The following is a 72,089-nucleotide window of genomic DNA, read 5'->3' as shown; positions in this document are numbered from 1 at the left end:
TCTGTCTCTGTCTTTCTCAAATAAATAAATAAAATCTTTTAAAAGAGAGAGAGAGAGAATAGAAAATAGGGAATGGAGGGGTAGTGAGGTATTTATAAGCATATTTGGAGAAGAATGGTAAGAGATACCATATTTTCATCACAAGCTAAAAGAGAGGAAACTTCAAAGTGACCATGTGAATGTCAGTTGTTACTTCTATTCACATTAACAAGATAGGAAACAACACAAACACATGGAGTAACTCAATGACAGGACATGAGTGACTTCTTTTCTGAATCAGCTAATAATTTTCAAATACTGCAAGAATAGTCTTTTCTTTCTTCTTTTTTTTCTTTTCATAATAAAACTGCTATGGACACAGGAAACTTTTAAGTCTTAACCAAATTGTAAACATTATCTCCATCACATTTTTAAACCTAGAGTAGACACTGAATAAAGCAATAAATCAAATTTTTATTTGTGGTATTGCCAATTTCTGAGGTGTAAATACTGCCATCATGGTAAATTTCAAGCTACCACACGCTGTGGATGAATGCAAATGGAGTTCAGAAGAGGTATGCAGTAGCATGCCATAACATCGTATCTCTACCATATGGATGTAAGAGATGTAAATAACCTCAACAGCATGGGTAATAATAAAATGTATTTAAATAATAAGGCAATGATGATTTTTCAGTATTTATTACATTGATTCCTCATATGATTTCATTGTAGGTTTATGTAATTTCCTTTTTAATAATGGCTATGATTAATAACTCCTTATAAAATTCCTGAAAAAGTAACAATGGGCTCTCACAAGCCAGTATAAGCCACCTCTTGCACATCATTGACTTTAAGTACATTGAAAACATGGGTTTCACTGTCCTAGCTGCCACTCTCAAGCTACTAAAATATGGATTTTCCTCTGTATGAAATTAGTAGTGACCTTTGGTACACCAGTCTCCTCTTCCTTTAATCCAGTGGATACCTTCTGGTCCTAATCTTACTTGGTTATCTTCTAGACAGATAGATAGAAAGAATTGGTCTTCTCCTTGAAACCTTGAAACCTTCTCATCGCTAGTTTTTCCAATCTCTTTGTCTTCATCCTACCTGTCTGAGGATTCCTTAGATCTACTTTGAATGCTCTCCTTTCTCCATCAAATCCTTCAATGTTGGCTTTTCTGTGTACTGTCAGTCCTCATACCTTCTCATATTTCACACTGCTGCTGGAAGTCTCATCTACTCTCCTATCTCTGATAGTCAACATCAAATCTATTTCCACCACTACCCACATTTGCAATTGCTCCATGATTCCTTTTGCCCTAGAGTTTCACATAAATTTCAAATTCAAAATGTCCATAATAGATTTGTTTCTTTCTTTTGAAGTCCGTTTCTCCCTTTTAACCCAGTGACTTGAGGGTAGTGCCATTTACCAAACCACCTAACTAAAACCCTGAATGTCATTCTTTATTCCTCCTTTCCAGTAGATTCCAGCACCTATTGGGTCTGACCCTAATATCTCTACCAACTATTGTTTCTCTCTGTACCCACTGCTACTGATAAAATTTTAGTCTAATCACATATCCATGTTGTAATAACCTTCTAATTTCCTAACAATGATCCATCCTATACACTGATGCCTCTGTGATCTTTCTAAATCACAGATCCTTTAAGGGCTTCCAGGTGGCTTAGATCAGTGGTTCTCAACCATGGCTGCACAAAAGAATTATCTGGGATGATTTTTTTTTTCAACCAACTTTATAAATGTATAATTTACACATAACAAAAGATACCTATTGTTAATATATAGTTCAGTGTGTTTTTAACAAATGTATATACCTGTGAAATCAGCACAAAATATAAAACATTTCCATCATCTCAGAGAGCTCCCATATGTCCTTTTCCTGATAAATTCCCCAAGCATATCCTTCCCTGAAGAGACAACTTTAAGCAACTACCAGCTTTCTACCCATAAAGATTAGTTTTGTCTGTGCTGGAATTTCATATACATTGAATCAGACAATATTTACTCTTTTGCATCTGGCTTCTTTACCTGAGATTCTTTGGGATTTAACCATGGTGTGTGAATCCATAATAGCTTCCTTTTTTCTGTTGAGTAGTATTCCATTGTGTGCATTTATCAAAATGCTATCCATTCATTTTTTGACGAACATTTGGATTGTCTCCTGTTTGGGGTTATTATGAATGAAGCTTCTATGAACATTTGGGTGCAAATATTTTTGTAAGCATGTTTTCATTCCTCTTGCGTTAATCTTAGGAGTGGAAATGCTAAGTATTATAATCGAATCTTCAACTTTAGAAGAAACTATCTCCCAAAGGGGCTGTGCTATTCTCCATTCCTACCAGCACTGTGTGAGCGTTCCAGGCAGAAAGCCAGAGCAAACACAGTTCATCTTGCTTAGTTCCCTTCTTTGGGATATCACAGACCTGTACTTCCTGTTACTCAATATCCAAAAACAATAGTTTCATGTACTTTGTCTAATTTTTTAATTGTTGGGAGAGGGAAGACAAGTCTAGTACCAGATACACTGTCATGGCTAGAAGCAAAGTCTACTTGTGGAAGATCTTTAAAAATACGAGCTTGGGGCACGTGAGCGGTTCAGTAAGTTAAACATCTGCCTGTAGCTCAGGTCATGATCCCAGAGTCCTGGGATCAAGCCCCATATCAATCCTGCCTCTCCCTCTGCTTCTCCCCCTGCCTGTGTGCACGTGCTCTCTCTCTCCTTCTGTCTCAATCTGTCACGTAAATAAATAAATAATCTTAAAAAAAAATGAAAGAAAATTAAAACAAAAAGTATGAGCTTGAGTTCTACCCCATACAAATTAAATCTGAATTTCTGGGGTTAGGTGGGGAGGGTGAGGAGGGAGTTCTAATGTGCACTCTGATGTGCGGCAGCATTGGAGAATTCCTGGCTCAGAGGTAATGTTCAATCTCTTCACTAAGGCAGGATCTTTCAGAATCTATCCTAAGCCTACATCTCCTATCTAGGTCTGTACCCTACAACCCATTGTTATCTTTTGTCATTTCTTCTAAGCTTCAACCACGTAGTACTTCATCAACAAGGACATGGTATCTCAGCCCAATGCCATTCCTTGTGGTCCCTTTTGGTTCAAAGTCTGCTGAAAACATTTATCTGGGGCACCTGGGTGGCTCAGTAGGTCAAGCATCTGCTTCATGAAGCTCAGGTCATGATTCCCAGGTCCTGGGCTGGAGTCCCACATCAGGCTCCTTGCTCAGCAGGGACTTGCTTCTCCCTCTGCCTCCTGCTTCCCTTGCTTGTGTTCTCTCTCTCTCTCTCTCGCTGACAAATAAATAAAACAGTTAAAAAAAAAAAAAAAGGAAGGAAGAAAAGAAAAGAAAAAAAAGAAAACACTTTTCCTTTAAGGTCAGCCAAAATGTCTTGGGACTTAAAGAAGAACCAGGGATTTCTAGGGCAGAAAGTTGTATTTAAAAGAATACTGGGACAACAAATGCCAGGCTTAGTATCTGGTACTGCCATTCACAACAGGTGAATCTAGCTGTTACTTATCATCTGATTTCCTTGGGTATAACACGATAATAGCAATGCTTAACTAACAGGGAGATAGATGAGATCACACAAGGAATGCACCTAGCATCCTGCACCCAGCAGGCACCAAAAGAATATCCTCTTTCACACCCCACATCTCATTCATAACATTTAATGCAAAGCTCTCTTGCAAATTGAATTTTATTATCTTTTACATCTCTCTTTTCCCCACTAGATTGTGAGCTTTATAATGACCAGGGCTACCTCTTTCAACCTTTACATCCCAGAGACATAAAAATGCCTGGAATAAGGCAGGAGTTTAAACAAATCTCAGATTAATGGAGAGGGCTTAAGCAGTCTCCAGCTCTGATTACAAAGAGCTTTAACGATGTTTTCCATCCTCAACATCAGTTCACGCACTGACGGCGACGTACCACCCAGTCTTTGGAAGGTAAGATGAGAGAATTTGGCCAAGACTAGAAAAATAAGTTTGCAATTTGTATCAGACGATGCATCCAGAAGATGCTTTCATTGTTGAGTTATAAGAACCTGTAAGTCTGTGCTGCCCTCTAGAGCGGCCTACAGTGCCTTCAGGCGTGCTGAAAAGAGAACACAAGGTTTACGTAGACAGTCCCTGAGGTGAAATTCTCTGAGCCAGTTTCCTTTAAGGAAAAGAGAGATGCAAAACTGGACGGTTGGCGCCGGAAGACGGGGACGCGCGCCCCTTAAGGGGGGCAGTGGGGGAACGTAGGCACCGCCCCTCCCGCGGTTGCTAGGCAACCGGCCCCGGAAGGCGCGGAGGATGCGTCGGCGCAGGCGCCGGCGAGCCGGTGAAAGATGGCGGAAGGTGGCGTCCCTGAACCGGGGGAGCAGGAGAGGTCTTCTGGGCCGCGGCCCCCGAGCGCGCGGGATCTGCAGGTGCGGTGAGCGGCCGAGGGCGGGGCGCGGCGGCGGGTGACTGCGCGGAGGGGTGCGTGTCGGAGTCCGCTGCTGGCCTCGGCTGAGCGCTTGCCAGACCCCACCTGGGCACTGAATTGTGACTCCGGCATGGCAGGTCTCTGGGCGGTGCATCGAACAGTGCTTTTCGAGGAAACAAGTGCCTCCCAACTCTCTGTCGCCCGGGTCTCATTCCCCCTCCACCCGATTTGCATTTTAAGAAGCAACTGTCCGTTTAGAATGGCATTGTGTTGGGGTCAGTTGAATGGTTCACTGGTTGGTACTTCCTTAGGAGACTTACTGTGGAAGAAAGCTTTACCGTGCCCGTGAGAAATGAGGATCACTTTATAAGCAATAATGTGTGCTGGTTTGCTCTTTCTTGTCTTGTATGCTGTTTCTGTTTGGATTGCTTTTATATAAAAATGGTTCCTTTTTATCAGATAGCTTTTCCCTTTTAAAAGTGTGAGCTAAAGTATTCCATCCTACGGCTGCACGCCTAGTTGTCAAAGCTACCGTCTATGAAACATTGCACAGAAGAAACAGCGAAATAAAATTTCATGGTGACATTAGTGAGCTAAATACAGATGCAGCAGATCTCGCTTTTTCAGATGCTTAACACTGCTTTGCTCATTGAGGCTTTTTTCTCCTGTCTCATAAGACCATTGATAAAATCAACAAGTAAACAATCATAAGGAACTGTGTAATTAAAAGTAGATGACACCGAATCTACCTGCCTTGGTAGAAAAGTTCTGTTACAGTTACACCTTTAATTCTACTTCTCTGAACAAGATTTGACCACCTGCCATGCAACATACTGCTAAACTCCAGGAGTGCAGAGATGAATAGGACATCAAATCTATAGTTGGTGCTGGACACTATGGAAGGGGATTGAAGTGTAAAGGCATTTCTATCTGTTTTTTGCAGAAATAATATATGACTATATTGACCGTAACATCTTAAGGTGGAGTATGATTGAATGCCAAATTAAGCAGTACATAAAATGAAGAATTCAAAGAATAGAGAGCTCAGTGTCAGTTAAAAGATGAATCGAATGCAGAATAATTCCAGTGCTTTTAAGTCAATTCAGTAGTAGTAAACAGACTCAAGAAATAGGAAGCTACCATCTGCCTCATCTTTTCTGTGGAAGACTACCATCACTAAGAGGGAACATGGCAGGTTGGGAAAAAATGGAGTTTCTGGTTAGACCCAACTTCTGTTTGCATCTCGGTTCTGTCACTTAGTAGGCTTGTGAATGTAAGAGAAGTGTCTTAACCTCTCTGATCCTAGTGTCTTTATTTGTAAACTAGGGGTGATCTTGGTGGTGTCAAGGATGAAATATCCATGAAGTACCCAGGCACTCCCATATTGTCCTGGCTCTGTACTTGCTTGGTAAATATTTGGTTCCTTTTCTTTAAAGGAGGAAAATACTGTAACTTTAAACTGGTTAGCCCATTCTGTTACAAATATATAACTTAATATCCTTTGTCTAATTTCATTCTATTCTTTAAATGTGAGAAATGAGAACAGCTTAGCTAGTGATTGCCTAATGCTTGGCAAATTTACAGACTTAATCCAGCAAATTAATATATGATTAATAGTTGGAGTTATTTTGGTAGATGTCCCTTGAAAGAATGCTTCCTCTTCACCATCAGTTAAAGAGGATAGAGATTTTTTTTTTCCAGATTGATTATTTATTTATTTATTTATTTATTTATTTATTTGACACAGAGAGAGAAAGCACAAGCAGGTTTAATGGAAGAAGGAGAAGCAGGCTCCCTGATGACCAGGGAACCCATTATGGGGTTTAATCCCAGGACCCCAGGATCATGAGCTGAGCTAAAGGCAGACTTTTAACTGACTGAGCCACCCAGGTGCCCCGGGGATTTTTTTTTTAATTACTTATCTACTTCTGGTAGTTAGTTTGGTAGATAGACAACTAATTTCTTACAGATGTGATTTGGATATCAGATACTTTAAGTGTTGGTAATGTTTCCTTTGGAATTTAAAAAGAATCTGAAGAACTTGCTAAGAAGCCTGGAAACAACCAAAGTGATGATGTGTGAAGAAATAAAGTATGTTTAAAAGAAATAGATTAGGTTTAATTGAAATAAGTAATATTCTTCTCCCTGACTAGTTTTTTGAATAGTGATTACTATTTGATTATCTTGTTACTGTTTCATCTAGCCATGTGTAAGTATACTTTTCAGTAAATACTTCTATCTGGACAGCTTGCTCTAAGAGTCAGTCATTCACAGTATTATAGAGGAAAAGGGAGATATATTACTAATTGGAACAAGCAAAAGATAGCCCTGAGTATGTATATCTTAGCTGCTAGGCAGTGTAGGGTTTTTCGGCATCTAAATCAGGAGACATTCCTCATTTAGCACAGGAGGAAACATGGATGGTTGTCTCCCAGAAAACCTCCCAGCACTGTGAGCCTTTGACTTACAAACTGCACAGATCTCCTGTGGATATCAAACCAAGAGCAGATCGTAGCTCGCTTCATCCCCCCAAATTGGGAAATATTCAATGGGAAGGTTTAGGATGGTATTGTTAGTGACAGTGATCACCCTAAAAACCTAAGTGTTCTCTAGTCTTTCTGAACGTTTTCGGAGACTTTTCTCTCTCCTGGTTCCCCTCAGTCCATCTATACACAAGGGTTTAGTAGTTGGTTAACATATTTAGTTGTATGTTTCTGTCCCAGTTTTCCTCCAGAATAATATCAAAAGGAAAAGATTTCTGTTCTTAATTCTATATTTCCATACAAGTTGGAGTTGGTGGGTAATTAGTGATAGACTTTAGTACTTATTAGGGTTAGGATGGGGTGAGGTAAACAGTGGCATTCTGTAAGTGAGAAAAGAATAAGAATGTCTGATACTGTGTTACAGTTGCCATGAGTATCCTAATCCTGTTGGACATCAGTAGTCCCCAGTATTGGTTGTCAGTTTTAGCGTGCATCCGAATCATCTGAAAGGCTTGATGCAGCACAGATTGCAGGGCCCTACCTGAGTCTTCATTCATTTGGTCTGGGGTGAGTCTGGCGCATTTGCATTTTCAGAGGTTCCCAGATGACGCGGATGTTGCTATTCTATATTTTTTTAAAAATCCGTATAATACCTTCTGGGCAGGTGTCACTCTAGGAATGAGAATTCCGGTAGTTTTAATCTTTTGCTATATACTTGATTTTCTCCTTCTCAGTTACTTTGCTTTCAGGTTTCTTTTCATGTTCTTCACATTTCGAATTCTAGAGCAAATATTATCAGTACTTACGTACTTTATTCCTTCTGCGTAATCGAAATAGCTTCATAATCTAGTTTAGCCTAAGGGACCCACTGTCCTGATAATTCACAGTGATTCATTACTTCACAATACTAATATTTTTGTCTCTTTATTTGACCAATATTTAGTTGTTCTGTTCATTTTAACCAGTACTTTATTTTGATCAGTTTAAATAATCGTTTCCTCTTCTGTGGTATCTTTGCTGTGTCAACTAATATAAATTGAATTTCTTTGTAATATTTACTGATGAACTTATACCATATGATGCTGCAGGGACATCATGAATCCCAGCATTAATTCCCTCTAAATATCATTCATTTTCGTCTTAGTAATGCACCATTAATAACTAAGACCTTTTCAAGTAGGTGGACTCCCTGCTCAATTACAATTTTCTCCATATTCCTAATTTGTGAATATATATTAATATTTTGTTAATATATATTTCATATAATCAAAACACATTATTTGCTTTATTAATTTATTTTACAGAAGAAAATTAGTTGATTGACAGGATTTGTACAAGTCTTGAACAAAAAACAAACAAGGTACAAAACTATACAGAAGATGTAATCTCAGCTTTAAAATCTACAGCCTGGGGCGCCTGGGTGGCTCGGCTGGTTAAGTGTATGCTTTCAGCTCAACCAAGACTCACATCAGTCCAGTTCCCTGTTCAGCTGAGAGTCTCCTTCTCCCTCTGCTCCTCCCCTTCCCTGTGTTTATGCTCTCTCATGCTGTCAAATAAATTTTTAAAAATCTGCAGCTTTATTTATTACCTACATAACTCATCATGAATTTGTTGAGTATCCATGAAGTATTATATTAGAAACAATCTAGGAAATCTAAATTATAATAGGAGGGATAAAATAGTGAGAAAAGTACATAAGCAATGATAATATAATGTTTAATATAAATGTTAATAATAGACTAGCATATACTATGAGGAGTTAGGAAAGAAATATCATTTATTTAAGGAAACTAGAAAAGGCTTTGTGAAGGATGGCTGAAGTGCCTTTGCAATATAGGTACCATTTCCATTGATGGGATTAGACATCACGTAAAAGTAATTCATAGAGCTGAAGTAATCAGCTCAGGAGGAACTTCCATAAAGGAATACTGTTTGTAGCAGATTTCAGGGAGGTAAAATTTCTGAAAACTTTGGACTCAGGTAGTCAGGCAGAATGTCCGTCTCCGTCTCATTTGTTTTGTTTCATTTTCGAGGGGTTAGGGTGGGGAAGAGACTATAATATGTAGATAACACTGAAGAAGGAAATCTTGAGGCAAATGAAACACTGATAATAGTCATTGTTAAACATTTTTTAATTTCTTCTAGTAATAGAGCACTTGCCTTGTGCTTTACATGCATTCTGTGATCCTTAAAGTGATACTTTAAGATAATTATTTTAAACAGACATTTAAAGATGAGGGAACCATGGCTCAGAGAAGTTAAATAACATGTCCAAGGCTCACCATAGGAGCCCAAGTTAGGATTTTAATTCAGTTCTTTTAGATTACAAAGCACTTTCATAATTAGGATAGCTAACAAAATTGCCATGTGAGAAATATGAAAAGTTGATGGAGGTGTATGGGAATGGGATAGAGAGTAAAAATTAGGGAGGAAAATTAATTCTTTTGTTTTTGTTTTTCATGTGTGGTTGTTTTAAAAGTTGTCTAATACAATCTTCAAAGAATTGACTTTGTCCCAATTCTTCTTTTCCTTCTAAGCAAAGAAGCCCTGGATATAGTTTTCATATCTCTTGAAATTCTAGAAGGAGCACTTTATCTGTTTATTAGGGGGGATTTTGTTTTTTGTTATTTTTTTTTCCCAAAAGATTTTCTGAAAATTATGAACATGCCAATTACGGGAGCATTGAGGGAAGTTTTTGAATTGTTGTCCAAGAGAGAACAAAATAACTTAGTGCTGAAATATAATGACTTTTCAAAAGTCCAATTTCAAGAACTGTATTGTGTTTATTTCATTTTAAAGGTACCCAGCCATATATTTAGAATGCATAATTTGGTAATATTACTTTCTAAAACTTATATAAACCATATATATAACACATTGTCTTATATTTTTAAAAGTTCATGTTCCTGCACTTGATGAAATTTATGTGTCAGGTAGACTTTTAAATAGAATAATTTTGAAATTATTTTATGTGCTTGGTTTTGAAAACTTGAACAGCTAAATGAAAAAAATTTTTATGAGATTTGATGAGAGCAGGCTGACATTAGTGTGAAATATCTTCAAGTATTTTTTTTTTTAATTCTAGGAAAATTGTAGGCTCAACTTTCAAAATGATCTGTTACCAAATACAGTTTTTGAAACAGTTAAATAATTAATTGAAAATAATTGGGCAGTTATTGTAACTTCAATATATTCCAGTATTTTGGTTAATTTTATCAAGTGAGAGATACATTGGTTTTATTTTGGAAGAGGGTCATCTGAAACAGCACCCTTTATTTCTCATTAGAAATTTATACTACACAATCACATGTTCTAGTCATAATTTCTACTTTTGTAGAATAGTTTAGTCCTACTGTTACACTTTATAACAAATTTGTTGTTTTATAGTTGGCCTTGGCAGAATTATATGAAGATGAAGTGAAATGCAAATCTTCCAAATCTGATAGACCTAAAGCTACAGTCTTTAAAAGCCCACGAACACCACCTCAGAGGTAAGTTTTGTTTTGGTTGTAAACACTGTATTTCTTTTTAGTTCACCAATTCTAAATTATTTTAAATGGTCTTGGGAATTTTCTTTAAAACTATGATTTCTAAAATAAATATTATTTAGATAGTACTCCTAAAATGGTAGTAGTCAGAAAGCTAAAAGAAACGGAAAAGTTGGGATGCCTGGGTGGCTTAGTTAAGCATCTGACTTTGGCTCAGGTCTTGGGTTCGAGTGTCACATCAGGCTATTTGCTCAGCGGGGAGCCTCCTTCTCTCTCTGCCCTGCCACTCATCCTGCTTGTGCTCTCTTTCTCTGACAAATAAGTAGGATCTTTAAAAAAAAAGAAGAAGAAGAAGAAAGAAAGAAACAGAGAAGTTATCTTAAATACCTAATACTTCGGTAGACATCATAAAGACACGTACACTGAATAGTACTTTTCTTAGACACAGTGGTTCTTTTTGAGTCATAGGATGCATTGAGGATCTGACAAAAGCTACAGCCCCTCTCCCCACAAAACAGCATTTATGCACAATTTTATCAATTGTTTTTAAGGATTTGTGTTTCTGAAAACCCACTCACGGAGCCCCTATGTGCCTTTTGCCCTCCATTTAAGAATCTAGAACCCGGGGCACCTGGGTGATTCAGTTGGTTAAGCCTCTATCTTTGCTAAATTCATGATCCCAGGGTCCTGGAGTTGAGCCCCGCATCCATCTCCCTCCTTGGTGGGGAGCCTGCTTCTCCCTCTTCCTCTGCCCATCCCCCAACCCCCGCCCTGACTCAGGCTCTCTCTCTCACTCTCTCAAATAAATGAATAAAATCTGGAAAAAAAAAAAAGAAGAAGAATGTAGAACTTCAGGAACCTGTCTGTTTTCACTAAATGATGACACATCTAATAAGTGATCTCTATATAGTATTTGCTACTGTTAAAATCCCTGAACTAGAAAGAGAGCCAGCAATGAGGATTCAAGAGCTAGGTATACTTTATTACAATGAATTTTCTTGTTTTTAGGAATATTTTCATTAATGTCTTTTTTTTTTTTTTTTTTGAGATTTTATTTATTTGAGTGAGAGAAAGTGAGAGAGAGCGTGAGAGGGAAGATCAGAGGGAAAAGCAGACTCCCCATGGAGCTGGGAGCCTGATTTGGGACTCGATCCTGGGACTCCAGGATCATGACTTGAGCCAAAGGCAGTAGCTTAACCAACTGAGCCACCCAGCACCCTATTAATGTCTTTTTAATACTGCAAATCTCCTTACTGGGGAGAAATTTCGAATTTTTCCATTACGTCATATTCACAGAAAGTCTATCATTTTTACCAGAAATTTAAAAATTCACTGGAAATCATCTTTCTTTTTTGTTTGTCACTTTCCACTTCCTTTTTTCTGTAGGGGAGATAAAAATGACATACCTTTTTGGACCTGAATGAGAAGAAAGAATATTAATTTTTTCCCAAACTTTTTGTTTTCAGACCCATAGGTAATCAAAAGATTAGTAAAATGAATATATGCTATATATGCTTCACCTGTATTCACCAGTCGTTAGCATGTTACATTACATTCATGCAAGTGCTCTTTTACTCAACTATTTGAATGCGAATTGCAGCCATCATAATACTTCATCCTTAAATACTTCAGCTTGCATCTCCTAAGAAGAAGCACATACCTTTGTAGCCCTGATAACATATTACACCTTAGAAAATGAACAGTGATTTCATAAAATCATTTAATATGTAGTCCGTAGTCAGATATGTCTTTAAGCCTTTTTCGGATTTGGTATCTAACCAAGGGCTGTGCATTCCTCTTGATTATACCTGTTTTGAATCTCAATCCAGAGCATTCTTCCCACCTTTTTGTTGTTTGCTCTTAGCTTATTATATAATCTAAAATTTATTAAATTGAGAGATACCTGGATGGCTCAGTCAGTTGAGCCACAGGCTCTTGAATTCATCACAAGTCATGATATCAAGATTGTGGGATTGAGCCCCTGTTGGGAGTCTGGGCTAAATGCAGAACCTACTTGAAATTCTCTTTCTCTCTCTCCCCCACTGTTGCTCCCCCTGCTCTTTCTCTCTCTCTCTAAAATACATAAATCTTTTAAAAATAAAATAAAATTTATTAATTGACATGCATTTTCATTTGGCAGTGGGCCCCACAAATTATGTAGCCAGTCCTAGATGCAGCCACATTATGGACAACCTTGAAAGCCAAGAGGAGTTGTATTTGTGTAGAAGGCACTGGAACACCACTATGTGTTTTTAAATGTAAATTTTGTGATAAAAACTATATAGTGATAAAACCTTTGATTCTAGACATAGATACACCTCTGTTCTTTTTTTTTTTTTTAAGATTTTATTTATTTATTTGACAGAGAGAGACATAGGGAGAGAGGGAGCACAAGCAAGGGGAGTAGGGGAAGGAGAAGCAGGCCTCCCACTGAGCAGGGAGCCCGATGCAGGGCTCGACCCTAGGACCCTGGGACCACGACCTGAGCCTAAGGCAGAGGCCCAACCCACTGAACCGCCCAGGTGCCCCGATACACCTCTGTTCTACTATTTTCTCTCTCTGTTCTAATAAGGTCTTGCCAATGGACAATTTTTTTTAAATTGCCTAAGCTTCAGTTTTATCTGTAAATCAGGGATTATACCATTGTTAGGAGGATTAAATGAGCACATAGTTACTCCTTGATAAGTGTTAACTACTATTATTATAAATTTTTAGAAAAATAGAACTGGTGATACAGTGCAAAATTAATAGTAATGGGGAGAACAAGATAAGGAGAGAAATTAAGAAGAAAACAATTATGTTAATCTAAAGAATGTGCTGATAAAATTTTAGATTAAAATTGCGTCAATGGAATGAAGGAGAAAGATGAAATCAGTGTGGGACACCTCCAAAGAATTTATTTTGTTTTTTTTTTTATAGTTTCTTTTTTTATTTATTTATTTGACAGAGATGAGAGGCAGGCGGCGGGGAGGGAAGCAGGCTCCCTGCTGAGCAGAGAGCCCGATGTGGGGCTCAATCACAGGACCCTGAGATCATGACCTGAGCTGAAGGCAGAGGCTTTAATCCACTGAGCTACCCAGGCGCCCCCAAAGAATTTATTTTAGAAACTTGATGACATGGGATATAGAGAGCAAGTGAATGAGAAATTGAGACCTATAGGTTCTTAATCTGGTGTGCAGGAAAAAGTGTGATTGTTAATGGGAAGGTTATGGCAGTAATACAGGTTTAGTTTTGGAGAGATGAACTTGATTCAGTGGGTACTTTTAAATCGAGTCCCTCAATGGGGCGTCTGGGTGGTCCAGTCAGGTCTGACTCTTGGTTTGGCTCAGGTCATGATCTCAGGATCACGAGATCCAGCCCAGCGTTGAGCTCCACATTCAGCAAGGAGTTTGCTTGAGACTCTCTCTCTCCCTCTGCTCTTCCCCTGCTCACTCACACTTTCTCTCCCTCCCTAAAATAAATAAATCTTTGAAATAACTAATTAATTAATTAATTAAGCACCTGACTATCAGTCACTGAGTGCTAAAAACGTATCTGAGAGTCATCCACAGAGGAGGTTGTTCTATGTGGGAGTGCACAAATGTTTTGATGATCAGAGGAGTTTATGTAGAGAACGAGGGTCAAGGATAGATGTGTACTTAATTATAAAAGAGGAGAAATGGATGGATTGTGTACCCAAATACAAAAGGAAATATAAATGGGAAAACAAGATATAATAAGGAAAACAATAAAATGTAATATAAAAAGAAAACAATAAAACTTCTGGAAGAAAATAGAGCATCTCCCTGACCTTCAGGTAGGCAAAGATTTCTTAAACAGGAAATAATATCATGGGCCATAAAGGAGCTGGTAAATCTTTTCCCACATCAGATTTTTTTCCTGTAAGGTCTCTAACCATGGCTGATGTAAAAAGGAACTATATAGTTGTACTTTCCAGAATAGAGACCTGGGACAGGGAGGGAAAGAGCTACAGCAGGAAACTTTTCCTTTTGTTTTCCTTTCTTCTTCCTCTTCCCTTTCTCATAGCTGTCTTCCATCAGAGCTCCTCCTCATACTGCCGCTGTCTTAAGAAGCAGCTATGGTATTGTTTGGCCTTGCTTGCTACACCAAACCCTCTGAGTCTAAGCTTGGCAGGAAGACTTCCACTGACTCCTGTGTTGGGTAAACTGACCTCTGTACTTGCCCAGTACACTAGCAGGATGGACAACAGCCCACCCCACCCCTGCCCCCAGCAGTTACAAGTTAGTCTTAATGTTCATAGGATTCTGCTGTTGGATTTGGTCTCCATGTGGATTTGTTCTCCAGGTGGATGTTTCTTTACTTACACTGAATTGAGAGCTACCTGCCTTTCCCTCTTTCCTGTTCAGTTTTGCATGTACTAATTTTGCAGAAAGTCTTGAAGATGATCTCTATTCCTGGTCTTCTGGTGCTGATACAATTTTCCCTCTTCGTTTTGTGAGACAGTTCAGTGCAAATTTGGAACTGGATTGGAGGGTATGGGTAATTAAACATATGAGCTTTGATTGTTACCTTATTCTGGCAGTCTCCATGTTGATATTTTGTTAGCTATATTTTTTGATATTCTTTTTTTTTTTTTTAAAGATTTTATTTATTTATTTGAGAGAGAGACAGTGAGAGAGAGCATGAGCGAGGAGAAGGTCAGAGAGAGAAGCAGACTCCCCATGGAGCTGGGAGCCCGATGCGGGACTCGATCCTGGGACTCCAGGATCATGACCTGAGCCGAAGGCAGTTGTCCAACCAACTGAGCCACCCAGGCATCCCTATTTTTTGATATTCTTAACTGAAAAAAATCTTGAAAGATAAAAGTAGATGAAATCTTATGTAAAAAAATTAGGTGAATTTTTATGTTCCCTAAGACCATTAGGAAGTTGGAGTCAGACTAGAAATTAGTCACTGTGTAGCTAATACACTGAAAAAAATTGTTTGTGGTCTAAATTATTTACCTTTAACATAGGGAAATTATAATATTTGAATCTAAAAATCTCTAGGGAATAAACCCACTATTGTGGCTCTTCACTAACTAGGTCGCTACTGAATATGGATTCCTCAGGGGAACAGACTTATTTCTGCTTGTCAGTACTGCTTTGACCACCACACCAAAAGTGCCTAAATTGTGCAAGAGATGCATTTGATAAGCAGTTACAGAAGGGGGAGGGAAGAAGTGACAAGCCAGTTCTCATGTGGAATGCTGAACTTAACTGCCATAACTTCCACAAACTCCATGAGGAAGTGTATGAACTATTTACTATTCCGTTCCTTAATCCCATTTTGAAAATTAAATATTTCCACAGAAGTCATAGATATGGTTCTTTTTTTTTTTTAAGATTTTATTTATTTATTTGACAGACAGAGATCACAAGTGGGCAGAGAGGCAGGCAGACAGAGTGGGGAGCAGGCTCCCCGCTGAGCAGAGAGCCCGATGCGGGGCTCGATCCCAGGATCCTGGGATCACGACCTGAGCCGAAGGCAGAGGCTTTAACCCACTGAGCCACCCAGGCACCCCGATATGGCTCTTTTTAAATAAAGTTACTCCCTAAGACTCTGTAGCTTTTTAATTTAAAGGAGTTATGTTTGTTTTCTAAGTTTCTGTTCATGAACTTTAATGTTTAAAGGTTCTATTCAAGTGAACATGAATACAGTGGATTACATGTAGTTCGACCTTCAACTGGGAAAATTGTGAATGAACTTTTCAAAGAGGCAAGAGAACATGGGGCTGTCCCTCTGAATGAAGCCACAAGAGCCTCTGGTGATAACAAATCTAAGGTAAGTGCTAAATTTAAAAACTAAATTTTATATATATAGATATAGATATATAGATGTATTCTCTATGGATTTTTATATTATTTGCAGACATTGTTTTTCTAACTATAAATGTCTATTTTAAGCATTCACTCTGTTTTTATAAGATTACAGCATTTCTATTAATGATTGAAAGTTGCAGCAATTTTTTACATCTCTGAGAAACATTTCTGTTTACCTTTTTTTTTTTTTAAATAATTATAGATTCATGTGAAATTGCAGAAAGAACACAGGTCCTGTGTATTTTTCACCCAGTTTCCTCTAACAGTTATTAACATAATTGTAGTACAGTATCAAAGCCAAGATTTGACATTGATACCGTGTATGTTTACAGTTCTATTATTTTCTCACATCCATAGATTTGTATAATTGTCAACTCAATCAAGATGCAGTTCTGTCATCACAAAGATCTCCTTCATGGTGTACCCCATTTTAGTCACACCCTCAGCCCTCTCCCCCATCATCTCTAACCTCTTGCTACCCTAATCTGTTCTCTATCTCTGTGATTTTGTAATATTAAGAATGTTATACAAATGGAATTATATAGTATGTGACCTTTGGGATTGGCTTTTTTCACTCAGCTTAATGCCCTGGAGGTCATTAGAATTACTGAGTGTCTCAGTAGTTCATTCTTTGTACTCCTGATAGCACTCCATGGTATGGAGAACCACACAATTGGTTTAACCATTTGCTTATTGAGGGATATTAGAGGTGTTTCCGGTTTAGAACTTTTACAAATAAAGCCACTGTGAGCAACTGTATACAGGTTCTTGTATGAATATTAGTTTTCATTTCTCTGGGATAAATGCCCAAGAGTCCAGTTGCTGGGTCATTTGCTAAGTATACGTTGGTTTCTTAGAAACTGCCAAACACTTTTCTGTAGCGAGTGACAGATCCAATTTCTCCATTCTTGCCAGCATTTGATATTGTCACTATTTTAAATTTTAGCTATTGTGATAAGTGTGTAGTTATAAATCATTGTGGTTTTAATTTGCATTTTCCTAATGGCCAGTGATGTTAATTAGCATGTTCCTAATGTCTAGTGATATTGAACATCTTTTCTTGTGTTTATTTGCCATTATCTTTCTTACCCCTTTCAGTAAAATGACTTTGGCCTATTTTCAAATTGGATTGTTCCTGTTGAGTTTTGAGAATTCTTTATAATAATTTCAATAGTTTTTTTTTTTTTTTAGAGATTTATTTATTTATTTGACAGAGAGAGATCACAAGCAGGCAGAGAGGCAGGTAGAGAGAGAGGAGGAAGCAGGCTCCCTGCTGAGCAGAGAGCCCGATGCGGGGCTCGATCCCAGGACCCTGAGATCATGACCTGAGCCGAAGGCAGCGGCTTAACCCACTGAGCCACCCAGGCGCCCCAATAATTTCAATAGTTTTGAGTCCTTTATCAAATATATGGATTACAAATATTTTCTTCTAGATTGTAGCTTGTCTTTTCATCCTCTTACCAGGGTTTGTCACAGAACAAAAGTTTTTAATTTTGATAAGGTCCAGTTTATCTTTTTTCTTCCTTATGGATTGTTCTTCTGGCCTCTTACCTATGAACTCTTCATCTAAACATCTAAACTCAAAGTTTTCTCCTGTTATCTAGAAAAGTTTTATAGTTTTACATTTTACACTTAAACTTGTGATCCATTTTGAGTTAATTTTACATAAGGTTTACATCAAGGTTTGTTTTTCTATTTATGGGTGTCTACTTGCTATACCACCATTTTTTGAACAGGCTCTTCTTCCTCCATTGAATTGCTTTTGTGCCTTCATAAAATTATATACATTTTTATACAGCTCTTATAACTATCAACTGACATAGTACTGGTTTACTGAGGAAGACATGAAGACATCAAGTGTCTTTTTGTGTGTAATTGTCATAATATTCTTAAAATTAACATTTTCAGCCCGGGTTTCTGCATCATAATCACATAATCACCCATATAGCCTCTGGTATTATGGTTCCATTAGTTTCTGGTATGCCTAGGCATGTGTCTTTTGAAAAAGCCTGTCTGGTGATTGTTAACAGACCTCCAACTGTTGCGAACCATTGCTGAGAATCACTCTTCTAATGAAACATAAATTTTGGTTTTCATCTTGTTACTGACTAACAGCTTACAATTCTCTTTCTGTTAAATCTAAGGTAATTTGCATTCTTGCAGGTTCTCCGACTCTGTAAGAAAAATGTGGAATTGACATATTGATATATTTAGTTGATATATTTGGTCTATAGAAAAGAAAGCAGTATGGTCATTAAAAGCTCATTTATGATATGCATGGTGATTAAAAGGAATGGCATTTTTACCTCATGAGGTACCTTCCTGAAAAATAGAAGACCTTGTGATCAGTATAGTAAAACAAAACGTACAGTCATAGTTGTTTGTTCCAGTTGAATAAAAGCAGCTTATAAAATAGTTATGGAATATTTCTTCAGGGTACTTTATACCTATTTACAAAATTCTTCCTTTACACGTGTAACTGTTACTTACTTTGTGAAATACATTTTAAACATAATTTTTATGATAAAACATCATAAAATATTAGTGATAGCTTTTTAAAATCTCTTTATACTTTAAAATATATATTTTGGTATATGACTGTATTTTTTAATTTAAGAATGGTCTAAATTATTTCAACTTCTGAGTCACTAATGTTTTTATGGGGAAAAACATAGTTTCTTCCTTAAGTATACCCCTCTGTAACATAAAACCTTCATTTTAATATAAAATTTTCCTGGAAAGTATAAGCTAGTTTGGCTAATTGTAGTTGATCTGGTTTTCAAATATATCACACATTATCATAACATTTTGCCCTGTAAACCATAGTGAATTTTGAACTCATTTGCTGTGTATTTCAGTCATTTACAGGTGGAGGATACAGATTGGGTAATTCCTTTTGTAAGCGATCTGAATACATCTATGGAGAAAATCAATTGCAAGATGTAGGTACAGTAACCAAAATGAAAAGCTTTAGATATTTGCCTCTAGTTATTACTGTTTTTAAATTTAAAAATTAGTGATATAAATATAATCTCTATATATTTTTCTGTTATTTTTGGAAACATGGATTTTAAAATGACTAATGTGTAAGCTTTAGTCTCAAGTTTTATATTTTGCACCTCAGTTGTGCCTTGCACTTAAATTGTAAATATCTTCTATATGTTGAAGGAATATATGATTCGCTGTCAGAATGAGCTTTATTTACATATAGTAATAATTATTATAAGTAGTATACTGTTAGAGAATTCGCTGAGTTGTAAACAAGGAAACTCCTAAGGTCATTCTTTGTTTTTACGTTTTAAAATTTGGAATTATAATTTCATTTAAACATGTTTACTTAAGCCTTAGGGGGTCACTGAAATTCTGGCTTACCCCTTGACATAAATTTTTATGCCCTGTGTAACAGAAAAGAATATAGGTACAGTTGAAAGAGAAAAATGGATGTGGAGTAGCAGCTGGATGCTCTCATTGCTTTCATTTTTCTCAATGAACCAGAATAATTGTACATCATGGCCAGGATCTAGCTTTGGCATTTCAGCCATTGTCGATTTGTTAAGCCACATACAAATCTGCTGAGCAAATACACTTGCTTTCATTTGCATCTTTATTTTAACAGTAACTAAAGTAATATGAATAACACTGCATTTTAAATAAAGTAAGTGGTTTATGTTGTGAATATGTTGTGAAATACCACATAAGATTTGAAGCTTAAAATTATTTGATGCAGGTGGATTCTTTTATTTCTTTATCTTTTTTCCTATCTTCAAAAGGTTCAGATTTTGCTTAAACTGTGGAGCAATGGTTTCAGTTTAGATGATGGAGAACTGAGACCTTATAATGACCCACCAAATGCTCAATTTCTGGAGTCTGTTAAAAGAGGGTAAGATATATTACTTGTATTCTATTTGTTACTTAGGGTGGGACTTTTTTTCTTAAGATACTGGAATATATTTTATAAGTGATTGCTGGGGGGAAGGGTATTTTTAATTATCTAAAGGACATGTTGCTATTCATAAGTCTTTGGTTCTTAATATGATGGAGGGGGCAGTAGACACTGGTCACTTTCAAAATATGATCAAGCGATGGTCCGTTCTGAGAAGAAACATCTTCATGTAATAAATCAGTACAGTTGATTAGCCTGTAGCTGCCTCCCCACTAAGCCACTGTCCTGCTCACTGTTAACAAGATGCCTTTCATTGCGTGTGTGCCTGAAATTCAGCACATTATATTAGAAATCTTTTAAAGTGGCATGACTGCTGGCAGAAGATTTCAGGTTAGTTTGAAGTTAGGATTTGTGAAAGTCAACCAGATATACAGTGCTCTGACCGATGGAAAGAACATCATAGCTCAGCTCTTCTTGCTAGAGGATGAAAAGTCAAGTGATTTTGTTAGGATTATAAAAGCTTTTCTGCATTATGCTTTCACTGGCTGACAATGCAATCATTCCTAAGTAGAAATACAACCAAACAGAAGGTTGGTGATGAACTGGAGATTTAAGAAGCAGTGAAGGGACCGGAGTAGAAGGTTAGACACCATTCAGGAACTGAAGCTGGGACTTTTCCATGTGATGCATATATCCAAGGAGAGTAGCTCAAGTGGAGTGGAGGTGAAGCAGCAGCATAAGATCTGGATTTGAATTCTACAAAGATAAGGTCAAGATACCAAAAAATGGCAAGAAATGCTGTAAGCAATATGCTGACGTCATTTGAGAAAGGTGGGAAGCTGTCCTAGGAGGCAGTATGTGGTGGTGGTAAATATAAGGAAATAATAGTTTAAGTCGGTGTTGTGGACTTGGAAACCTGCAGTCACTGGGAAGAGCTGGGAGTGACTGTTTAAGGGAGGTGTTTGTTCATCTGCTAAGGGAAGATCAACATTACTGTTGAAATTGATGCTTATTTCAAGATGTTAAAAGACAAGAGTGTATTGATGATGGATGTATTATAATGTAGATCAAAACTCATTTATTCTTAAATGAAAATAAGCCATAATCTTTGTGGGCAGTGTCCAAGCAGTCCTGGTGTCCTAAAAGAGGTTTTGTTTTTGTTTTGTTTTTTTACTATATCCTGAAGTATAAATTATGATCAAGAACAATTTTTGAAAAGACTCCTTGAAAAAATGATTGACGTCAGATAGTGGTTGTCAACTGTAGAATCACTGTCCTGTACTTAAGACAAATATTGAGTAACACCATCTTCACTGTCCTCGAAGAACTCGTAGATAATATAATCTGTCCATGCATATTATTTTCCCAAAAAAAGATAAAAATTTCATCTTAAATATATTGAAATAAAATAATTTATCATAAAATTGTATGTATTTCAGTTTATAAATGCTTTGGTCTGACCACACCCAGAGCATAATAAAGGTAATCAGATAGTTTGCACCTGTGTACAGTCTAGCATTTCTCAAGAAAATGTGACAAACATAAAAACAGAATAATGAGGTATGTGAGGTTGGCAACGTAATTACTGTCGGTGGTGTTGCAGTCAGGGACTTGATAATGTTCCAAACAAAACAAAGTGCAGTCTTCTCTCAGTTTATATGGTACACGTATTCCTGAAAATTTTATAGTGTATTAATAAAATGCCCCCCCACCAAAAAAAGGTTTTTTGCTTCTTTGGAAAACAGACTCTAAGCCTTAAATTTTAGAATCAGACATTACAGCACTGGTGTCATCCTTGCACAACTCTAGCAGGGCATTCGGTGGTTCTATGGAACCTAAGACAAGACTTTTTATTAGGCAAGATGAATCCCAGTGGCAGTGCTTCTTGTATTTGGATCCCAACCCTGAATGACAGCAGCACTCATGAATCACACAACGATCAAAGACCACCAATCCATTTTCAAAACTTCTTCCACGGAGTTTAGAAATAAATATCTGCATTAACTATTATGTCCTTATAGGAATTTTCTAGTGCTTATTTAGGTATAAATTGCTATCTTGCAATTTGGCTTTCTAAATGTTAAAAGCCCTCCCAAGGTCATTGTGACAGCAAAAAGTCCCTATAGTGAGAATCACTAGGAATAAGGTGATGCAACTTTTTTAAAATTTTAATTCCAGTATACTTAACATACAGTGTTATATTCATTTCAGATATACAATATAGTGATTGAGTGATTCTATGCATCCCTGAGTGCTCATGGACAAGGGCAGTCCTTAATCCCCTCACCTATTTAACCCATTCCCCCACACCCATCTACCTAAGATAACCATGAGTTTGTTCTCTGTAGTTAAGAGTCTGTTTCTTGGTTTGTCTCTCTTTTTTTTCCTTTGCTCGTTTGTTTCTTAAATTCCACAGATGAGTGAAATCATATGGTACTTGTCTTTCTTTGACTGACTGACTTATTTTGCTTAGTATTATACTCTGGTTCCATCCATGTCATTGCAAATGGCAAGATTTCATTCTTTTTTGTGGCTGAATAATATTCCTCTGTGTCTGTGTGTGTGTGTGTGTGTGTGTGTGTGTGTGTGTGTGTGTGGCACATCTTTTCCATTCATCAAACAGACACTTGGCCTGCTTCCATATTTTGGCTATTGTAAATAATGCTGCTATAAATATAGGGATGCATGTCATCTCTTTGCATTAGTGTTCTTGTATTTTTTGTGTAAATACCCAGGAGTGTAATTGCTGGATCATAAGGTAGTGACTTTAACTTTTTGAGGAACCTCCGCACTATTTTCTACAATGACTGTACCTGTTTGCATTCCCACCAACAATGCAAGAGGGTTCCTTTTTCTCCACATCCTCATCAACACTTATCTCCTGTGTTTTTGATTTTAGCTATTCTGACAGGTATGAGGTGATACCTCAAATGACACAAAGAAATGGAAAGACATTCTATGCTCATGGGTTGGAAGAACAAATTTTGTGAAAATATCTGTACTACCAGGCAGTCCCTATCAAAATACCAACAGCATTTTTCACAGAACTACAATAGACAATCCTAGAATTTGTATGGAATGACGAAAGACCCTAAATAGCCAAAGCAATTTTGAAAAAGGAAAGCAAATTTAGAGGTATCATAATTTGATGCAACTTGAAGAAGAAAATATCTATAGGGACTAATCAATCATCATGGAAATTTTCATATTATAATTTAAGCAAAAGTTGCTGTTTTCCAGTATAGCTCACACGTTGATTATAGTAATGTCCATAGTGTAGATTAATTTTTTTTACGTTAACTAAAATCTTTTCCCCTTTTTAAAAGAGAGATTCCCTTGGAGCTTCAGCGGCTTGTTCATGGCGGCCACGTGAATTTGGATATGGAGGACCATCAGGATCAAGAGTACATAAAACCTAGGTTGAGGTTCAAGGCTTTTAGTGGAGAAGGACAAAAACTTGGAAGGTAAAACCCTAAAGTGAGAAAAATACTTGTCTTTGCTCAGTGTGACTTTTCTTTGAGAATCAAAAAAGCAAAATAACCTAGAAAGTAAAAATTAAAACAGGAACCCTGAAGACCTTGCTGATGGAATTAGATATGCAAATCTAGTGATGACATTAGTACCGAATACTTCAGTAGCAGTTACCACATTCCTGGCCCTGTAGGTACTTTTTTTTTTTTTTTTAAATATTTTATTTATTTATTTGACAGAGAGAGAGAGAGAGCACAAGTAGTCAGAGAGGCAGACAGAGAGAAAGGGGGGAAGCAGGCTCCCTGCTGAGCAGAGAGCCCCATGCGGGGCTCGATCCCAGGACCCTGAGATCATGACCTGAGCCGAAGGCAGAGGCTTAACCCACTGAGCCACCCAGGTGCCCCCCCCTGTAGGTACTTTAAACATACACTAACTCACTTAATCTTCACAACTCCTGGATGGAGATCCTTGATGACTTCATTCGCTAATGCAGTACTGTGCCCTAGGTGACTCAACTAGCCAGCAGTTATTTGTGGGATTCAGACTCACACACTGCTTTTTACCATTGTGCCATCCTGCCTCTTTCTGATTACGTGGGCTCAGAAGGGGAAATTGTTAAAGGTTCTTGATGGAGACTGAACAATAGGCATCTTAGATCACAACTATAAGCATGCCTGTCTGTCATAAGTAATTGCAGCAAGAGTAATGTGCTGAAGTTGGTTGTTTTCAGAATATGTAAGCCGCCGAACTCTTTCTTCAAGTTAGGGAAAACCAGCACATAAAACACTTAACAAAACCTTCATGTGTCCAGAAAGTAACTTTCTGAAATGGCTCATTTACCAAGATTTCCAGGCAACTACTGAACAGAAAAAGAATTAAAAAGAAGCAAACAGAACAGAAGTGGAAATAATTCCATTGTCTTCCATAGCTGGCAATCTTATTGCAAACAGAACATTACACAGATAGAAACTAACTTAATTTTTTCTGTAATATTATAGATAATTGTGGGATAAACCTAAATGCAATAAAAATTCTACCCAGGTCTTTCATGTAGTATCATAGGAACAAGCAGATCATAGGGACAAAACTGCAAATGTACAGTGGCACAGTAAACGGTACAACTGCATAAAAATTAGCTCAGTGAGCTGGAATAGAGCCCAACATACTTAGAAAATTACAGAATCATTTTTGATAAGCAGGGCTAACAAGTAGACTGTTGCTGTAGGCTTTTGAGCTTGTGCATATGATGATACAGATCGCGAGAGGAAGCAAATGTCTCTGTTTAAGAACAGTTGCTTCCTGTTTCTCACACTGTGCAGTCCAAAAGATTCCATTTGCCACTCACCCATTCTGGCCACTAAGCCTGAGTTTTGACTTCATCTTGATCCCTGGACCCTTAAGGGTCCTCTTCTCTAAAGCCTAACAACCCCTTCCTTCTTGCATTTGCTTCATTTTCTTATCCCAGCAGTTCTGCAGCCCCTTGCCTTACTGTTCAGCCATTGGATTTGTCTGCCCCTGTGCTGTTCAGTGCTGTTGGGGATATTCACACCCCATGCTAAGAATGCGAACTGTGCCTCTCCCACTCTCGAAGAGCTGATCCCAAATGTTCCCTGCCCTCATCTCAGCAGATTTTTTGCTTCCAGCTTTCCTGAGAAAATGGAGCCTGATAGGAATTACTTTTCCAATATATTCCTCTTAGCCTCGAAGTTTATTAAATCCATCTTTACTACCCTCTCTTAAGTTAGAAGATGTTTATCTTCCTGACCAAGGGACTCACTCTTCTTACAACCACCCTACGTCCTGTCCTCCAATCTGCCTAGAAAGTTTGTTTTATCAATTCCCTCTTTTTAAAAATTCTTTTAATATGATACTTGAAACATACAAGCAGTATTTTGAAAATGTCATTGTATTTTGATCAGTAAAGGAGAATAAGGAGAAAGTTTTAAGTAGTAAGCAGGTATAACTTTGAAGGCTAAATAGTAAAGTTATTGTAACTTTTTAAAATGTGTTTTTATACATTGCTCGCTAACCAACTTGCTCAACCGCCTATCTCTGTGGCTCTGAGCCTGTCTTTCAATCTCTCTGACTCTGTTGTTTCCCTATAAAATGATATGGTTGGCCTAAACTATCTTGAAAATACATTCCTGTCCTCAAATGTTATTATTCCACATAATTTCATTTTGACATACACACATCTTATAAAGAAACACATAAAAGAGCTTTCCTTACCTAGTATCCTTACTTGGTACTTTCTTTTTGTATTTTGAAAGCTTATCTGGTCAGAATCTGTTTTAAATAGAAACCATTAAAGTACAGAAACCGCATCTGCTCATCTCATCTAATAGAGGTAACTTTTCCCTCCCTAGTTGTTGTTAGGATAGGAATTACAAGGCTAATAGCTGCCTTTGAGGAAGTTTCAACTATATAAAAGCACCGTTTGAAATGCTTCTATGTCCTCATTAACTTAATCTTTACCACTGTGCTGCCAAGTTGTCTGTTTTGCAGATGAAGAAACTCTGTGTTAAGTGACTTGCGCAGGGTCACACATCTAGCAAGTGGCTGAGTCAGAATCCTGGAATCAGGCTTCTGGATCCTTGCTGTTAATTATTAAGTCACGATTCCCTCATTCATACCATGATTTAAATGAACTGACAAACACAGTGGTGGCTGTGATGGTGGTAGTGATGATGATGATGGTGGTGGTGGTGATGATTATGTATACACCTAGTTTTCAGTGAGGCAGAGGAAGATCAAAGTCCTTTGCATTTAGTGTCCCTTCCCTTTGGTTTTTGTACCTCTCCCTGTGTAAGGGACACAGACCCTTGACATAGTGAATCATCTTCTGGTCAAGGGTTTAAGGCCTCAGTTCCAAACTCGAAAGAAAATTCCTTAAGACTACCTGATCAATGATTGCAAATCATCATTTTCTTTTTTATGTTTTTATCATATATATTCTGAAGTTGATTCTAAAATATGTATTAAGAAAAAGCTAAAGAAAGGGGAAGTGTTAGCAATAAGTACAAGTTAATTTTTCTACCTTACTGTGTATTTTGAGAAACTTTGGTGGGAATAAGAGTCAAGATGAGCAAAGAATGCTCCTAGAACTTATATGCTAATAAATATGTTCTTACGTTTTTTGAAAGAAAATAATTTGTAGGATGCTATCTGAAACTCAGTATTTGAAAAAATAGACATTAAGACTATTAAATAATCCCTTTAGGTAACTTAGAGAAGATTAAGATTTGACAAATGTCTATAAAGAATTTGGCCAAATTTGTTTTTAATTTGTTCTCGTTTCTTAATCCAAAAGGATTTTTTTTTTTTACACTGACTTTCAGTTTACAATTACAGTTCATTCTGCTAGTATTAGAAGTCATTAAGATAAAGTGGTGCTAAGGTCATTAGTAATCAAGTTCCAATGATAAGATGTCCTATCAAATAAGTTTCATGATAAATTAGTCACCATAGGGGCACCTGGTTGGCTCAGTTGGTTAAGCGTCCAACTCTTGATTTTGGCTCAAGTCGTGATCTCAGGGTCCTGGGATTGAGCCCTGTGTTGGACTCTGTGCTCACTGTAGAGTCTGCCTGTCCCTCCCTTACTCCCCAACTTGTGCGTACTCTCTAAGATAAAACCTTTTAAAAAATAAATAAATCTATCACCATATATAAAACTTCATTGCTCACTAACACATAGAAATTACTTCTCTTGGGGCGCCTGGGTGGCTCAGTGGGTTAAGCCGCTGCCTTCAGCTCAGGTCATGATCCCAGGGTCCTGGGATCGAGTCCCGCATCGGGCTCGCTGCTCAGCAGGAAGCCTGCTTCCCTTCCTCTCTCTCTGCCTGCCTCTCTGCCTACTTGTGATCTCTCTCTATCAAATAAATAAATAAAATCTTTAAAAAAAAAAAAAGAAATTACTTTTCTTTTATAAAGCAGTAACTACATAAATCAGATGTTTTAAAGTAATATTAGGTAAGTTTAAGCCAATAGTTTAGTGTTGATATGTACAAAAATAGCTGGCACCTGTTGAAATATTGTTGTAGGCGCTGTGGGACTTACTGATAATAACAAACCTACATAACATCTTATTATTTCCCCTCCCCATTTTATACATGATAAAATTGGAATTCAGAGAGATTAAGTTACTTCCTCAAGTTTATGCAGTTGACATAGCTGGGATTTGAAACCAAGTCTGCCTGTACTCATAGTCATTCTTTGACATTAACTTGTCAAAGTTAATTGACAGAGTTGCTCAGATTTCTGAGTAAAGATTGTTGTGTTAAACAGCTTCATGGAATTCAAAGGGATAAGGGAGGAAAGAATACAAAGTTAAGCTTTTGAAAGAGATTGGATAAGCTAAACTAGAATCATAGGCAACAAAAGAATTTTAATATAACAAAGAAGTTAGAAGAAGTATGGGAGACTCAAAGGAATCCATGTTTTTCCTGGTCCAGAAGTCATAGGCAGGAACACTTTAGAATCAGAGATGGGTTTCAGTGGTTACTCCACCATCTTCAGTTTGTTGCATCTTATGTATTCAGATATGTATGCATCTGATGTATTCAGATTCGTGTTCTAATTCTTCAGTTCTTCTTTCTTAGCCTTACCCCTGAAATAGTCAGTACACCTTCATCCCCAGAAGAGGAAGATAAGTCAATACTTAATGCGGTTGTTCTTATTGATGATTCTGTGCCAACAACAAAAATTCAAATCAGATTAGCAGATGGGAGTCGTTTGATACAAAGATTCAATAGTACACACAGGTAAGCTTGTTTGTGATTTCGCACACGGTAACTTATCTTTATAAAACTATGTGAGTGAGTAATGAAGAATGAGGAATTCTTTACATACACTTCTTAAGTTTTTGAGAGAAGAAAAATACTTCAAAGGCATAATAGGTGTGTGAAATACTTAGCATTTGAACATACTAATGCAAATCCAGTTATCATTCAAAAATAAGATTGTTAAAAGTTGCACTTTTGCACTGTTGCTAAAACCATGTGAAGTGGGATTCAGCTTGGCTTAATATGGTAAATATAGTGAAACCTTATTTGGACTTTAATCATTTAAGAATTATGATAATTCTGATTAGAGTTTTCTATCTTAGCATACTCTTCACAATATAAATTTGTAATGTAGATAAAGTATAATTGTACTATTGTCAAGTACTTTATTTTTTTTTTGTCAGGTACTCAAACTTTTTAAAATGTCATTTTAACATTCATTTATACATTTGTTGTACTAATAATGTACCAATTTTATTTTTTCCTTAAAGGATGTATTTATAATCTTAGTTGAATTGCTAGGCATATGTGAAGGTCTTTAAAAAAGGATAATTTTTAAAAATTGTCCCTATGACTTAAACCTTTCATAGTTACAGACTGATCTTGACACAGGCCATTCTGGGGTACCTTTTTTTGGGTCACCTGCTGCTAAGATATTTTATACTCTGAAAGAAGTAGAACCTGCACTTTTAGCATAATAACATTGTTGACATTTATTTTATGCATAAGTCACCTAAAGATTGTCTCTGTTTACAGAAAAAGTAAATACAAGCTACACTCCAGAGTTAAAGCTCACATTTTATCTGTAATCCAATATAAATCCATCCATTGAAATAATGTAAATTTTTTAAAATTACAACACATTTAAATAAGGATTAGAATTATGACTTATATTACTATCATCTAATGTTAGCTAAAGGCTTACATGAAAATAAAACTTTCATATCACAAATTATTTTTATCTTATTTCTTCAGGATCCTGGATGTCCGGGACTTTATTATACAGTCCCGTCCTGAATTTGCGACTCTTGACTTTATTCTTGTGACTTCATTTCCAAATAAAGAGCTAACAGATGAAAGCCTGACACTACAAGAAGCAGATATTCTTAACACTGTGATACTCCAGCAACTAAAATAATACTGCTCCTATCCATGCAGTAGCATGTAGGAAAGATGATGTGCCATAATAATAAGGAAAATACTTAGAGCATTAAGAAAACAAAACTATTTTTATTATTTATACAGATAAATTTCAGTTTTATTCTTATCCTGTCTTCCAGCCTTAGTCTAGATGAATTTGAACCAGGAATAGATTTTGAGATAAATATGTTTGAATTTTTAGTTGCAGGGCTGGTTTATGTCGTTAACTTGTAAATATTCAGGCAAACCAATTTGTTACGTGCTCTGGGTTAATGTAACAACATTTGTTTGCAGAGGAAATGAACAGAACCCCATTTTGATAAATGTGTTTGGTAAAATTTGCACTGAAGTTTCTTGATGGTGCATTGATCAACAGCCATCAAGAAATCCTCTGATCAAATTGGAATTTTTTCTGTGATATATGCCGAAAAGTATCTATATTCTGATTCTGAAATATGATGATCATATAATTATTTCTCCTATTAAGATTGTATGCGTCCTTTTTACTTACTGATTTAGCTGTATTACTAGTGTCAAAAAATACGGTTTGGCCTTGTATTTTATAGAACTATGACCATCATAAGCCAGAAACAAGGACAGAAAGGTCAGCAGTTCTTGAGAACATCCATTAAAGAGCACTTTAAAATAGAGTAATTACAATCTGTCCCAGAGCCTGCCTTGATCACATTCATTTATTTATTCAACACATTTTTCTAAGGGACCCACTATTTATACTGAACACTGTTCTAAGTGTTTAATCCAGAATGTATTCTACTCCAGGGCAAAATGAGTGTACAAATTCAGAAATGTAAATTCTGTCAGCCAGACTGGATCTAAAGAATTACCAGCAAAAATATTTGCATTTCTGCCAAAGCCAGGTATTTCCTATATGAAGTAGGCTATATCAGGAATGATAGAAAAGCTTTTTCTTCCTCCCAGATACCATTTCATCTTTGGTCACCACACCTGGTGGGGTTTCTGTAGCTGCTGTAACAAATTACTATAAACTTAGTGGCTTAAAATAGCAGAAATTTATTATTTTGTAATTCTGTAAGTTGGATGTCCAACATGGGTCTCACTGGCTAAGATAAGGCATTGACAAGGCTGTATTCCCTCTGAGAGGCCCCAGGGGAGAATCATTTCCTCGTGTTTCCAGCTCCTAGGGGCCACCTGCATTTCTTGGCCTGTGGCCCTTCCCATCTTCAAAGCCAGTAATACTACATTCTGACCCTTCTCTGTCATCACATCTCATTGACAACAGCCAGGAAAAGTTCTCTGCTTTTAAGGACTCATGATTGGATTGGGCCCACCATTAGTTCCGGATTATCTGCCTGTCATCAAGTCTGTAGTAACCTTAGCTGCCTCTTTAATGTCCCTTTTACTATGCAAAGTGACATATCACAGGTTTCTGGAGGCTCCAGGGGTGACTCCGTTCCTTGCCTCTTCGAGGGCTCTTCTCATCTCTTCACTCTAGCTCATCCCTCCAATCTCTGCTTCTGTCCTTACATATTTTACTACCTACTGTATTTCTCCTGCCTTATTCTTACAAGGACCCTTGTGATAATTACCAGAAAAATCTCATCTCAAAATGCTTAACTTAATCACATTGGCAAAATCTTTTTCCTGTGTAAGGTCACAAATTTACAGGTATGGTGATTAGAACATGAATATTTTGGAGGCCATTCTGACTACCACAGTCCACTCTTGCCCCAAAGATTGACATAAGGTCACCCCATTCAAAGGTGCTCAAAAGTGTCAACCCATTATAGCATCAAAGTGCAAAACCTTATCTGAATCTCACCAGCTCAAAAGTCCCAAACTTCATTTAAATCATCTAAATCAAGTATGAGTGAGGGTCTGAGTATGATTCCTGGGACACAATTCCTCTCCATCTCTGTACCTGTGAAACTAGAAAAACAGTTATCTCCTCCCAAATATAATGGTAGGACAGGCATAGAATGGGGTTTATAGACATTCCTGTTCAAACAATGGAATGAGAAAAGGAGCTATGCACACTCCATTAGGTGTCACATCTCTATGGTCCAGAGCACTATCTTCTGAGTCCTCTTTCCTCTTTCATGAAAGGCGGCAGTGGTTCGCAGCTGAGTAGTTTTATCAGCTTGTTTCTTAACTATGGAATTGTGGGAAGTCCAGCTATCTTTCATTTCAAACCATCTTCATCCTTTTCAATTTAAGATAGCAGGGTCTGCTGGTTTAACATTCTCCAGAAACTTGGGGATCTTGTGTGCCTATTAGGGGGATTCAGCTTTTAAACCAGAGGCCCAGGTGCAAAGCATTCATAGGTAATCTCATCTCTCTTTTTGGCTTCTTCAGCAAAGGCTGGGAGGATCTTTGAGTCACACCCTGTGTCTCTTCAAGGATCTGTGGTGTGACAGAAAACTCAGGCCTTCCTCAGGTGTTAGCCAAAGGTTGTATAGCTGTACCTTCATCTCTCCCTAGAGACGACTTCACTGACAGCGAATCCCTTAATTGGAATGTCTTTTGTCCTTTGGATAGGCTAAGAATTTCCAAATCATTGAGTCCTGTTTTCTTTATATTTAACAGTTCTCTCCTCAATTTGTCTATCTCTACTCACGTTGTACTATAACCAGCAAGAAGAAACCAGTCTTCACCTTGCACACTTTGCTTAGAAGTCTCTTCAACCGAATGTCTTAAGTTTATCCCTTACAACTTGCTTTCCACACAACTGCAGACACGTTGCAGCTAAGCTTCTTGCCACTATATAACCAGAATCTCTTCCTTCACTTTCCAACAGCACGTTCCTCGTTTCCGACTAAGTCCTCATTTCTACCAGGTCCTCGTTGGCAGCACCTTTAATATCCCATTTTCTTCTAACAGTCTGTTTATGACAATTTGCATAATCTCCCTGGCAATTTAGGTGCTCTCTACCATGCTCCTTTCTTCCTCCAGCCCTCACTAGCATTAACATCCATAGATGTGCTAGCAGTGTTCAAGGCAATCCTGCCTCTTTCTGCCATCCTAAAAACTCTTCCAACCTCTACCCACGGTCTCATCCCAAAGCTATCCTCTCATTTTTAGGTGTTTGTTCCAGCAGCGCCCCATATCCAGGTATCTGGGAAAGTCTACTATGCCTATTCACTGCCACTTGACTTGAATGTGCCAATAGGAGATTTGGAATTCACTTTCTCTGGGGGATCTGCTTATTTCAAGGAGGTGAACTGACCTGTGGTAGGGGTTTTCCTACTGGCAGTGCTCTCAGAACTCCCACAGGATGGAAGTGTTGAAATCACCACGGCAGAGAAACTTGTTCTCAGTGTCACAATGCAGAGTGAGAAGATTATTCCTAATAACAGGAAGCCATGCGCCTCTCCACCAATTGACAACTTGGAGATTATATAAATAATAACAGTTTAAAATGTTACCAGGGATAAACATTTTCATAGGAGCAAAATCATCTTCCTTAGGAAATACACTATTCAAACAAATGAACATTTTAAATAAAAGGGCACTGCCCTATTTTGGATTAACAAAATGTGGTGACGGGATTAACCATACCCTGTAAAAGTATTTGAAATGTTACTCCTGTAGTTTCTTTTTATCACTTAGATGGAGTGCCTATAGACTCACATACAAAAGCGACTGCCATTTTTGTATATGATAGTCTTCGAATGTAGAGATTTATATTAGGAGGGAGAATTAAACATTCAGAATAACACTTTCACATGTACTACATAGTGTTTTGCTTCATTAGAGTCATTTTCCTGAATTCTTTCTACTATTGCAGTCACTGTAACTTATGAAATTTATAATCATCCCAAAAAGATTATGTTACAATGAGCAGGTAGACAACCATGTGTGAGGTCAATTGTTTTGCATGACCTATGTAATCAAAAAGTTTTAAGTGTCTGCTTTACCAATAAAGAACATGTTCACTGAAAGTCATTGAAAATCCTTTTCAAAATTTCCTTGATTTGCAGTTTTATTTGAAAGACTTAATGGATTATTTTAAAGCATGAATAACATTAGCTGTGGTTTAATTTCTTGTGATGCATCTTTTTGAAAAGAACTGAATTGTAGCAATGTTATCTCTATTTCCTGTTACTCTTGCTGTTTTTAATTCCACCAAAATAAAGGTGCAAATTTTTCTTAATTTTTTGCCACAGTGGATTTCTGAAAACCTTGTCTCAACATGAGTTGGTAAAGTACGTCATTATTTTCCCCTTAAAGAGTTTTTTGTCCCCGTTCAGTGATACAAATTAATATGTCATGTATGTGTCCAACGTTGTCATAAAGACTAAGAAATTCTTTTTGTCATCTTCTGTACAATTTTAAGTTAAAGTGTCTTTTAATTCCAAGGAAATGATTTATAAAAGGAGCCCTGGTGCATATGTATAACAGTGTGTGTGTGTGTGTGTGTGTCTCCCCACATAGCACACAAAAATTAGTAGGGGTAGCAACATAATCATATTTAAGACAGTGGCTTTTCTTGTCTTAAGATTGGGAATAGAACAGTATTTAAAATGAGTATGTGTCCTTTGTATTTGCTTTTTGGTTCATATTTCCCTTATCTACGTAGTGTACCTTTCAGTGTACTCTTTAGAACATTGTTAATTATGAAGTGTCCCATGTTGTTCCCACATTTAACAGCTTCCCCTCTTTGTTCTTCATTTTTGTCTTTGTGGGAAAGGCTTGTTTCTTCTAATGTTAACAGTTTTTATCATTTTTAACCCTAGGATCGGGAATGGTAAAAAATATGATTTTTAGTTTTCTACCATAATCTGTTGATTAAAAGGCAGCAACTATAAACAGTACAAATAGAACATTGGTAGGCTTGATAGTGAAAGCATGAATGTAGTTGAGTACAAGCAGAGGTCTTGTTCCCAGAGCCGGGAATTTTTTAGCCAGCTCTGAGCTTCTGAGCGTATAAGGAAGCAAGGTGGAGTAACACCTTTTTTAAAAAGAAACATTCGGGGTTTCTGGGCAGCTCAGTTGGTTAAGCATCTGCCTTCGACTCAGGTCATGATCCTGGAGTCCCAGGATCGAGCCCTACATTGGGCTTCCTGCTCAATGGGGAGTCTGCTTCTCCCTCTGCCCCTACTCTGCTTGTGTTCTCTCTCTCAAATAAAATCTTAAAAAAAAAAAAAAGAAAGAAATGTTCATCCTGTGCAGTCAGATTTAACATTCCCTGAGGTGAGTGAGTTGGTTTTATTAATACAGTAGAATCATGTGCAAATCAATGGTTTATATATGCCTATTATAAAATACACGATGGGAGCGCGTGGGTGGCTCAGTGGGTTAAAGCCTCTGCCTTCGGCTCAGGTCATGATCCCAGAGTCCTGGGATCGAGCCCCACATCGGGCTCTCTGCTCTTTGGGGAGCCTGCTTCCTCCTCTCTCTCTGCCTGCCTCTCTGCCTACTGGTGATCTCTCTCTGTCAAATAAATAAATAAAATCTTTAAAAAATAATAATAAAATAAAATACATGATGACATGAAGGGCTAGGTCTTTTTTTCCCCTTGAAAACATAAATGTCCATACTGTAAGTAGATGTTACTGTTTGAAACATTGTGTACATAGGTATTCTATGGCAACTCAAATGAATCTGACTTTATATTCTTTAATTAAGCATGTGTGTGATTCATTTGTAATAAGAACTATATAGCTTAGATAATAATTACTTGGGTTGAACATTTATTGAGGGCTTATCAAGAGCAAGATCCTATCTTGATAGCATGTTACTCACGGTCAACGTCCCTTTGTTAGTTTGTCACCCTGACCTCAGTGTAAGTGTGACTTCAGAGAGGACTTTCTTGAGGCCTCAATCCAAAATCATGCCCTTGTCTCTTCATCACATTACTCTGCTTACTACGACGTTAGTAATGCCTGATACTTTCTTGTGAATTTGTTTGACTTTTGTCAACATCTAACATGGAGACAGTCTTTCCTGTTCCCCCTATCAAATGATGAAAGTTAAGCTATTTAGTAACAACTTGACATCCTTTATCCAAGGAAGACAATCCAGGGATTGGGGGAGTACAGTGCCTCACGAGCACTGGAGCACTGATGCCAAGGAATCTGGGGCAAGAGCAAGCTTTATAGCTGGTAGAAGAGGCAACTTGGAAGTGCATGATTGCCAGAGGTACAAGGGTTTCCTCATAAGGCTAGCAGGGCCTACTTCCCAGGGTGAGGTAAGCAAGCTAAAGCTGAGCTGGAGCATTGGAATTGGTATGTGTTGTTTCCTTGACAGTTACTTCCCATAAAGGTTTCAGATTGTGACAGACCAGGCCACTGGGCCATCCTACATTTTGTGGCTCCAAAGCCATCAGTTAACTTTAACACCCCAGATCCTCAGAATGTGCATTTGTGAGAGCAGAGAATTTTCTTATCCACTGCTGAATCCTTGGTTGGTTAATAAATTATTAATAAATCAGTGAATTAAGAATGGGACCCTCTGGAGGCACCTGGGTGGCTCAGTGGGTTAAGCCTCTGCCTTCACTCGGGTCATGAACTCAGCGTCCTGGGATCGAGCCCCGCGTCGGCTCTCTGCTCAGCGGGGAGCCTGCTTCCCCCTCTCTCTCTGTCTACTTGTGATCTCTGTCTGTCAAATAAAAAAATAAAATCTTTAAAAAAAAAAAAAAAAGAATGGGACCCTCTGAATGTTGGAAGAATGTATGCATTAATATTTTAAAATTGAGAGATACCAAAATGCTAACAGGGTTGATACTGGTGATAGAAAACATTTTTATACTTGTTTGGGTTTTAAGGCGGGAGAAGAAAAAGTGTTCTACAGGAGGCAGAGCTGATTCATTTCCAGGAGTGGTAACACCTATCCCTATAAGTGAATGGTCCTGATAGTTCCCATGGTAGAACTGGGGTAAAGAGAGGGAAAGAATACCCTCCCTACTATGAAAAACACCCAAGATTGTCTGAATCCCAGTAGTAGGTGTTGTGATTCTACAAATTGAAGGATAAGGAAGAACTTTGTTCTAGAGACATGGTAGAGACCCATCGACCCATTATGTTCTAGTCTATTACTCAGAAAGGTATGCTGCTTACTTGTCACGTGATCTGATGTTTATAATATGATTTCCTTTATGGATTTTATCTTTCTATCAGAGATAAAACACCACCAGCCTCATAGTAACTATTATTTAATCATATGACTTTCAAATCATTTATTTAAACATTTTAGCCATTAATGTTTTATTTTAGAATGTGACACCTCATCATTTGTCACTTTAATACTGGTAGCTCAAAGATGGAAGCTGACTTAAATGAAATTTAATCAATCAACTGGAAATATGCTTAAATACATGTAAACTAGTTAACTGAAAAGTTGCAGAAAGTCAGAGGATATTAAGAGACTTTACTTAAACATCCCTCGTGCCTTTGAAATGAAACTAGTTTGAGGAACTGTTGACTTTGGCTTGACTCTCAATTTGGCTGAACTTGCAAAGATAATTCTCATTAGTCACTTTATATTGTTCTTGTTCTCTAAATTAACTCCCATTACCCAATCTTCCACGCAAGCAAAGAAAGCAGAAATGACCTGGAGTTACAGATTTCCAAATAACCTTTATAAACAGACAGGTATATCAATAAACATGTATGAGTTTCAATGTTCTTGAAATTATTTTTCAGAGAGAAAATGATGTTTAAAATTCTAATTTTGATATTCTTTAATTGCACCATTTTATGTATATTAAAGTACCTAGTAATTTAATTGGCATAGATTTTTTAACATAATATAAATACAAATCTTAGTATGTTTGACATTTAAAATGGCACTAGAGCTCATAGTTATAAGAGATCAAGGGTTCTCTATGTGCAGCCCTTGAAATAAATGACTTGTAACATAGAATTGTATCCCTAGGAATCTTAATCATTTTGTTTTAGATGTAATAAAAATAGCAAAGAGGCTAGATTTGATTCCAAGTCACACACACAACTCAGTGGGTGTGTGGCATATATTCATTTGATCTTATCTCCTCAGATGTGAAGGACCACTAGATGATTCACAAACTGTATTTATTTTTTCTTTCTCTAAATGATTATTTTAAATAAGATGATCTACCTTAATCTATTAATGAAAAAAGTTATGAAAGATGTTTGCATTTTTAGAAGTTGTAAAGTTTATGACTTAAAGTTTTTCATTTTATACCTGCAGATATGTCCCCTAATTCCACTTCTGGATGGTTCTCCAATCAAGGCTAAGATTTTTATTCAAATAACTGCATTTATTTTTTTTAAAGATTTTATTTATTTATTTGACAGACAGAGATCACAAGGAGGCAGAGAGGCAGGTAGAGAGAGAGGAGGAAGTAGGCTCCCTGCCAAGCAGAGAGCCTGATGCGGGGCTCGATCCCAGGACCCTGGGATCATGACCTGAGTGAAGGCAGAGGCTTTAACCCACTGAGCCACCCAGGCGCCCCCAAATAACTGCATTTAATTGCAAAAGCATGTTTGGGTTTTTTCCTCATTGTTCTTCCTTTATAAACAATAGTCAATGCTTACTTTGACTCAGAGTGTCTACCAAAACATCTAAAAAAATTCTCATATTAAATATATGGGGAGGTGGGGAATAATGGTGGTGTGTGTTTTCCAACCAACACACAGACTTTCACTTCCATTCTTATTTCTCTTGCCATTCTCTTGTCAGGTTTTCTCTTTTTTCTCCACATACTTTGAAATATTATTTCCTAAACTTCCTGACTTACTGGGATCTTTCCTTGGAGCAAGAAGTTCTCCATCCTCAAATGGGAGAAGAGTCAAGTGCAGGGAAGACGAGTTGGGGCAAACCTTCATGAGCACTGTGGGAGACAAGCAGAATCAATGTTATCCCCATCGTCATCATGGGGAAAGAAGTAAAATGACTTGGGAAGATCACACTGTGAGCACAGATGAAGCCAGTGAGTGTCTCTTTCTCTTGGTGTGCTTCTATTTCCAATATCCAGCAGTGTCGGCAACAAACATTATTCTCACTTCTTACTAATCATCTACAGTGTAGAGACAGAGATAGCAGGACACTCATTTTATAGATGACTAATAAAAGATTAAGTCATTTTCTAAAGGATATTTAGCAAATGTGGCAACTATTCAGCACTTGAAGTAATTTTCAGCATGTTAAGTAAGACTCTAAAAGATACTCAGCAAATATGGTAACTCTTAACTTCACCACCAAAACCATCCTCAGATAAAATGTTAATCTATGATGATTTGGTAATTTTTGTGCTATGTAAGTTTTTGTGTGGAATATTCAAATACAGTTCAAAGTTTTGTTATACTTTTTTTTCAGTGCTTACTATCTCCCTAGCAATTTTATTCATCAAGATTCAGTGAGGCATAGGGACACCTGGGTGGCTCAGTTAAGCATCTGCCTTTGTCTCAGATCCTGATCCCAGGGTCTTGGGATTGAGTCCTGCGTCAGGCTCCTTGCTCAGCAGAAAGCCTGCTTCTCCCTCTCCCTCTGCCTGATGCTCCCCCTTATGCTTGTGCTCTCTCTCTCTCTCTGACAAATAAACAAATAAATAAAATCTTTAAAAAAAGAATCATAAGGCAGAAAAGCAGAGTATTTGAAGGGCTCTGACTCTATTACTATAAGAATATGTTTGTTTTTTTTAACTGAAGATAAGAATATCAAATTCTTTTTTATGTTGATCTAGTGAATGAACACTGGTATCCTTACTCAACTGTAAGCCAGAATATCTTGAAAGCCAAAAAGTTGATAAACCTAGAAATCTGAAAAGTTCTTCATACAGGCTTTTAAAAATCATAGGTACTAAAAAAACAACAACAAAAAACATGGCAGGAAGGTGAGGATTGGGTGCCGGTAGATGATTACCTTCTACATAAGAAAAAAATTGAGATTACTATAGCACCTATCATTGCCTGGCAGCAACTAACAATATCAAAAATGCTATTGTTGATTACAATTTAACTCTCACAAAATGACTCCAGTCTTACAAAACAACTCAGCATGGAAGATGGAAGAAATGCATTTCTACCCACCAATACATATGTCTGTGGAGGAGGAGCCATGTGAGGTAGAAAAGTGAGTGAAGAATTTTTTTTCATATGTCATCATCTAACAAGAAATTTCTAAAGCCACAGTCCCCATTGATCTTCACAGTTTTCAAAGTGCTGCTGTTAAAACAGTATCTTATAGTACCCTTGACAAGTTAATACTACATCAGTATGTGGGAATTTGGTTACTTATTGTCTCCACCAGAGGGTGTATAGACCCTGGGAAGAAATTTACAACATTCTTTCCCCCTTAGCTGTTCAAATAAAGTGAAAGAAGAATATAAAATTTACTTATTAAAATAAGAACTGGGAATTACCCAGACATCAATATCATGTAGCACTGCTTTTTCTGACCTGTAGTATACATAAGGAATACAGGGCTAAATATAATTCACATTTTCAGAAATGTAATGACATGAAATGAAAAATATTGATATTGATAATGTCATATAATAGGTGTTGGGGTTTTTTCAGTGTGATAGTGCCCAGATGTATAACATGTTTGTCATATGTCCATAGGCCATCCTCCCTGGAAAGTATTTAAAATGCCCCAAGTGTCTTAGCTCCCTTGATAATGCATTTTCCATTTTAATGCATTGCCCTACAAGGTTTGTCCTTTTTTTTTTCTTTTACCCACATCATATTCCCTCCCGTTTTCCTTGACTGAAAACTGATTACTTAAATTTCAATTCTTACAGTCACCAGTTCTTCCAGAATTGTGTGTGCAATTTTATGATCACCCAGCCCACTAATAGAAACAGAAGTGGCAGAATTATAAAATTAAAATGGAGAGGATTTGTGTAAGAGTTGGATGTCCTAAACTTCTCATCATGCCTCCACCACCAACTCTCTAAGTCCCAATATTCTTATCTCCGGAACAGAGATTAGAACGTGGTCCTCCAGTTCTTAATTCTGATTCTTTCCATGGAATTAAGTGCTGACCAACATAACATGCTGACCATTTGTTGGTATCATGGAGGTAAAGATGGTCAAATGATACAACTCAGTGGAAACCAGTAGTAAATCCATAGAAGATATAACTTGTGTTGTTTATCCTCTTCCTTTTGGAATGGCTTTCTGGCACTACCCTACTGGTAAAAGAATTTGAGAATTCTTACTAAAAGCATTTTTAGTCTAATAATAGTTATAGACCAGCTGGTAAAGTATAGTGTTAACAAATAGGTTAAAGATAATCTCACATGTCAATACAGTGTTCCTAGTTTAATAGCTTTTTTAAAAAAAGTATGTTAGTGTCTAACTGTACAGATCTAGTCAACAAGAATGATGGTGTCTTCATAAAACATTTTTTAAATGTAGAATATTTAATGATGTGGAACAATTCATGATAAGAACAACGTCAGATTAGAAATGATTTACCATAGGATGACAGGAAATACCACAGGATTTACTTAGGAAATACTAAACAAACCAACAAACTTCTTATCATCTCTTATCCAAATTTCAGTCTCTAATATTTTTCCTCACTAAAAAGTCACCAGAGCCCCCTTCAAGAAATGGCTGGTTTCAGGTTCAGGAAAGGGAAGTACAAGGTGAGTCCAGGGTATCTTGTGACTAAAAATAAAGAAGTTTTCAATGACGAATGGATTTAAGAGCCGGGCTGATGTGATTCCCACTGACACCAAATCGGCATCAAGATTTTAGTTAACTGAGGACACCTGGGTGGCTCAGTCAGTTAAGCATCTGCCTTTGGGTTGGGTCATGATCCCAGGGTCCTGGGATTGAGTCCTGTGTCTGTTTCTCCCTCTCCCTCTGCAGCTCTTCCTGCTTGTGCTCTCTCTCTTTCTGTCAAATAAACAAAATCTTAAAAAAGGTGGGGGGGATTTTAGTTAACCAAAAGACATTGGGTCTACAAAGATTTCCTAAGTCCTTCATGACTACCACATGAGCCATTAAAACTTCTTTGTCACCATTTGAGGAAGCCATTAAACCAACTCCTCAGTTTGAAAACTGATAAGTAAAGGGAAGCATTACACTTTTACTCTGCCTTTCACATAGACCTTTATTTCTAATAACCAGTAGTCCTAGCAATAAGTGAAAGCTGTACTTTACAGAAGAATGCCAGCTAATAAATGTTGATAATGATAGAAATATAAAATTTTGCACCATTTGAAGTCCCGAATGAAATTACTATCTCAGACAAGGATTATCAGCTGATATTAAAATTATCGAATGATTGATCTATGTTGTTTGCCCAGGGCACATCAAAAAATATACTCTCATCACAAGGGGGAAACCATGATTGCACAATGGAGAATAAGGCCATCATCACCCTAATTCATTGACCAAACTTATCACCCCCAGTGGTGGAACAACTAGGAACTACACATCTTCTAATGGGGTGGCTGTGGCGTAGATATATGTCTACACATGGTGTACTCTCAACTAAAATATTTGACTTGAATCTGTCAAGTCTTTATATGTAACTTTAACTTAACAGGAAATATATAAAAGAATAAGTTAAAATTTGTCCAAAAAAAAAAGGAATCAGAAAAATCTAGAAGATGAAAAGTATTACATGACAGATCCATATCATGAAAAGAAGAGATTCTTCTAGAGTAAAGAAGGGGTAAAGTATACAGCTATGGGAATGTGCACTGGAGTAGATTCTGATTTGGATAAACCCACTCTAGATGGTATTTTGAGGGCAACTTGTGAAATATGGACTGGGCACATTGAAAATTATGATTAGTTTTGTGAAATATGATTAATATTTTTAGCTATGAAGAAAAAACTTTTTAATCCATAACAAGGTATTCAAAATGTTAATGCTTGTTAATTACAAAAATGGTAATGGTCGTGGAGTATAGGCTTTGGTTTGATCCCCGGCTTCACCATTTACCAGCTGGTCAAGGCATGCAAACTCTATGCCTGAGTTACCTCGTTATGTTATAATGGCAATTATATGAGATGAGATGATGCATAGTTTAACAACTATCTACTGCAATTTCCCCATTAACTTCCTGATGGTTCATCTATTTTTCTATCCTAAATTTTCAAAAATCTCTTCTTTGTTCCTTTGTTGTAAGCTTTCACTTGACTTCATTCTGATTTCCACTCAAGATTCTTTTGTTCCCTCTGCACTGTGAGGACTCTGAAATTATCTTTTGTTATCTCTGCACCACTGAGTACTCTGATTACATAATCACTCACTCTTCTTAGGACTTTTTGTCACTGAAGAATTCAACAGTCCCTGCCACTGTGTCATTTGGTGACTGTTCATTTAGGACAATATCTTTTTTCTTACTGACTCTTCATAATGTCCTTCAGCTGTTTATTTCCTAAAATAGTCCTGCCTGATTTATTCCCATCCATTTGTTCAATCTCTCCCCTTCTCCCCCTCCCACTGTTTCTCATTCTGTTTCTTTCTATCCATGAAAGAGATGTAAGGGAGAACAGTTTTTCTCCTTGAACATTCCTATACTTCTCTTGTCTTCCTGACTCCTTTATCTTGCTCTTCAGGGGAAACTGAATCAAGTGTCCTTTGTGTAAACCTTGAACTACCTTGCTGTCCACTCTCCAATTCTCTCCCAAGTGTGGGCCCTGACTTTTATTACCTTTAATGATCAGAAGCAGCCATGATAAGGTCTTCCTTAACCTCTTCTTTCTTTTTTCCTTCCTTCCTTCCTTCCTCCCTTCCTTCCTTTCTTTCTTCCTTTTCTTTTTCTCTTTCTTTAGATTTTATGTATTTATTTGACAGAGAAACAGAGCACAAGCAGGGGGAGCAGCAGAGGGAGAAAAGCAGACCCCCCTCCAAGCAAGGAGCCCAGTAAGGGGCTCCAGTCCAGTACCCTGGGATCTTGATCTGAGCTGAAGGCAGATACTTAACCGATTGAGCCACCCAGGCGCCCCAACCTCTCCTTTCTTAACTAAATCCAAAATACTTGTTGTGATCTCTAATTTTCAGACTTTTCAGTCTCTGGAGGTTGTGATGAATGGATCCTAATTTGCATATAACTGGCTTGCTTGCTTTTCCAGCCATGTATTTAACTATCTCATTTGATTACAGCTACTTGCCCTCCTCTCCCACCTGTCCCTCATTTGCAGAGGAGGAATTCCTTCCCATTCTTTCATCACACTTATTTTTTCTGTTCCTGCAATTTCTGTGCAAAGAACAGAAACATTCTATTTTCTGGAGCACATTCACCCAAGAAAACCAATTCTGATGAAGAACCCACTTTGAGAAATTAAATGAAAATGATGATATGGTAAAGGCAGTTCATTCCTTTAAAAGCTCCTACTTGTTTCTTTAGGGATCTGAATATATAGATCAGTATATAGTTAGAGTCACTAATACATGACAAACTGAGCTGTTTAGATCACAAGCCACCAGAGATCCTCTCTACCTCCAGTGTAAGAAAGTCAGCTGTTTATTGATTGGGGTGGGGGGGCACGTTATTGTGCTTCTGGTTCCCTGTGCCCTCGCCATCCCCAAGGGGTCAGGTCTCAGCTTCATCCCTTGCACTCTTGCTTGTCCTAAGTGGCCCCAGAAAAGAGACTCAGAGCTCTAGTATCTTCATTTGTAAAATCAAAAAGAAGCGAATAGTACCTCCGAAGGGTAAGATAATTAAAAGTTATGTAAAGATACTTATGTATCTCTCTCAGAGAGAGAAAGAGAGCGCAAGCAAGAGACACACGTAAAATCCTTCTACCAGGAGTAACTGTGATTTCCCATCCTTCTAACTTCTACATGAGATTGGTTCTAACTTCTATTTCATGTCCTATGGAAGTCAAAACCCCTTCCCAACATTTCTCCACATTGGTTTTATCTTCTTGAGCATACTTACTCTAAGCTCCTTACTTCTAATTAATCAGTTCGATTTATGAAGAACCATCCCACTGGTCCTCATAAGTGGTTCCTATTCTACACAATATTGACACAGATGTCGAACTTGGACACTTTCCATGGTTTCATCGCCCTACCTTCACCCAAAACCAAAGCCCAGGAAAAACAAAACCCCGCATGCAAACCTTTCCTTCGGCAGCCAACTTGAATAAAAGAGGATTGCAGAGGGAGAGGAGAAAAATATCACAACAATGCAACAATTTCAGTCGAGCACTCAGCAAGTCCTACACCATCCATCCCTAGGTTCTTTGGCCCTCTTGTCCCGAGCTACAGCTACACCTCCAGGCTTATGCCATCGTGCCAGCTTTCTCCTCCTGGGTAGGAAGTTAGCGCTCCCTACCACTCCAAATTTTCTCTCCAGGTAAAGCCAGTTCCCTCTTTTCTTTGTCTAATTACATATTTGGCCCCTTCACCAAGCCAACTGAGGTCCTTAGTAGAAAAGGGTGAGGAGTTCATCCCATAGGATTTGTTTTCCTTGGAAGTTGTAGATAGCATTTTCCCCATACATTACATAATGGTTTGAGTTCTTAATGAAAGTATGGCTACAGAATCAGGTTTTTTTTTTTTTAAGATTTTATTTATTTATTTGACAGAGAGAGATCACAAGTAGGCAGAGAGGCAGGCAGAGAGAGAGGAGGAAGCAGGCTCCCCGCTGAGCAGAAAGCCCGATGTGGGGCTTGAACCCAGGACCTGGGATCATGACCTGAGCCGAAGGCAGCGGCTTAACCCACTGAGCCACCCAGGCACCCCAGGTTTTGTTTTTTTTTTTTTTAAATGCCATTTACCTAGAGTTTATAGACATAAGACTAGGGAACTACCTCAAAATAAATACAAGAAGTAGAACACACAGGGTCAAGGTTATGTGCAAGTGCAGTTTGGTTTCAATGTTCCCAAATAGCTGTAGTGATTTAAAAAGAGGGAGAGAGAGAGAGAGAGACCTTGATAAATACTGTTCAAGGTCTACTCTTATCAGTAAATGGCCTTGATCTTGGCTATTGGGTCCAGAGTTGAACAGGCTATGTATATAACCCCTGGCTTATGTTGACTTTGGAAGCTTTATACCCCTTCAGTGACAAAATGCTTGCCATTTCCAAATTTTCTAATATATATACAATGCACGCTTTACTTCTATTAATTCTTTGTCTCAAGAGATAGAGTTATGAGTTTAACTACCCTTTTGTTTAAGCCTATTATTTATAAGCTTTGAAAAGTATGCCATTTCAAGGTGAACAAAACAAGGAGAGGGAAATAATCTCAATTCAAATAATATCATCTCAATAGAACCACCTTTGGGGTCCTCCTTTGAGAGAGATTTTTTTAAACACATAGTACCTAATGTGTGGCCAATATCAGGTGAACCCAAGGTGAACTGGAGGCTAGGGTGTGGAGAAAGTTCTTGCTATCTTTCTTTGAACTTCAATTAAGCAACCAACAAAAATAGCATGTCCTGTGCCTTCAGATGCTTGAACCAGTTTTTCAATTAAGTTTTGGTAGATTAACACCATGGCAATGAGCTTGTTGGGTTACGTGTTTAAAATTTAAAGTTATCTATTTCTCAGGGGCGCCTGGGTGGCTCAGTTGGTTAAGCCTCTGCCTTCGGCTCAGGTCATGATCCCAGAGTCCTGGGATCAAGCCCCACGTCAGGGCTCCCTGCTCAGCAGGGAACCTGTTTCCTCCTCTCTCTTTGCCTGCCTCTCTGTCTGCTTGTGATCTCTGTCAAATAAATAAAATTAAATTTTAAAAAAACTGTTAAAAAGTTATCTATTTCTCAAATGTTCATGTCTCATATGGGTTTCTGTAGAAGCAATGTGGTATATAGACACAGCATGGCTTAGAGGAAGGAAATGACTATAACCCACAGCCTTGTCTTTTTTCCACCACTTGCCATCAGTGGGACACTGGGCAAATCACTTCATCCCTCTAAAGTGCTAAACAACATAAGAAATGATTATGCCTCTGCTGTCTATTGTTTTGAGGACTTTCTTGCTTTCCTGACCACTCTCTGTGAAATAGGGATCATTCTTTTCAGTTTTTCTAAAATTTGTTTACATCTTAAGGGGTCTAGCACTTTTTAAATAAGTAGAATTCGATGAAAAATAAAGCTATTCTGTTGATAACTGTCATGATCTTAGAGTCATCTCCAAAGCTCCTGTCGACATTCAACCATAATAATAACATGCTGACTTAGAAGCCTACTGATTTCTCCCGAAATAGAAAATCAATGTAGATCAGTCCTCCTGAAGATTCTTCCACCTTTGGAATGTTTTGATGATTTCTTGAGGATTGTGATCAGAATGGCAAGAGAGAAACCAAATATAGAGACAACATGTTAGTCATTTATATCCTTAATTAAGAATTATTTGAGGGGTGCCTGGGTGGCTCAGTGGGTTAAGGCTATGCCTTCGGCACAGGTCATAATCTCAGGGTCCTGGGATGGAGCCCCACATCGAGCTCTCTGCTCAGCAGGGAACCTGCTTCCCCCCCCTCTCTCTGCCTACTTGTGATCTCTGTCTGTCAAATAAAGAAATAAAATCTTTTTTTAAAAAAAGGATTAGTTGAATTTTCCTTTGAATGAGTTATCTTAGAACTGTTTGGGCATATCCAAGCTCGTAGATGGATGTAACCTATTATATGCAGAAAGCAGGCTTTCTGTGAGGGCAACTCTGCTTCTAGCCCAGCATTTTATAACCCAGTTTCACTTCTGGCCAAACAAATCATGGCCCACCCAGACTCAAGGGGAGGGGAACTGACTCCACCTCTCAAAGAGAAGAGTATCATCTTTAGTTGGCCACAAGTTCATTTTCCAGAAACATCACTCTCCAACCTTTTTACCTCAAATGACATTTCAGAAAGCCATAATGGATTGGAAGAGTAACATAGGCAGGATTTGATCTAAGATACAGAGAAATTGTATCTTTGTTTTGGAGGTAAGCATACCCTAATGTAATATAATGTGGAATAACATAGCACAATGTGAATGCCCTATTTTAAGGATCCACTTTCCTTGTTAATGTGGCTTCAGAAAATTCCCACTTCAGGTTAGGATAAGTTATTTCATTAATATTGTGGGTGGTTGGATAGGGAGAAGAAATAAAAATTCTTCCAAAAAGAACTAATGTTTATGTTTGTATCCAACAGTCACACTGAATGTGAAAAATCATGTCTCAGAGTCTGGTAGTTGTGTTTTATTGAGTTTAATAAGCAACTAAGGTGCCTTCTTATTTTCAGTCTAGAGTAGCATCTGAGGACATTGCCTTGATGTTCAAGGCTTTGCAGATAAAATCATCAGGCTACAAAACAACAACAACCAGTGCAGAACTGCTCCATCTTTTCAGAGCTACAGGTTACACAAACTTGATTTGTCACCTTTGGAATCTAGCCATTGACAGAGGTAATTGTTCTGTGACCAGGCCCCGCAAATGGGAGCTGCCCAGCAGGTGTACCATGAATAGGTGACTAGAGTGCAGAGACAGACAGGACTGGGAAAGCTGGCTGAGTGCTGGAATAGTTAGAGCCCTCAGCCCAACTCCACAACCAATGACTTCCAGCTTCAAGCAGGCCCTTCCAGTTACCCTCATGTGTCTAAAATAGAATAATTTTTCTATGTGTACCAAGTTAAGGGAAAAAATAAAAAATGACCAGCCTAGCTAATAGCTATCATCACATTTTTAAGCATCCAGGTTAGAAGGTCATCTAGTCTAATATCTAGACTAATCTATCAAAAAATGTATTCGTTTTCTAACAACAGCAATGCTCTAGAACATTGTCTCACCAGTTGATTTTTTTTTTTTGTAATTTTGGTAAAATACACAATAAAATTTACCATCTTAACCATTTTTAAGTGCACAGTTAGTAGTGTTAAGTACATTTATATTGTTGGGCAACCAATTTCCAGAACTCTTTTCATGTCACAAAACTAAAATTCTGTATCCCTTAGACAACAACTCCCTATGGCCCCCTCCCCCAGTCCCTAGCAACCACAATTCTCTTTTCTGCCACTATTTGAATTTGACTTCTCGAAGTACCTCATGTGAGTGGGATTGTACAGTATCTGTTTCTCGTGACTGGCTCATTTCACTTAGCATAATGTCCTCGAGATTCATATGTGTTGTAGCATGTGTCAGAATTTCCTTCCTTTTAAAAATTGAGTGGTATTCCATCATATGTGTCTACCACATTTGTTTAACCTACCTATGTTTTATGCATGTTTTTATTATTGATACAAATTTACCTGACCTTCTGGAGCAAGATCAGGGTATCTAGAGCCATTGCATTATGACTTACTGTCATTTCTTATCCCTCTTAAGTAAATACATCTGCTCAAAAGTCAGCCACAATATTGGGGGTTTTTCTGAGAGGGTGCTTTTTTGTTTGTTTTTGCTCTTGCCTTGGTAATGTTAATGGGTGTTATCTAATAAAAATGGGACAAAAATTATTAGAACTCTAGTCCAGGCCAAAGAACTTGAGTGTCTATGACATTGGTTGGAATACCTCACTGGTTGGATTCATTCTAGGATTATATCAGTGAAGACTCTTGGTTGCCAAGGCCTCGGGGCATCTCAGAGAATCTAAAGAAAATCTAAGGAGTAGAAAGGGAAGCATGTATCTGAGCTGCAGGAGCAGCTGGACCAGGAATTCAAATGGCATCAAGACCTCTCTTGAATATCTACTTTTCTCTTGTCTGCCAGCCTCATCCTTCTCTCTTTCTGTATCCTGGCCTTCTCCACATGGCAGGAAGTAAAGTCACTTCAGGACATAACTGAACAACCTTCAGCTCCTCACTGACTTTAGCAGCCTTCGAGGAACTCAGACTCCCCAGAGCCCACTTCAGATATAACCACGAGGACGATGAACACCCTGTCATGAGGGGATCCCAGGGCCTGGAGAACACGGACAAGGGATTCTCCACCGAGAACCTGATCAAGGCCTTCTTGAGGGGCTGCATACACGCCACCAGATACACAATCCTTACAGCCCCTGCCCTGAAAGATTCCATCTTTGTAGAGAAGCAATGGCTGCTTGGTGTCCTCTTTTTCTGAGTGGGAGTTTTTATTGCAGTTACCAAGCCTTACTTTGCCATGTTCTCAGCCAGAACATAACACAAGCAGAGCCACTGTGTGTTGTCATCTTTTCACGGTATCTCTGATGATACAGCTCCATGTGTCTGATTCCTCTGTCCCAATGACCATCCCCTGTCCTGCTTCCCTCCTTCTGCTCACAGAGGGCTGGGACAGCAGGAAAAGGGGTGCTCCACTTGTCTCCCCTTACCTGCTTTGTCAAAGTCAGCTGGCATGCCTCTGATCCTTCTTTCCTCAGAAAGCGTTCCTTTGCCATCTAATTAAGGGCTAGTGAGCTGAGACGTAGCTTGTGGCTTCCCAACATCCTTAGCATGTGAGTGCTGGTCTGTTGTGATCTGGCCCTGCTGGAACATCCAAAATTAATCATCCATCCTCAGCACACTCCCATCCCACAACCAGCTGTTCCTAAACTTCATCTGCCTTTCCCTTCTCGCCAACAGTAGCAGGTGTTTGGGGCTTTGCACTAAGGCTTTCAGGGCACAGATCATTCCTGGCCATGAGTCACTTAATTTCTCTCAATCTTAGTGTCCTCATCCAGAACAACAACAACAAAAAAGATATAACAGTATAAACCTCATACAGCAATCGAGAGAGACAGGTGAGGCAATCTGTGAGAGCCCTCAGTGCAGTGTCTATCTAACCCATAGTAAGCAGGCAATCCATTTACCATTAGTAGTAGTCCCAGTTCAAAATACTGGGTGGAATTAGACACCGGAGAGTTCAATCTGATGTAATAAATCAAGAGATGTGATCTATGAAAATCTTAATAGAATTCCTGTCACTTCCTGTCACTAAATTTCATTAATTGTAATTACTTCTAGGTGATTCCATTCTCCTGGATATTCTCATGGGTTGGGGGGTTGGAGTAAAGGGTTGGAACCTCTTTGGAATCCTCATTCCTGCTATGACTTGAAAAAGATGTATTCTAGGAGATGTGCCTCTGTGTCTTATGTGATGATCCTTATTAAGAAGTTGGAGGTTGACCTCTGATTTCTCTTGTTCCTACACTTTCCAGCCTCACAGGTCAATCACAAGACTGTTTTCTTTGCTGGCAATTGCATGGTTTTCAGGGCTGGTGGGAGGCATACCTGTACCCTAAAATCAATAATGACTTGCAAAGATATGTTTACTTTGACTTTAGTTCTATTGGAATTCTGTAACCTTGGGCAGTTCTCAAATATATTTTTTCTGAAGGGCAAAGTCAAGAGGTTCCCCATCCCCTATCCTCTTCTTAGGAGTAGAGATAGAGGACCATCAGAAACAGGACAAAGCTGCTGCTCTGTGGGTTCTGAGAATTTCAACTTGTGGGACTTTCGTGGTGAGATTTTAAGTTCCTCCCGTCAACATCTCGCTGTCCATCCACGGTCCTCTACCATGAGAGTGGCACGCTGGCCATGCTCTCTCTGGGCAGCCATTTATAGTTCTGCCATTTTGGTTTTCTTTCACTACTACCCCTCTGTGGATCACGCACATGACAAAGATATTACCTACTATGTAAACCCGTACAGGAAGTTCTCATTCTTATCCCCCATGATATTCTGAAACCTGGAGCATTAAGCAATCTCTTGTAATAATAATCACGATTTCTATAAGGCTCATTTAGGGCTGCTGTGCAGTGCTTTAAGTACTCACTGATGACTCGTGGCACCTCTGTGAGGTGACTGCTTTGTTATCTCCTTTTCAAAGGTAAGGAAATTGAGCCACAGAGAGATCGAGATCATGAGGCTAGTTAAGTGGAAAAGCTGAGAAGCAAATGCAGGTATCCTGGTTCCAGAATCAGACTGCTAGCCCCTGTTTTAGCCCCTAAAATGGCCCCAGTGATCCCTGCCTTCTGACCTTCAGGCCCCCATGTGGGAGCTGAAGATTTTGACTTGCCTCTAATAAATAGAACAACAGAAGTGACGAGATATTACTTCTGAGGTTAGGATATAAAACAATGGCAGGTTCCATTTGAGGCACTTCTTCTCGCTCTCTCGGGTGACTCATGCAGGGAAAGCCAGACTCCATGGCACGCAAGAGCCCTGTAGAGAAGCCCACAGGAATAAACTGAATACAAATTTCTAAATCTGCCAACAGCTATGGGAGTGAGCCTGGCAGCAGATTCTTCAGCCCCAGTCTGACCTTGAGATGACTGCAACCTTGGGGAAGACCTTGAGCCACAGGTACCCCACTAAGAGGTCTGGACTCCTGGCTGGTAGAAACTGTGAGTTAATATTATCATAAGCTACTAAGTTTGGGGGTAATTTGCTATATTGCAACAATACAACCGCTATACTATACTGGGGGGTTTTTTGTTTTGTTTTGTTTAAATAATACAAGATATTACAATGAAAATTTGTATTTCTTTCTTTTGTAATTTTTATTTTTTTATTATATTATGTTAGTTACCATACAGTACATCATTAGGTTTTGATGTAGTGTTCCATGATTCATTTTTTGTGCGTAACACCCAGTACTCCATGCAACATGTGTCCTCCTTAATACACAAAGAGAATTTGCCTTTCTTAATAAAGCCTGTAGTTAGCAGCAGCACTTAGCTATTTGTGGCGCTTGTATTGATGGCTTATTCCAAGCAAGTCTTTTTGTTCCTATTTAAGCAGAATTACTTCTGTAACAACTTCATGATTGATTTTTTTTTTAATGTATCACAGACTCTGAAATTCTAAATTTCTTCACTGCTTCCTGATATTGAATTCCTCTCTCAAAGAAACCCATTTGTCATGCCTAACTCACTGGGATTATGTGGACAACTTTTGGTTACTGAGGAGTGATCACTCTGTATGGTATAGGCTCCATGAGATTGTGTAGTAGGAAGAATCACCCATAGGGCAACCCAGTCTGCCTTTCCCATCTGGTGTTTTCAGTGTCTTTTTTTTTTTTTTCCACTTTCTTTTCTCTTTTTCGTGTGTGTGTGTGTGTGTGAATCTGTGAGTGTGTCTGTGTACAGGATATCTATTTATAATTTTCTCATCTGGTACAATGAACATATTCTGACCTGAAACTTTCCCCTAGATTCCTACAAAATGATCAAATGATTTTCATTCAGGTTCACTAAATTTTTTTGTATTTATCAGGTTAGCTTAGAAATGGTGAGGGACTATGATGGTCTTGTCCATCTGATTTGTACATATTGTAAATGAATTTGAGCTAAGAAACTCTTTAACATATTTATCAATAGAAGCCAAGGATGTATATGAACCATGAGTTATCAGCCTCTGTTCCTTTAGTCTTTGCCCCATAATCACGAGAGAATCCCCTCCTTTGAGGATTTACCATCACAATTTTGTTGGATATCTAGGAGGGCCCCTCCACCATCCAGAACATTTAGTAATCATGGTTATGCCAACTGATACTCTTGTGCAAGAGCAAGGCACTTACCTAGTGGGTGGACACCTGAACATCAGCCCAACATCAATATGTTAATGCTTTGCAGCAAGCATATTTTATAGAGGAATCCTACGTGGCAGTGGTATTTATAAGTTGATGTGGTCTTAGAAACATCTTTGAGTACCAAGGGGCCAGTTAACCTGTTTGGTTTTGTTGTTCTTTTGTTTATCCTCAAAGTCCTTTGGCTTGGATCATGTTTAGTTTGCCATCAAGCCTGGAGATTGTTCATTCTATGAAAATACCTTTTCCTTGCTCTTTTTAAATAGAAGATGCAAAAGTTTACTTAAATTGTATGTGTGTGCACATGCATGTTAACCATGCCTTGTTGGGGCAGGGCTTCAGTTTTTTACATTCTTACCCATCAGCCTTGCCACTGCCCTCAAATGACTTTAGATTCAAAAGCTGATTTACCAAGGGTTGTCTGAGTGGCTCAGTCGGTTAGGTGTTAGACTCTTGATCTTAGCTCAGATCTTGATCTCAGGGTCATAAGTTCATGCCCAGTGTGGAGCCTACTTACAAAAAAAAAAAAAAAAAAAAAAAAAAAAAAGGCTGATGTACCAAAGATGGAGCAACGGTTACATCATTTCACCAAGAGTAACCAAGGTGAATACTTCGCAAGCAACTGTTGACCCTACATCTCCTGCCAAAATTTCAAACACCATGAGACAGCATTGGAAGACGTCCGGTGAAAGTTGTTAGTTTGGAGCACTGAGGGCCTAGGGTTGCTTTACAGGATTTATATGGCACATGAGGGTTGATAAGGGCAAACAATTTTTTGATGAATAAAGCAAAAAGCTTGTTTTGTAAGTGAGCAGTCAAATAGAAGAGGCAACTTTCGTGTCCCTGAAACAGGGCCAGCCTCCAAAGGACATTTGTCTCCAGGCCCAACTGCAGGGCCTTAGGAAGACAGCCTCATCCATCTGCCACTTGAAATCCTCTGATATAGGATGAGGTCCGTTCGCTTGGAAATTAGAAGTTACATTTTAAATACTTGCTCCTCCCCTCAAAAAATGCATCATGTTATTTTAAATCCAGTCTTAGGTATATGCAGTGTTGGAATTTGATCTGTCTGGACTTCTGAAACAATTGAGCTCAACTCTGAACTCTTCGAAAGCAGGATTGGGTCTTTCGTCTCTGTAAATTACCATTCCCGGCACCATGTCCAGGCAGGCTGAATTCTCAGCAACTCTTGACTCATTCGTGAGTCAAAGATGGACATAGGAAAATGAGGAGGGGACCACCAAAGATAAGCTTCACTTCATAATTTCACCTTGCCTTGTTCTCATGTGTCAGGCTAACATCATGTTGGATTAGTCCAGCAGTTCAACAGGGGTCCATCTTATTGCAGGAATGCTATAGGCTCTCGGTAGTTATGATATTTGCTATAATTAGCTGCTAAAAGACCCATGGCCCGTCTGTAAATACGAGGTACCAGATGAGACAAAGATTTGTTCTGTGACCCTACTAATCCCACAAATACCGGCTTATCCATTGGGTGATGGGAGTGGGGAGAGGCCTCCTTATGTGAAGATATTTATGCCATCTTTCTTACTCTTGGGGCACTGAACAAATGGGTAAGTGGATCACAAAGCAGAAAGGGTCAGGATCAGATCACATCAAGCTGTCACCTATGTTCTAAGAGGAGAGCTAAGCGCTGAATGGGAGAAAGGGCTGAGAAAGAGTTGTTGCTGGTGCTTCTTAGCCTCTTTCCTCGTCTCAGGGTTGCACACCTCTTTCCCTAGAAAGCAATTGACCTAACACCAGCCATTACTGGAATGTGCTGCTTGGGGGTCTCATTCCTGTTCCCTTCACAAAGAGCTGATCAAAGGATTAGAGGAATTTTGGTAAATACAATTCTCTTCACTTTTTTGCATTTCAGTGTTTTCCATTGGCCCTCATGGGTTGCCTACCAAGGCACCTGCCCAGCTGACCATCCCTTCCCTTGACTTTGATTCTGAGGGGAGCTAGAGTGGAGCACAGAGCTACCCTCATCTGAGAACTGAGAAGCAAAGCCTCAGAATAGAACTTTGTGAAGTTGCTGTAAACTTTTGGGAAACAAGGTATGTGGGGGACTATTTGGAATGAGTTAGCACATGGGACCGGTTGGAATTTAAGATAAGTCTTTATGAAAGCAAATGTCAAGGAAGGTTGGAAAGGAAGTAAATAAGGAGGAAAACATACAACAGTGAGGCGCTTTCAGTATTAGAAAAGGCTGGGATATGCCCGTGTTTTGGTGGCATATATACAATAATGTACATTTATTTCTCACTGATGCAACACCTAAGGCGAGTCAAGCAGCCCTTGTCCGTCACATACTGGCCTCCAATGTGTGATCTGCAGTCACCACAGCGAGGGAAAAGAGAAGTGGCCAATCCTGAAGAAGTTTCCTTAAAGTCAGCCTGGGAGTGACTGACAGCACTAGTGACCTCATCCTGTTAACCTTCTGCTAACCCAGTCACCTGGCCCCAACTTCACCACAACAGAAGCCAGACCAGGTAATATCCCATGTGTCTAGAAAGAGAACGATGAGATGGAATTTTAAGACCTATAGCATTGTCTCTGCAACAATCTACCCTCTGAGCACCTCTAACAATTCTTTTGTTCTTCTCATTCATAGAACACATGACCCCTTCCCAAGGGAGGCTCCCTAGAGGACTGTAAACCCACTTCCAGCTGAAAGTCTGGGGTCTCTGACATGGACTCCATCACGTTGGAGATACCTCCTTTTGATCTAAACATCTGTGAACTAAAAGGACACACCCTGGACTGATGAACCAGGGTGAAGTAGGCATAGAGGAAGTGCAAGAAAACACTCCTCTATTTAGAATAGGAAAAAGTGGGAGACATACAGGAAAGAGTTACAACCATTCTGAAATTCCCATGCGGAACACCGGGAAGACCTTCTAGTGTTAATGTGGAAACTCCTTAATTAGTGTTGGATCACACTGAGAAGGAATTCCATGGCCATTGTTATCTGAGCGCCATGCCTGAAATGGGTACTGGGAAGTATGCCCTCCCTGGGGGCTGCACGGCTATCTCATACAACTTCTGGTTCACGGGGTTCAAAATGGGAGAAAAGTCTTTACAGAACCTGTACGTGATGGCATTGGTATTTTGGGCCACTAAGGAAAAAGTAAAATTCATGGGAATGAGAATTGAGGTGTCTTAGTCATTGCCCTCCCCACCCCACCCCACCCCCACACACATTTGTACAGAAGGCCAGGTCAGGGTGATTCAGGAACCCTGTCCCCCACTCCATGTCTCCATGCCAAAGCTCCCAGCCATCCTTCCCAACAACTGCTCTGTATGCCCTGCCTTGTTCATTGGTCACATCGGCCACATACAACTCTTTTTAACTTATTTCTTGCTTTCTTTCACTTTCCATTCTGGTATGAACTCAATTATGTCCCCCACCCCAAAATTTGTATCTTGAGGCCCTTACCCCCAGTTCCTTAGAATGTGACTATTTGGAGATGGGAGTTTGAGATAATTAGGGTTAAAAGAGGTCATATGGGTGGAGCCCTAATCCAACATGACTCATTCTTTAGAAAAAGAGGAAGAGACACCAGCAATGTGTGTTAACAGAAGAAAGACTATGGGAGGACAAAGGGTAGTGATGGCCATCTGCAAGCCAGGGAGAGAGGCATGAGGGAAACCAAACCTGCCAACACCTTGATCTATGACTGCCAACCTCCCAGTGTGTGGTATTTTGTACGGCAACCTTCGAGAACAAATACACTGACCCGTCACATTTTCTCAAATCCCTCTTTCCATTCCATGATTCTTCTCCCACCGCATCCTTACCACTAGTGACACAGATGAGCAGAAGTAAATTAAATGGATAAGCTTTGAGGTAAAATCAGAAATAAATTTCTGTTTCTTGTTTTCCTCAGCGATAAAGTAAGTCAACATCCATAACTTGGAGACTGTGATTCTAAACGATCTCCTGGAAAAGCGCCTCCTTCGAAAGTATCCAGATGACCTCTTCAGATTCTTCATATTCCATCTCCCATCCTCTGCTAAGACATCTGTTTGCAATTTAAAATATTCACATTTCAACATTTCCCCCTCTCTTTCCTTTTGCATTGCAAAATTATTCAAAACAGAATGACCCATGTGTTATTATGGATGAAATTAGCTTTTGTTTGTTTCTCTGAGAATTTAAATCCCATTTATAACATAGCTTTTTTCAATAAAATATGTTCAGAGTCCCAAATATTCTATTCACAGTGCATCTTTGGAACATATTATTTATGAATTGGGACTATCTAAATTGAGTTGAATTGAACCCTGTTTGATTGAAAGAAGTCCTATGTTTCAATGCTATTTCTTTGGCAACAAGCTTTAATTATTTATGAGACAAGCAGCCTGACCTAATTATAATTGAGCAGAAATCTTAAGAGGTGGTGGGCATTACAACTGCATCCTCCAGAACTAGAAAACTATGAAATGAATGGTTAATTCATTGTGCCACAAGCAAAGGGCTGATTATTATTTTTCAAGATTTGATTTATTTATTTGAGAAATAGTGACAGCGAGAGTGATCACAGAGGGAGAGGAAGAAGCAGGCTCCCTGCCGAGTGGAGAGCCCAATGTGGGGCTGGATCCCAGGACTCTGGGATCCTCACCTGAACCGAAGGCAGACCATTAACCCACTGAGGCACCCTTCAAAGGCCTGATTATAACCAAAAATCGGCCTAGACCCTCAGCAGGGTGAGAATTTCTGAAACTTCAACACATAACAAAATAGAGTATAAATAGAAGGTAAACAAGACATTAATGCACACTAAAAAGCAGCAGCCTGTGCTCCATTTCCTATCTCTGCCACTGCTGACCAGGCCACCTCTCTGTCTTTAAGACCCAGGTGCAGACCGCTCAGCTGTGCACAGGGATGAGATCCTCTCCACCTCCGCTTTATCTTAGCAAATAGTGAACCCGCCTTATCACGCAATCTGGGCCTGAGCACAGGCCAGATGTGTTGTCAATTCTGTGTGTAACTCTTGCCCAATATTTTAATAGAGTGAGAAATCAATAGAGAAAAGCAAAAAGGTCTGCTTAGCAAAGCAGCCAAACAAAGCATTTAGCTTGTGGAGTCTGGACTAAGAAAAACAGGGACACCACCCCCACCCCACAAGCAAAGCACCTCCATCCACATTTACCTCATTCATTCCCTTCACCCCTGGCTTCAAACACTTGACCTCCTACTATGTGCAAGACATCAGTTCAGACCTTTGGTGAGCTATAGAGGGGAAGAAAATATAGTCACCCTCCTGGGGAACCGGCATTCCCTGGAATCACTCCAAAGAAGTGATAAAGTAAAGGCACTAATGTCCGTATTTCTGAGAAACTGATTGCTGAGTCTGCCCGATTCTCCTGTATTCATGCCAGAGCCTCCCCCATCCCCCAGGACACGTGCCCTCACTCCTCAGGGACAGCCCTGGACAGACGCACATTACTTGGAGTACCGAATACGTCAATACCTGGACCTTGTCCCAACCATATTCTCACCAGCACACTCTTAAGTAAACTTCTGAAGAAAAATAGTTTCCTTACACATTTTCCCATGTGTATATATTTTTATGTTTAAACAAGCAATTTCTGTTTCCAGGGGAGTTTAAGTGAATTTCACTAATTTTCCCTCCAGAAAAGGAAAACAAGATTATATATAGATGTGGCGCTAGTGGGGAAGAGAATCAATCCCGTCTGGGACCGCCTGGTTCCCTAGTCCCTTTCTCCTCCCCAAAGGTCCAGAGGAACCAGAGATCAAACACCAAATTGGGAACTTAGAAAGGAAAATAATTATAGGGGCACCTGGGTGGTTCAGTGTGTTAAGCATCTCCCTTCAGCTCAGGTCATGATCCCAGAGTCCTGGGATCGAGCCCCGCATCAGGTTCCTTGCTCAGTGGGGAGCCTGCTTCCTCCTCTCCCTCTGCTGCTTCTGCCTGTTCATGCTCTCTCTCTCTCCCTCAAATAAGTAAGTAAAAATTTTTTTAAAGGAAAATAATTATAAATGAAAGGCCTAATTAAAATCACTCTTAAAGTCAGCTTTCTTGGTAAAAGGCAAATGCGGCAAAGTGAACAATTGGTGGATCTGGATGAAAGTGGAGGGTGGTCTCTGTGCTCCTCTAACCTGTTTCTCGGTGCTTGAAATTTTGCAAAATAGCACGTCAGGGAGGAGATCATCTTTTCTCCTGTAAGCTCTCCCATCTCTCAGAAACTCACTTATACAAACTCACCATTCTTAAAACTGTCATTCTTTAATCCAGAGTTAATTGGTTCTAGAACTGCCATTTCTAGATGCCAAGGGGCATCTATTTTCCAATTAACTTGACAGCAGATTGCTGGATAACGTGGTTCCTTAGCAAATGGGGTTGAGGATACCAGAAATCGTATACTTTTTTCTTTTTTTAAGATTTTATTTATGTATTTCAGAGAGAAAAAGAGAGCAGGGGGAGCAAGGGCAGCAGCAGGCTCCTCGCTGAGCAGTGAGCCGAATGTGGGGCTCGATTCCAGGACCCTTGAATCATGACCTGAGCTGAAGGCAGACGCTTAACACATTGAGCCACCCAGGTGCCCCACTGTATACTTTTTTTCAAATAAAGGTGGGAATTTTATAAAAATATAGTAATGTTAAAGTTTATGAATGTTTTAATTTTTCTATTCTAATTTTAAATGATTTTCTATTCTAATTTTTTTCTATTTTTCTATTATGTATAGTTCTATAGATAAAGAAATGGACTTTGTGGAGTCTATGGAACCTACAGCCTCTAGCTTGGAGACTGAGGTCCTTAATGTTCAGTGTATACTGGTTAATTCAGTGACTACAGTATTTGCTGTACAAACAGGAGATTTCCAGACCCAAGCCTGCCCTATCCCTTGCTGTGCACCCTTTTTAACAAAATGGCTTCGCTTTCACCAGAAGCCAGTTTCTAACTAAAATGAGAGCTTAGAATAGAAGAACCTGAATAGTCTGCGATGCTCTGATACATCAGTGCTGTTATCTTCGTGTCACTTTCTCTGCCCAAGTCTCCGAATTGGGATAAGTTAAGGTGATGTGAGAAGGGCTGGTGAGTGTGACATTGGCATTCACTTACCTGCTAATGAGATGATGGCTGAAGCCTTAATTTCAACCAACTCGAAAACATCTAACACTGATCCTGGGAGGAACTGCCTGAGACTCCGCAGTGAGCAAGTCTAAGCTATTGGCAAGGCAAAGGAACGCCTTCCAGCATGCAGGACAGCATGCTTTAACATAGGGACATTGAATGTGATGACACAGTAGCAGCTCCTCACAGGCTCATAGTTGGAGTCGGCAAAGAGGGGTCCCCAGCATCCTAGCAACCCTGGATCCACTGAGTATGGCCAAGCGATGCTCCCAAACAGTGGAGGTTTTAGGACAGAAATGACATCATGGATTTTGTTTACTGTGGCTTACCCTCCATGACCTGAGTTTAAAAAGACAGACTGTCACTTCGACGTGCCACCAAGTGAAAAACTGCTGGCTCTGGAGTAGGAAAAACTTGGATTCCAATACTCTGCCACTTGCCAGCACTATAACCTTGGGGCAGTGACATTAACCTTTCTGGAGTTCCCTCTCTCTCCTCTGTAATATAGGAGTGATAGGAACAAGCACCCCACAGAACTCCTACGAGGATCCAAAGAAATTGTGCAAGGAAAGTGTTCAAGCTTGGACCTGGACCACAGTAACCCTTGGATACATTTAGCCTTTGACATATCTCTTTTAGGCTTTACAATCTAATATGTATTTGAAGCTTTACAAACACATGGTCTCTGTTGCAACTATTCAGCTCTGCAACTCCATTGCAAGAGCAGCCCCAGACACGATCACAAAATGCATTGGCTCCACATCCCCATAAAACTTCACTTGTGGTTGGGGAAAATCCGAATTTTATGTAATTTTCATATGTCATGAAATATTTTTTTTTATTTTCTTGCAACCTCCTCTTCTCTCTCTGCCTGCCTCTCTACCTACTTGTGATCTCTCTCTCTCTCTCTCTCTCTCTCTGTGTCAAATAAATAAATAAATAATCAAAAAATTTTTTTTAAAACTGGGGGAAGCCTGGGTGGCTCGGTGGGTTAAGCGTCTGCCTTTGGCTCAGGTCATGATCTCAGGGTCCTGTGATCAAGCCCCGCATCAGGCTCTCTGCTAGACAGGGAACCTGCTTCTTCCTCTCTCTCTGCCTGCCTCTCTGCCTACTTGTGATCTCTCTCTCTCTTTGTCAAATAAATGAATAAATAATCTTTGATTTTCTTGCAACCCTTTAAAGATGCAAAAACCATTCTTAGATTTCAGTCCATCAAAAAAAAAAAAAAAAAACACAGGTGGAGAGGCACCTCTGGCCCACAGCCGTGACCAATCGCTGACCCCTGCTCTATAAGAAAAAAGATGCAGAAAGATGTATAGACCCGTCCACTATGCTATCAAATATATTAGGGAACTGCAATTAGAAATTTAGTTGAAAACAATTTGTTATAAGACAGAATTTCGTTCATCTTGCACTATATCTAAATAAGTTTACTTTTCTTAATATATAAAATAACCTATATAACCTACATAACCTACAGTAATATTGAATAGCCAGATTAAAAAATCTTCAATGGCTTGTATGAAGTATGAAGGAGATTTTTGAGTGAATGACTATTTTACTTTTTCTAAGACATGATTAATGAACAAAACTGTTGCAGCTTGTCACTAGGTGAATGTTTTAAACATTCTCATGATTTAAGAACTTAAAATTACACACATTCATACTTTTATTTCTGAAAAGTGAATCATTTCAAAATTATCTAAATGTTACAATATTTTCTCAGTATTTGTATACAAGAGAAAAGGGAAAATATAATTTACATATAAATACATATATAAGAGGCACCTGAGTGGCTCAGTCAACAGTCAGACTCTTGATTTCAGCTCAGATTGTGATCTCAGGGTCATGAGATCAAGCCGCAGGTCCAGCTTTACTGGGTATGGAGGCTGCTTGAGATTCTCTCTCTCCCTCCCTCTCTGCCCCTCCCCCACACTCCCATGCATGCATGTGCTCTCTCTCTCTCTCAAAAGAATATATACATACAAAAGTATCAATAAAAGTGGCATAAATGGTAAGTCCAAAGTTTAAAATATTTTACCAAAGGAATGTTGTGAGCAGTAGTTAAACACTACTATCTAGCCTTCAATTATTTTTCCTTCAACTACAAGTCATTTAAAGATAAAATGTATTTAAATAAAACACAATATTTAATGAAATCTTTGTATGTTTCATATCCAAGGCTTTCAAATGGTAATTTTCATCGTTTTCATTTTAAAAGCTATCACAGGAGCTACATTCTCTTCATTGATGCATGGCTCGTAGTACCAGAAAAACTACCTTCTCTGAAAAAATCTGTTTAGTATGGAATCTAATGAAAATATAGATAAGATAGTTGAAACCTGACACAGACATTAGAGTTTCCAGCAAAAATACATTAAAGCATGACGAGAAAATATTAAAACTGTATTTAGTATTTTCAGGACACCAAAGTCACAATTTTAAAAGCCCTAATACTGCCTACAGGGAAAGCTGAAAAATGTTTTCTTTTGATTAAAAAGCATGATAAAATCATTTAATATATCTTTTATAATATACATCTACATTTGACTGTGATGGGGAGCATGTCAGGTGTGGATTTGATTGTACTAAGAGCACATTCCCATGTGCTTAGTTAGTTACGGACTTCGGGCTATGCCTACTCACCCTTTTCCTTTAAAATAATGCTCTAAACTTCCTGCTATCTTTAGAGAGGCATGAAACTATCACAGGTGCTGGACAATACAAGGTTTATGTTCTAAAAAAGAAAAGAAAAATATATTCTATATCTAGTCAAAAAATCATGTGGTTTCACTAAAACGTGAATTTGTACCTTTTTCATAATTATTGGGTTGTTTTTATAAAAATAAAGCTGTTTCCTTAGGAAAAAAAAAAAACCTTTTGCCAATTGGAATATCTTCATTGTGGGGAAAAAAAAGACATTTTCCTCTGAAAATAATTTCAGTGCCTGGCTAGATGAACATTCACTGACTTATTCAAATGAAAACATATCATTGTGCTTCTAGAAACAAGGTTTTTTTCACTAGCACAGTCTGAGATAGCATCTGGAAACTGCCACCAAAATGTTTAGATTCAGAAGCAAGCATCCATGTATGGAGCTGGACCACGCTGACTCAGTGTCACCATTGCCAAAGGTGACTGTCCATGATGGTGTTCTGCAGGCTGGTAATATCATCTCATGTCCTCTGCTTCCAACCATATGTTCACAAATGTTTGAATTTATATTTAAACTCAATATCATTTAATGGTGGTAAAACACCCAAGCCTGCACGGGATTGGTCCAAAGGGGGACATTTAACCTGGCTGTCCACAAGCTCCAGTTCAAAATAGGAAAGCATCAGAATCAAAAACTGTTTGATTTCCTGGACAGCAAATATTCTTCCCGGACAAATTGTCGCTCCTGACCCAAAGGGCATGTAGTAATACTTTAACTTTATTCCGTTACTATAGAAGGTGGTCTTTGTCTTCCCATTTTTGTCAAGATATCGATCGTATTTAAAGGTCTGCAATAAAAATACAAAGAGAACACAACTATAAGCTAGTTTTAAAGGAATTTATCTGTTTCTTGACCTGGATGCTCCAAAGAATAATTTTCCTTTTTAATCCAATCTAATGGCAATTTAGCAAATTCCCCACTTCGACTCAGAAATTAATAAGGAATAGGAGTTTAACAAGAACTGAGGGGAACATAAAAGGCTTTATTATACCTTCCATCCTGCCTGGGGGACTATTTCCTCCATTAGGGCAAAACAAGAAGGAAGAGTTCAGATTAGAAACTAGAAGAGACATATATTAGCCTCTAATTTCCTGCATTTGGGAGCAGGCAGTTATTAAGGGAAAAGAAGGACAGCAGCTTTATTATCATGATTGTATCACATAATCTAGCAGAGATGATGCGATGACAAGTATCAGAAATTGTAAAGTTCAGGCCATCATCCAATTTTTCCAAAATCTATGAATATTGGACATAAGTAAGAAGACAATGCCTAGGGGCGCCTGGGTGGCTCAGTGGGTTAAGCCGCTGCCTTCGGCTCAGGTCATGATCTCAGGGTCCTGAGATGGAGTCCCGCATCGGGCTCTCTGCTCAGCAGGGAGCCTGCTTCTCTCTCTCTCTCTCTCTGCCTGCCTCTCTGTCTACTTGTGATCTCTCTCTCTGTCAAATAAATAAATAAATAAAATCTTTAAAAAAAAAAAAGAAGACAATGCCTACGGCTTCAGTGATTAAAATCAATTCTGCAATAGTAAATGTCCTCATTATTTTAAAAATGTATTTATTTATTAAAGAGAGAGAGAGAGAGTACGCCTTTGATGGGGAAGTGCAGAGGGAGAGGGAGTGACATAATCTTAAGCAGACTCCCAACCGAGCACAGAGCCCAACATGTGGGGCTCCATCTCATGACCCGTGAGATCATGACCTGAGTCCAACGTGTAAGCGACTGAGCCACCCAGGTGCCCTGGTAAATTTCCTCTTTATTTCCATCTGGGTGAACATCACCTGGATATTGAGTTTTGATGAACAATCACTTACCAAAGGGTCTGGGTAGATTTCTGGATCGAAATGCATCAACTGCGGATAAAGAGCTATGATGTCATCTTTGCGGATGTTATAGGAACTGTCCTGGAGGTGCAAAGTGAAGTCCTCTTTAGCAGTCCGGATGTTCAGGGAGGCACTGGAAAGCCTCAGAGACTCCTTAATGATGCTATCTAAATATTTTTAAAGAACGAAATGAGGAGGAGGAGGAAAGGAAGAACAAATCAATTATTTAAAGACCTCCTAAAACGGAGTCTGAAATACTGCTAAGAGCTTATGACACAAAAACAAACTTGTGAACGAACTAGGGGAAGCTGGCCAGATAAAACTTTCCCGTTTTTTTTTTTTCTGTTGCCACTATGCCATAATCAGTGATTCACTTGTGTCTGAAAGTCGTTTTTACCTGACAACCTGAGTTTATAGTAACCATTTCATAAACATATAATCTTTGTGATCATCAATGACAACTAGACTTTTATAACTTTATGGAAAAATAATCTTATTTCTATATGACACTAGACATCTAATACAATTGGAGAAATCAGTAAATCACTTTTATGTGAATTATTCAAAGTTTATTGCTTCTGAGATTTAATATACTGATATCATTTTCATACAGAAATGTTTTTCCAGATGTTTAATGCCACTTCAGTTCAGTGTTTCCAAGACCCCATTTTCATGATTATGCCCCCTGATGGTGTATGATAATGCCCTACTGTCTGGTAAAGATGTAAAGGGGCAAAAAGAACAACCCTGCAAATAGCTAAAATAAGCAGATCCAATGAGAGGGTCTCGCCCGACCTTCCAACTTCTCACATTTTAACGGTCATGTAATCATCATATGGCCGTGTGTAAAATCATAACATGTTAGCCCTTTCTTTTACAAATGAGAAAAGCAAGTCCTCCCAAAATGAAGTGACATGTCTGGGGTCTTCCGTGGTGGGCAGAACCCAATGTAGAACATATGCTTCTGGCCTCATGGTCCCTTCCACTAAGACCTGCTGCTTCTAACATGCACGGGGCTCTTTCCTCAAAAGAGAAGTCGCAAAACAAAAAGAAAACTCTTCATCACTATAAAAATAGAGTACTTTTGTATTTCTGTAAAACACAGAGATGCAAAAATAAGAAATGCAAAATAACCATCTATCTCATCACTCAACCCATGCAGCAAATCGTGGTGTCTTGATGGCACTTGATGGTACTTTTTCCTCCTTTATTTCATGAAAATGAGTAATATGCTCCCATTAATCATAACATCCGTGGTAAGGATAATAATAATAAAGAAGACAGAGTAAGGCAGGGCAGAGAAACAGTTGAGAAGGTAGGGTCAGGAGGCCCACATTAACACTGTATCTGGTTTCACCATTCCATCCCAGGTATGAACTTAACCTTTCTATGTCAATTTCCTGATCTGTTCTGTAGAAACTAGTCACCAGTCATAGGATTGTGGTGAGGACCAATCAGGACAACGCATAGGAAATACTTAGCTTAATGCCTACAGGTAAGTGCATAATAGATATTGACGATTACTATTTGTGGGACACAGTAAATGAAATGTAACGTAGTAAGCATACCTAACACGGGCATGTCATTCAGTTGCATTTGATTCAAACAAATAGGACTGCCGTCAAAGCTGATTTTCTGGCCAGCGTTTTCTAGTGTTTTATTCACTTCTTCAGTAGCAGCTTTCATTGCTTCAGGGCTCCTAGCAAAAGTGGAGAAAAGAAGAGATGTACAGAAAACAAATGTTTTCTACTCCAAAAGATCAGCAAATGGATAGATGTTTGCCCCTTCTTTTAACTAGGTGGTCAAGATACCAGAGAAGGTGGGAAAGGGACGTTCCCAATTACTTTTTACTCCTTTTATAATTGTGTCTAAGTCCTTGGATATCAGCAAGAATTGTTGCCTTAAAAGATTTTTGGGGGAAAAAAAGGATTTTGCAACACAAAAGTAAAACTTTGGCCATATTTTATAAATAAATGATTCTAATAAGGATTAAATGGTCAAATTCATCATATACATAGCAATTGAGAAGGAAAATTGCATGTGAGATAACAATTATAAAGTATTAGCTACTTGCAAATGGATATCAAAATTTACTCTTAAAACCCATACTATGATTTCATGTAGAGCAACAGTTTTTCCTTTCTTATATTGTTCTAGCACTTTAACTTGTAAAATGAATGTTTAGTGCGTTTTAGTGCACGGAAATTTACTGGATTCTTAGTGCCATGGGGAGGGATTTATATAACATGACTGCAGTAAATTCAGTCTCAGAAATGTTGACTGATAGGTGTATGTGTGACTGTCATAAAAGGGCTACTGTTTATAATATTACACTGATGTCATAGCCTTACTGAAAATATATGAATTTATTCTGGATGGAGGTCTCTCAAGTAAAAACTTGGGAAGACATTTAACATTTGAGACAGATTAGTATTGGGTTTTTATATCTGATATTTTTTCTAATTTTTTTTTTGAGAGAGAGAGATAGAGCACACATCACGCATGCATGAGTGGGAGAGAGGGGCAGTGGAAGAATTTTGAGCAGGCTCCATGCTCAGGGCAGATCCTGATATGATCTCACAACCCTGAGATCATGACCTGGAAAGAAATCTAGAGTCAGGCGCTTAACCATGCTTGCACCCCTAAATACTTGTTACATTAAAGACATAAAAACTATCAGCTGTCACTGGAAATTTGGCATTCCCATTGCTACAGAGTAGTAATTTTGTCTCCATGTGAGACTAACCACACAATTTAACCAAAATAATCCAATAAACCATTTGAACATCAAATTTCCAAAAGACTAACACTTTGGAACACAATCATGTTATGTAAAGTAAATGTTGCATACAGAGTTTTTGTTGCATCCATTTAAAAGGTAAAATCGAGCCAAAGCCCATCAATAATAATCAGTAGGATTGATCCGTAGCTATCACAGTTGGTCAAAGAAACACTAAGACAGAATTAATGGGGTGGAAACAAACTGTTAATACACAAACAACTAAGGCATAGGCACTGCTCTCTCTCTGTCCATGAGCCAGAATCACTTAAATACATTTTTATGATTATGAAGACAGAATTCATCAATTTAAGTAGGCATGTCATGGGGAACAGCCTGGGGATTTCACACCCAGGTGGCCCGAACTGACCCTACACAGTGCATTCTTTCCCCCTGGAAAGGTCTCTGCTTTCCAAGATGTGTGTACCAGGCACTGTTGCTTATAGTTTTGTGAGGACTGGATGAACTGATACTTGTTAAACATTTATAAAGTAAATGTCACCTTCTCGATCGATAGCATGATAAAGTACCATGACTCTTTTTTTTTTTTAGTTAAAATAGTAGCTTTTCTACTTTCAATTAAAATAAAGAAATAAATGGATAAATTGCTAGTTACCTAATCATTTGAAATAAGCTCCAGAAAGTCGCCGGAATGGTGTTTGCTTGGGACGCCCAGAGGATAGCAAGGTGTGTCTTAGCCTTATCCATGTCATCTAAGGTGGAAAGCATGTCATTCAGAAACCTGACCAGTTCTGAGATACGGTCTCTCTTTCCGAGGTTCTCATGCCTCAAGCCCTCTGCCAGTTTTTCCCTAGCGTGATGTGCAGTCTTGAACACATGAATAGGGAGGCCTGCTACCAGAGCCGGAAAGATTTTGTCAAATTCCTTGAAGTGGTCAAGGTTATTCAGAATGAGTCCTTTTTGTGCATCTTGCCCTGTAAGATCTTTGCCAAAGAGAGTTAAATACCCAGCTTCAAACATCACTTGGTAGCAGAAGGAATACATCCCTTCCGTCACCCAGGCAGACATCTTTGATTTAGATACCAGCGGACGTCTCATGACAAGTTGGAGGTTTTCCATCATGGCTTCTGTGAGGGAATTCAAGCCATCGCCCTGCAGGGTTTTGATGAAAGTTTTATTTATATTATCAGTGGTATTTCCATCACTTGGGTCAATGCTTCTGTGCCCAAATGCCTGATGACAAATGAAATGTGTGAAAAGAAGAGATTAAACTAGATGCAGCACTAGAAAATGGCTGAAAAACAGATTAGATACTTTCATAATTCTCTACTTGTTAAAAACAGGGCAGGAGGGAAATTGGCCTTTGCACATACAAGTTCCTAGCACTTTCCAAATAAATGGCCAAATCCTACCCTTCCTGGAAGACCAAGTTGAAATTCCAGCTCTTCAGGGAAAGGTCCCTCAACCATGCAAGTTGTCCATTTTTTATTTTTCTTATGCTACTGAATCTACTGGCAGGTTAATTTGGTATTAATCCGTATTTGTCTGAATCATCAGTTCTCTTCTATATTTTTTGCTAAGCGATACCAAAATATCTGGTCACTTGCTTAACAAAATTAAACAATTGTGTGGCAAAAGTGTGGTAAAACAATTGTTCAGTGATCACTTTCCACCACATGTGCTCTGGGAGTTATGTAGATAACTGACACGGAGATAACTAACATGTCAGTTATATAGATAACTGACATGGCTGACACGAAGGAGTTTGTACCTGTCTTTCTGATACAGCACCATCTGGCTCAGTAAAATATTTCATTTTTATTTCATTCCAGGTGATTAAGAAATGACAAATCTATACCTATGTTGACTTTTGAAACGATTATTACCAAAAGGTTCTAATTGGATACATTGTATTTCTAAGAATCTCCATGGAAGGGTAACTCTCTTCAGTATCTCTATTTTTAAGTCTAAGAACATCAAAAGGCTAAATAGACTGACATACTAAAAAATAGAAAACAAGCAGAATGCTGTATAAATGGGAAACTGGTTACCTTTGCAGAAGTAGTGAAGTGAAACTTTTTCCAATCCAAGTATTTTCCATGGCACAACACCTTCTGGTATGACAAGGGATTTGTGATGAAGTGAACATAATTTCCCATCAATCTGCAGGTGAAAACGTGACCATGTTTCCTTTGATTTGCTCTCAGGAACTCAAGAGGATTGGCACCAAATTTCAGAGCACATCCCAGGTACGGAATCAACCCATTCTCCAGAGGTGGTTCACCCATTTGTCTGTAAGACACAAACATATGATGAGAATGGGAATTTACGCATTTTTTTAAATTTACACCTGATTTAAACTTTTACTACTGACTTCAAACTTCAAAACTCTACAGTTATAGGTAGTTCTCTTGTTGATGGAACCCTGCTCTTCTACTAAAATAATGGGTTATATTAACCTAGTAACATGATATGCTTGTAAAAATGATTGCTAAATCCATCCATCCATGCATTCCACGAACACTTATTGTATGTCCACTGTGTTGATAGTCACTTTTTCCAGTAATGAGGTTAAAGGATCAACAAGACCAACAAGATTCTGTCTCTCAGTACAGATGAAGCTACATTTCAGTGTTCATATTTTTCCTAAACATCATTTGCCTGAGTCTCTCAAAATGTTTTATTTGATTGTTTTCTTTAAAGATATAGAATACTGAATTGCAGAGAAGATGGCGAAAGTGAAGTTTTCAAAATCTTCATAGTTTAAAGATACTATTATTCTTTTTTTTAATATTTTATTTATTTATTTGACAGACAGAGATCACAAGTAGGCAGAGAGGCAGGCAGAGAGAGAGGAGGAAGCAGGCTCCCTGCTGAGCAGAGAGCCCGATGCGGGGCTCGATCCCAGAACCCTGGGATCATGACCCGAGCCGAAGGCAGAGGCTTTAACCACTGAGCCACCCAGGCGCCCCAAGATACTATTATTCTGTGATGATTCTTGAAGATAAGAAGAATCTCATTTGAGAAATTAGTTTATTTTAAAATGAAATTAGGTAAGATAAATATTGACAGGATCACCAACTGTGATTCAACACTCTTTCATGCTATTTGTGGTCTCTTTTTTATTGAAGTATAGTTGACACACAGTCTTTCATGCTATTTTAAGTGTTTTTATTAAAGAATATTAATTTTCCATCATAAGCTCATATCCCTCTTGACAGAACTACTTAGCATAAAATAATTATGTTCATTTTATCAGTTCAAAGATAACTAAGGTTAACTAAAACTAGAAATCATCAGGCCTGAATTAAAATACCTTAAAGCACATGCATACACACACACACACACACACACACACACACACACACACACCCCAACTTGTAAACAAGAGACAACACATAGAATTCTACATAGCTGAAGATATGCTGTGGGTAATTTTATCTTTTGGAGATTGACATAACAGAACACTGACATAACCCTCCCCAAAATATTCTTTGAGCCAATCAGAAGGTAAATAAATATGGCTATGTATGTGACCCTATTTGTATTTCTTGTCTTCTTGAACCAATTATAAATAAATGACATATAAATAGAAGTGATGTTACCTAAATTTAGTAGTTGCCCAATTTACCATAGTTGATTATCATTAATGAGAAGAAGGTAATAGAATGACCAATGCAGGCTCTGTGCTCTTGTCCAAACCTAGCTGAGTCTATACAGTGCACAAGAACTAGCTGAGAAGAGAACATGCATTTAGTCAGAGCATCTATTTAATCCTCATGCTAGAAAGAAACTTTTTCCAATGCAGATCCCACTTACCACTTGTATCCTTACTAACCCAGACTTCTTTATATCCACCCAGAAACATACACAGAGAATAAAATTTTCTTATAAAATTTCTGTCACCTATGTTTAACAAGTTTGTACATTTTTGCATGACTATGCGTATGTCAATACTAGAAGGGAAGCATTGTCATTCAATCTTTTGTTAGATGTAATAAGATGCCACTTCGAATTTTTAAATCATATTTTAAATGTAAAGTTCTTTTGGTTAAAAAAAGGAAGAAAATGCTAGTGAGCATAAGTACAGAACACCTGATTTATTATATAACAATGAAGGTAAAAGAACTTTAAATGAATGAACTAAAATGTGGCTTAAAGATAAAACTTTCCTTACCTTCTCCTCATTCCAAGAATAAGCCATAAACAACAGCACACTGCTACAACAATCCCCCAGATCAAAGATATGGTCATCATTTTGCAAATCTAATGCAAAACTTCTGAGGAGGAGAGTCTGTGATTAGAAAGGTAAGGATGTCACTGAACAGAGACTCTAGCTAGACTTATATAAAGTAAGATCCTACATTTATTTGAGTGACCAAAGCAAACAATTAACCATTTGTTCATCCTATTAGAAAAAAAAAAATAACTGGCCTTGAACTAAGTCCACAGGTATCAGAAGAGGTTCCAAAACAATCAGAGACCTGCAATACTTGATAAGTTGAAGGTCTCAAACAGATGCTGACTTAACATTCAGATCTGATAACAACAGCTAATTTTGCAAGTTTAGTTTCATGCTTATGAAAAGGACAAAACATAAAACGTTCAAGGTGAACATATCAAATAGCAATGTAAAATATAATAATCTGAAGAAAAATAAGCATATGTTATTGTCAAGCTAGTGGCTGGATCTTGTTATCTTTTGAAGAAGAAATCAATTTAAATGATTAACAAGAGATATGGCGGTCAAGTTCAAAGGAAAGAGAACTGGGTGAAAAGTTTCTGCTGCTTCATGTTTCAGAGCTTTTACAAAATCATAGATATTTTACTATATATAGTAACACGTTACTTACCTAACACTCTTAAGAAAGTATCCCAC

The 72,089-nt window shown here is 38.3% G+C and overlaps 2 protein-coding genes and 1 long non-coding RNA gene across 3 annotated transcripts; 2 read left to right on the top strand and 1 right to left on the bottom strand.

Annotated features, from left to right (window-relative positions):
* The first annotated feature begins 4,312 nt into the window (after positions 1–4,312).
* Positions 4,313–33,626, top strand: UBXN2B (UBX domain protein 2B). The gene is made up of 8 exons (XM_047727001.1): positions 4,313–4,427; positions 10,297–10,400; positions 16,031–16,181; positions 19,078–19,161; positions 19,990–20,099; positions 23,429–23,566; positions 28,172–28,333; positions 29,330–33,626. Exons 1-8 carry the CDS (start codon positions 4,347–4,349, stop codon positions 29,490–29,492), a joined length of 993 nt encoding a protein of 330 aa, XP_047582957.1. The 5' UTR covers positions 4,313–4,346; the 3' UTR covers positions 29,493–33,626.
* Positions 33,627–39,086: 5,460 nt separating this feature from the next.
* LOC125099149 (uncharacterized) lies at positions 39,087–54,985 on the top strand. Its single transcript, XR_007127040.1, has 3 exons — positions 39,087–39,526; positions 51,517–51,643; positions 54,707–54,985. It is a non-coding gene; the product is annotated as an uncharacterized LOC125099149 (long non-coding RNA).
* Positions 54,986–62,082: 7,097 nt separating this feature from the next.
* Positions 62,083–71,589, bottom strand: LOC125099217 (cytochrome P450 7A1). The gene is made up of 6 exons (XM_047728630.1): positions 71,388–71,589; positions 69,262–69,502; positions 67,866–68,443; positions 66,039–66,169; positions 64,462–64,637; positions 62,083–63,436 (listed from the first exon to the last, which is right to left on the bottom strand). Exons 1-6 carry the CDS (start codon positions 71,465–71,467, stop codon positions 63,137–63,139), a joined length of 1,506 nt encoding a protein of 501 aa, XP_047584586.1. The 5' UTR covers positions 71,468–71,589; the 3' UTR covers positions 62,083–63,136.
* Between the last annotated feature and the right edge of the window lie 500 nt (positions 71,590–72,089).

Source organism: Lutra lutra, chromosome 4 (genome assembly GCF_902655055.1).
Source record: "Lutra lutra chromosome 4, mLutLut1.2, whole genome shotgun sequence".
NCBI classification, from domain to species: Eukaryota; Metazoa; Chordata; class Mammalia; order Carnivora; family Mustelidae; genus Lutra; species Lutra lutra.
The sequence above is the reverse complement of the archived record's forward strand: the minus strand, read 5'-3'. Positions and strand labels throughout refer to the sequence as shown.

Excerpts from the sequence above, each read along its gene's own strand:
- UBXN2B (XM_047727001.1), top strand. The coding sequence starts at position 4,347 with ATGGCGGAAGGTGGCGTCCCTGAACCGGGGGAGCAGGAGAGGTCTTCT. Across the intron at positions 19,162-19,989 it reads GAGAAAATCAATTGCAAGAT|GTTCAGATTTTGCTTAAACT; the intron begins GTAGGTACAGTA and ends TATCTTCAAAAG. Across the intron at positions 20,100-23,428 it reads CTGGAGTCTGTTAAAAGAGG|AGAGATTCCCTTGGAGCTTC; the intron begins GTAAGATATATT and ends CCTTTTTAAAAG.
- LOC125099217 (XM_047728630.1), bottom strand. The coding sequence starts at position 71,467 with ATGATGACCATATCTTTGATCTGGGGGATTGTTGTAGCAGTGTGCTGT. Across the intron at positions 68,444-69,261 it reads ACTTCACTACTTCTGCAAAG|GCATTTGGGCACAGAAGCAT; the intron begins GTAACCAGTTTC and ends ATTTGTCATCAG. Across the intron at positions 64,638-66,038 it reads GAATGACATGCCCGTGTTAG|ATAGCATCATTAAGGAGTCT; the intron begins GTATGCTTACTA and ends AAAAATATTTAG.